The sequence below is a fragment of the Nipponia nippon genome, unplaced genomic scaffold (assembly GCF_047370975.1).
Source record: "Nipponia nippon isolate SJK-2023a ecotype South Korea unplaced genomic scaffold, ASM4737097v1 scaffold_3, whole genome shotgun sequence".
Classification (NCBI taxonomy): Eukaryota; Metazoa; Chordata; class Aves; order Pelecaniformes; family Threskiornithidae; genus Nipponia; species Nipponia nippon.
The window spans coordinates 110408688-110462263 of NW_028262347.1; the positions used below are offsets into that span (position 1 = coordinate 110408688).

Consider the following 53576-nt stretch of genomic DNA (forward strand, 5'->3'; position numbering starts at 1 on the left):
GCGACGGGCATCCCCCCGCCCGCCGCCCCCTCCCCTCTCCTCTCCCCCGCCCCGCCGCTCGCCGTGCGCTTGGCAGCCCCGACGCCCTCCGCAGCCAGTTTTCCAGCCCTGCGCTTCTTCTGCAGTGACAGCCAGTGGCTGCGGGGGCCTGTTTACTGTCCGGTTAATAAGTGAGCTGGAGCGGGGGGAAACTTCTCCGACGGCGGAGAGCGGGCTCGCCGGCGGCCGCGGCGGGCGGGCGGGCGGGGGGAGCATTCCTGCCCCGCGGGGCCCCGGCGCGCCCCGCTCCCGCCGCCCCCCGCCCGCAGGTGCAGGGGGCTGGCACTCGGAAACTGGAAAGAGCTGGTTGGAGTTTGCACTTTAAGCTCCCGGCAGGGAGGGAGCCGGGGGCTCGGAGCTGGTCTGGGCGCCCGGCGCCGCGGGAGGATGGCTCGGTGGCTGCGGCCCCTCGTGGGAGCCCTGCTCCTGCTGGAGGTGGCGGCCGCCCTCAGCTTTCTCCACCATCGCTACGAGGAGATGGTGCAGGCCCTGTTCCGCGTGCAGAGCCAGTGCCCCTACGTCACCCGCATCTACAGCATCGGCCGCAGCGTCGAGGGCCGTCACCTCTACGTGCTGGAATTCAGCGACTACCCGGGCATCCACGAGCCCCGTAAGTACGGGGGGACGGGGACGGCGGTTCGGAGAGGATGGGCTTCGTCGCCACGCTCCCTGCCACACAGCGCCGTCTGGGCATGGGGTGGGGGTATCTCCCCTTCCAGGCAGGACTCCCAGAGGTGCCTGGGTGTCAGGCGGTGCCGGCTCCGGCAGGGACCCCACAGCCAGCCCAGGGAAGAGCATGCAAAACCCGCATGCGCACACCGTGCTTGCGTGAGCTGCGGCGTGGCCCAGGTGCGTACTTTGGCCAGAGCTCTGATTTTTCAGTGCAGGCTAATGCGAGACCCCGGGCCAGTACAGCCCAGCACCCCACCTGTGCTGCCACCCTCGCCCTCCTGAAACAGTGTTGTGCGGGCAGGGAAAGGGAGCACCCACCCTTCACCCTTCGCTGCTGGATAGTGGCAGGAGGGAAGAGTTCAGCCCTTCCTCCTCCAGACCCCAAAGCAAGGGGGGCAGTGAGCAAGGGACCCCGGCAGAGCAGGCGCTGGGCTCCTGCAGCCCCACCGGCCCCGTGGGCTGTGCAGCCCCTGAGACAGGCAGGTCTCAGGGATCTCTACCTGCTGCCACGTGGCCTGCAGAGCCTTGGCAGCAATGGCTCCTTGAGCTGCTGCCTCTGCGGCGTGGAGACACTGCCAAGCCAGACCTTGCTGGCAGCCAGGTGCCTCTGGGGGGCTGAGGGGACCAGACGGCTCTCTGGGCTGGGGACGTGCACACAGGACTCCCTCGCTTCCCCGTCTTGTGCCCCTGGGCCACAGATGCAGACAGGGCTCTGCCTGCTTTTTGCAGGATCTTTTTGCCTTTTCAAATCCTGGCTGATGTGGTTAAACACAGGGGCTGACAAGTCCAGGCAGCCCAGTCACATGGAAAACTGCCAGGAGCGCTGAAGGGATGAGAGGGACCCATACCAGCACCCCCGCAGCAGAACAGCCCCCCCAAATCCCTCAGCACCCCACAGCTGGTGGAGGCTCGCCCAAGGACATGCTACACCAGGGGCAGAGCCGCCATGGGGCACGCTGCTCCCCTCCTGCAGCCCAGAGCATCACATTCAGGGGTGTCGGGAAGTGGGATGGGAGGCTTCCCCCACCCTGACCACCTCTGTGCCAGCCCCATTCGGTACAGGGAAACCCGCACAGTGCTGAGGACACCTTGGGCACCTCCAGAGCACATCAGGGGCTGATTCAAAGCAAGGAGTGAGCAGAGGGCACTGGCAATGTGCCACTGGATTTTAGACTTGCAGAACCACCGGAGAGCAGCTGAAAGGGCCGTAGGAGGTCACCAATATCTCCCCTGCCCCAGGCAGGCGTCATAGACCTGTGGCCCTGCTTGTAGCATGGGCCACCCTCAAGCTGGCACTTTCAGCTCATAGCATGAGGACTTTGGGAATCTGCGGACTCCCTTGAAGGCCATGGAAAGTAAGTCTGAAAAGCCAGGCTAGAGTTAGTGGGCTTACATGCAGTAATTAGGGCTTATGTGTCCACATGGATAATGTTTAGGGGGCCTGACAAGTCCTGCTGCAGACTCAAACAAAGCAGAAAAGGCGAATCCCTGCTGAGACCTTATTTTTTTCAAATAAAGGCTGCACATATCTCCAGGACATTTTTATAGTTTTTATAACTGGATTACCTAATTAAATGAGTTCTCATGTCTCCTGAAATCTAACCAGGTCAAAACATGTTGCCCACCCATGGTGTCCTGCGCTGAGGCACAGTGATCAAAATATATGGATAAGCAAAATCTTTTGCCAAAATCAGAATTTTTTTAAGAATCTGTCTTCAGCATGCGCAGGTGCAGTGTCTGCACCCCACACGGCAAAGGCGTGGGGCATTTTGGAAGCAGCAGATGTCTGATGCGTGGGGCTGCGGTGCCTTTTGCCCCAGGGATCCTCGTGACACCGTGTGTGGCAGCAGGGCTGCGTGCTGCCACTGCGAGTCTGATTGCTGCTGGTGGCTGGAAAACTCATGATGCAATGGGAGCTCTGGCAACCTGGCATTTGTAATGACACCCTGTTTTGTCCTGACCCTTTCATGTGAAAGTTGGGCTTCCCTTTTAACTGGATTCCCCTGGTGTCTCTCATCCTACCAGTGCTGACTCCAGCCTGCAATGGGACATTTATTCTCTCACAAGTAACCACTTTAAAAGCCCCTCTGGGAAAGCGTAACGTGTCCTTCACGTGTGCTGCCTCTCCTTCAGCAAAGCAGCGAGTCCTGCTCCAGGCACTGTCTGCCTGCAGTCTGTAAATCTGTATTTTGAGACCTCATTTTAGAAAAGTCAGTGACAAGAGACCTTTTTGCTTATACTGGAGCTGCCCAAGGGACAGTTTGATCCGTATTCAACTAAGCCACTGAGGGTTTCTCCAGGCTGACAAGGAGCAGCCAGAGGCAACTGTGCCCTTCCAGTGAAAGAGCACAGCTCGCCCCAAGCCAGGGATTGATTTTTGTCCTGCAGAGTAATGAAAAGCTCCTTAAAGCATGCAGAGCCAGGAATGTGCCATGCTGGTGAGAGGCACTGAGAGCAAACTGCGAAGGGCAGAGGTGAAATAAATGTCCCGTCCCCTCCACTGCCACCCACCGCAGAGCTGGGAGGCCCTGGCACCACGGGGCTCAGGGGGGCAGCAATCCTGCCAGTGCTCCCTGGTTCCTCTGTGCTGCCTCTCCCCAGCCTGAGACCAAACCACTTGCAAATACGTCCACTTGTGCGCTCCGAAGGCAAGCAGCAACCCGGTGGAGAGCCTGGGCTGCTCCCAAGGGTGCTGTGGCAAAACAGAGGGGAGCCCATGAGAGAACTGTGCCACTCTCCCTCACTGAGGTTTGCATTTTCCAAGGGAAAGGGCCATTTCACACCATTTATTGGGGGTCCCTTGGGCTTGCCCAGGCTCCCTGCAGTAGGAATTGGCTCTTCCCCCTCCCTGTCCCAGCCCCAGCTGATGGTGTCACTCTCTTGCTCTTTCCAGTGGAGCCAGAGTTCAAGTATGTGGGGAACATGCATGGGAACGAGGTGCTGGGCCGTGAGCTGCTGCTGCAGCTCTCTGAGTTCCTGTGCGAGGAGTACCGCCGGGGCAACGAGCGGATCACCCGCCTCATCCACGACACACGCATCCATATCATGCCCTCCATGAACCCCGATGGGTACGAAGTGGCTGCCAAGCAGGTACCAGGCAGTGATCGCCTCCTCCAGCCGGGTAGGGGCAGAAAGCCCTTCAAATCCCTGTGGGATCCCCTTTACCACGCCTGTGGGGAGGGGGCATCTTTCCTCTCCATGCCCTGCCAAATTTGCCCCCCTCAACCCATGTTGCTGCTCCTCACCTCCCATGCCAAGGGCTCATGCTGTGTATCCTGCTCCAGGTGGCCCTGGCAGGTGATGGAGGGGGCTTCCTACACCTGCCTTACCCTCCCCAGAAGTTATTTGACACAGGAGGGTCACTGCAAATCCTCTGCCCCAGGCTGGGGAAGTGGCAGCTGAATGCTACTGTCACGAGCAGACAGGGACACAAGGGATGGGGCAGGGGGGAAGTCCTCTAGTCCCCCCCACAAAAGCTCACCCATTCCGTTGTACCACTAGACCTCAGGGAGATATTTTATTCATGGCTCTTTAGTTGAGACAAATTGTTTATTTGGCTCGTGCCTTTCTCTGTGACGCTGGAAAACGAAGATATTGTTATTGACTTTCCCTGTCAGTACCAATACTCTTTATTCTCCTGCCAGCAATAACACATGTGTTGCAACTCAAAGGCACCAAAGCACCATTAGGACGGCCAGTCCCTGCTGTTCTGACACCCAGCCTGCCTGCACCCACCCTGTACTCACCCCTGTGATGCACCTTTGCCCCGCAGGGCCCGGACAGCAATGGGTACTTGACAGGGAGGAACAACGCCAATGGAGTAGACTTGAACCGCAACTTCCCTGACCTCAACACGTTCATGTACTACAGCGGGGAAATCAGCGGGCCAAATCACCACATCCCACTGCCCGACAACTGGAAAAGCCAGGTACTGCTCTGGGATGCTGCAAGGGCTACGGCATCCTCTTAGAGAGGCTCAGCACCCAAGCAAATATACTGTCCTTTGGCTTGCACAGTGCTTGTCTCCTTCCCCGTGCCTCCTGCATGCAGAGAAATGATGTAATCCTACCCTGTGTCACAGCTTGCACCTCTGCCAGGAGGAGAGGTGGCATCGTGGCCAGCTTGGGGAGGAGGTTGCAATGCACAGGGCAGAGGAGGTGGCACATGCTGGCTAATGTGTGTGCCTTGGGTTTTGGGGCTGTGCTGGGAGAGCTGTAGCAGGGTGTGCGCTGGAGGAGCCAGCTTTGTGCACCAGGGCGGGTGGTGGAGAGCGGAGGAAGCTGCAAGGGCTGAAGCAGGCAAATCACGGGGCAGGGTCTGATGTGACCGATCATGCCACATCCTGGCATGGAGCAGCAGCTGGCCCAGAGGTGGCTGAGCTCTTCTCCCTGTCCCCGGCCCTCTTCTCTTCACAGGTGGAGCCAGAGACGTTGGCTGTGATCCAGTGGATCAGCAGCTACAACTTTGTGCTCTCAGCCAATCTGCACGGTGGAGCGGTGGTGGCAAATTACCCCTATGACAAGTCTCAGGACCAGCGGTTCAGGAGTCACCGGCGCACGGTCAACACACCTACCCCGGACGACAAGTTGTTTCAGAAGGTGAGCACGGCCCAGGCAGGTGAGGGCAGTCCTGCAGCCCTGGCAGTGTGCAGCGTGCGTGAGCTGGCTGGGAGTCTCTGGGTCACTGCCACATGCAGGAGCTGAGCCAGGAAACGTGTTGGAAATAACGGTTAGCAGACTACGGTGTTTCTGCCAGCCACTGGCTCGTGAGCCAGGTCAGGGCAGTCCTACCGTGAGCCAGTCCCACCACATGGACACACCAGTCTTAACCCTCGGGAGCCCCTTCCTCGTCCATGCCGTGCTTGGGTTCCCCATAACCCCAGTATCACCAGTGGCTTTAGTACCACTCTGCTCTTCCAGAGCTGGAGCCTGCCCCCAGCTTTGCTTCGCCACTGTAGCACGTATGTGGGGGTTTTTCCTAGAAAGGTGGCAGGGTCTGGCTGGGGGTCTGCTGAGAGCAGGGTAAGGGAGGTGGGTGCCCAGCACGGGCTTGCGGATGGTGAAGAATAAGGAATACAACGAAAAGAGCACCAGGAGCATAGGCAGACATCAGGGAATCGGCACATCAGTATGTGCTGCTGATCCTGCTAGCGCTAGCTGAAGCCTGTGGTTTTTCTCCATTGTTAAAATGTCCCAGAAAGCAGTGCCTTCAGTCACTGCTTCCATTAGGAAATAACCAGCACAAGAAAAAGCAAGTCTGCGTTAGAACAGTTAATGAGAAAAATAAGTCTGAGCTGGAGTTCAGCCTTCTCTGGAAGCATAGCCTGTGCAGGGGCTTGCCAGGACTTGCTGGGATCAGGGGTGTGCTCGGACCCAGACGTAGAGAGGCTGCAGTCTGGGGCGTAGGCTAATGATACCCACATAGCCTCAGAAGTCAGAAACGTAGTGAAGTAACTGTTTTCCTGCTGACAGAACGAGATTACACCAGCATCTGAACCATAATACAAGGGTATAGAGTTTGCATTAGAAAATGCAAACAACAGTCTCTCTTAAACTGTCTTACACAAAGGACAGGCTTTGGATGCAGTGTCCCAATTTCAGTCCTGCCTTCATGTCTAAAAATAAGCAGTAATCTTAATAAGGGCAATAAACAAGTGGTTGCCAGAACCAGAAGTTGCCCAAACTCTTTCCTAATACGAATTCCCCTGATATATATGGTATTTGCATCAGGACTGATACTGGTTAGTTTTCCTCACATATCGTCTCCCCCTGTTAGTGCCATTTGCTGTGTGTGGGCCAGCGCTGATGGGGCTGGGTGCCCCTGTGTGGGCCCAGTGCCCTCCGCTCCCCCTCATCTCAGCAGGAGCAGGGCAGGAGCCGCCTGTGCCATCAGCAAGCTTCCAGCTTGCCAGATTTCTGCTCTTCCTCCTCCGCCTTCATCTGCCTATGTTTTGTAGAGGTCCTGGCCACTTCGTGTTGTATTTCACAGCAGTAAAATGCAGGAGCTGTCTCCTGTCTGACTTCCCTCCCACACTCCCCAGTGAAGTCTGTGCAGGAGGGGGGATGTTTCATGCAGAGCCAGGCAGGGTCTGCAGCCGCACGGTGCTGGAGCGGTGACCGATGGCTGCTCTCTTTCTAGCTGGCCAAGACCTACTCATACGCTCACAGCTGGATGCACCGTGGCTGGAACTGTGGAGACTACTTTGCCGATGGCATCACGAATGGGGCATCCTGGTACTCGCTCAGCAAAGGTAAGGGCTGGGCAGGTGAGCACCACCCGCAGCAAGGTGTTGAGCTGAAGAGAGGTGAAGGGATAGATGAGAAACCTCAGGACAGGATGGGCTGGGGAGGGGCTGTGGCACTGTGCCTATTACTAGACACCATGCTGGTGTCTGCATCTCAGACTGGGAAATGTCTTGGGAAGACTGGAAATGGCTTAGGAAAGAGCCACAGAAGTAGCCAAGGTCTGCAGAGACCTGCTGTGTGCTGCTCAACAAAGGAAGCATTAATCTGTTAGTGTATTTGAAAATGCTACAGCATAACTCCATCGAGACCCAAAACTGTGACCAAAGGGAAGACATTTCTCATATAGCTGCTGGCTCCTGAAAAATCTGATTAAAAAAGGCATAACGAAGAAACTGAAAATCAGCGGATTAGGCTAGAAAAAAGATCAGAGGGCAACTGGAAAGGGACATACAGCCCCTGTGATACCAAACCTTCCTGAGCTTCTGAAGGCAGAGTGGTGAATGATCCGGCTGAAGGAGGGAGTTGGGCAGCCACGTGGGGAGGGGGCTGCACAGGCGAAGAAGGCTCTAGTCACGCTGGATGGAGGGAGGAGGCTGCATGTGCGGAGCAAAGAGGAAGAGCAAGACGGTTCTGGTAGAAGATAGACACGGGCCAGGATGCCTCAGACACGGGAGCAGGGAGGGAAGGGGGCTTTGCATTCCCCTGGCCACAGGCTCTTCTTCTCTTCCAGGCATGCAGGACTTCAACTACCTCTACACTAACTGCTTTGAAATCACCCTGGAGCTGAGCTGCAATAAGTTCCCCCCTGAGGAGGACCTGGAGCGGCAGTGGATGGCCAACCGGGAGGCCCTTGTTGCTTTCATTGAAGAGGTAAGGGAGCAGTCCTGGGACCTACACCCTTCTCCTGCAGGCCTCCAAGGGCCCTGATGGTAGGGGACCAGTAGGCACTAGGGGGTGGAAGGGAAGTGGTCATGGAGCTTGCTGGGTGCTCTGGTTGGTGGTCTTTGGGGATGCTGTTGTGTCCTAGACTGGCTCTGCTGGGGAGAACCAGGAGAGCCAAGGGTATGGGGAAAGACGGGGTTGTCCCCAGACCTCTGCCCTCTTCCAGTGCTCAGCAATACCGTCTTGAGCAAAGGAGGGTCCTTGACCCAGCAGTCTGTCTCCTTCCCTGCAGGTTCACCAGGGCATCAAAGGGATGGTGTCAGACGAGAACAACAACGGCATTGCAGGAGCAGTGATTTCTGTCCAGGGAATCAGCCATGACATCACCTCTGGTGGGTTGTCGGTGCCCTTGCATGCTGTCCCTTTTGGATACAGCCTCTCATAGGCTATCTGAGTATGTGGGAGGAGGTTAGCAGGCGAGGCTATAATATGTGTGGCCAGCATGGTTTGCTTCCCAAAAACACTACCTGTGAGAAATGTGCCTGTGCATCCTGGTCCAGGGAGGGCTTAGGAAAGAAAGAGGTGAGAACTGGAATGCAAACCTTATTGTAAAGGACTTCAGAAAGTCAGCTCCTATTTTATCTGAGAGAGAGAAGAAAATGCATTTGTATATAACAAAAGACAAGATTGAGGGAATAATCTACTCAAGCATCTAAATATCTACACAGAGCTGAAATAGCTGATAGCAAAGGACACAGCAGCAGAACAAGATGAAAGACTGAAAGTTCAAGCCAGACGAATTTAGACTGAGAATGAAATGCCACTTTAGTTTATCCAAGTTGTGGTGGTTTCTCCTTTGCTCACTGATTTTAACCTCCTTTTCATAAACACCCTTCTCTAACCGGACCAGACATTACAGACTGGCTGCAGAAAATAACCGATATTCCAGCTCTTCAGAGGTCAGACTATGAAATCATTAAAACTCCTTCTGGATGTAGGTCTGTGACTCAGTAACACTTTAATATTTGGCACTTATTATGCCAACCTGCGTAGGAAAGGGGAATATGCAAGAGATCACAGAACCGCAGAGGGGCTGTCTGGGGTCTCCTGTCCAACCTCCTGCTTGGAGCAGGATTGTCCCCAACATTGGCTCTGATCGGCCACTGCTCCCTCCAGCTGATTCTCACTGACCCTCAAGGATGGAGATTTCACAGCCTCTCTGCTGTCCTGTGCCAGGGATGCACCACCTTTGAAGTGAAGCTGTGATGCCTGATCCACCCAGAAGCTCCCAAGCTGCCATCTGTGGCCGCTGCCCCTCCTCGTATTGCCTGGCACTGCTCAGAGGAGTCTGGCCCCATCACCTTTGTAGCTGCCCTTCAAGTAGCTGCTGGGTGTGAGCAGATCCCCCTCCGCCTCCTCCCAGCCACGCTGAGCCCGCCTGGCTCCCCCAGCTCTCGTTGAGGGGCCTGAGCTCTGGTTCTCCCACATCTCTCTTGATCTGGGGGCATCAAAACTGGACACAGTAGCCAAGCGCAGCCTCTCTGGGACTGAACAGAGGGAGAAAATTGTTCCCTTTGACCTGCCGGCCACCCTCCCTGTCTTCCCTTGGAAGCCCCTGACTCATGCGAGTCTCACTCATACCAATTACCTTCACCTAAGCCTAAATAACACAGGCTGCCTGTAATGCTTACTCGAATTTGCAATACCCGTCGAGTTCCATAGGTGGGAATATACTCAAATTGTCAAAGTAATCCATAATATGCTGCTGCCTCACTGTTGGCCGGCCCCTGTCCCTAACAACACCACTACACAGTCTGTCAAAGTGCTCCTCGGGCTTCATTATGCAGGGAGAATCAGGGAGCAGCTGAGCTGATGAGCAATTAAAACCCTGCTGATAACCCAAATATGGCAAAATTGTATATGACAGGAATTAGAGATTGCGTTATACATAAGGAGCGAGGCTGGAGCTGTGATTGCCCTTAGGTCTGCTGCCATCTGACTGGCGAGCGCTCAGATTTGCAGCCTCCCTGCACAGGAACAGCCAACGCTGCTGTGCCGTCCCCTTTCATTTGGTGTTTACTTGCAGACTGACCTCTACTCTGTGGCACTAATGAGACATCACTTGCAGTCTACCAATGTGAATCCAGCCTTGTGGTAGCCAGCAGATTTGGAAGGAAGGCCAAAAATTGCCTGGGTTTTGAAGGCTACACACCCTCGAGGAAGTACACTTGGCAAGACCTCCTGGAATATCTTTTGCTCTGCTCCCTGTGCATCCTGAGTGCTTTCTCTCCCCACCTTGTGTTCCAGGTGACATGGGGGATTATTTCCGGCTGCTGCTGCCTGGCACTTACACTGTCACAGCCTCTGCAGAGGGGTACCAGCCCCAGACGGTAACAACAACAGTGGGCCCAGCTGCACCTTCACTGGTGAGTCAGGCTGCATAGTCACGAGGGTGTCTCAAAATGTCTTCACCCCAGGGAGAAAGAAATGCAGCGGGGGATGTCTAGTGAGCAGTAGAGGAAGGAGATGGGATGTAGAGCATAGAAAGGAGATGGGATGTAGAGCATTGCCAGTGGGTACAGGCTGTCTGCTTTGGCAGACACAGGGCTCCCCGCAGCTCACAGAGAGGGACAGGTTGAAGGCAATGCCACGTGCCTCTCAATTCCTTACTGAGTGCTCGCAGCTGCACTGGGCTGCCGTGCCAGGTCCTGCATCCCTTTGCCTCCTGGCTGTGGGGAGAGCCCCTAGCTGGCTGGGGCTGCTGCTGTTCAGGTCTCCCTCCATCCTTCCCACTCTCCAGGACGTGATGATGTGGAGACAGCATCCATTCCCTGAGGCTCCGTTACCCCCTGGCTCTGTGGGTTTCAGTGCTCTGCTATCATCTGCATCCTGCCTGGGACCAAACACATTATCAGACTCATAGCTGAAGTCTGTCTTTCTTTCTGCTGAGAGCACCCAAGACAGATGGGAACTGGGTGCCAACAAAGAACAGCCAAGCACCTTTGGGAGCTGAAGTGCTCTTGACACCAGTGTGGCCCCTACAGCACCTTTCTGAGGGCAGGCTGGACAACTAGAAATTGGTTATAAAAACAGTGGGTGGTGATTTCTGCCCCTGCCATTGCCTTGTTAACATGGTGGGACCGCAGATGCAGCCTCCTCTAAGGGCCAGCAAGAACCCCCTGGCTGTGGCATCCTGGCACATAATTTGCTTCACTGCATGTACACTGGTCTGGCTCTGCTGTAAATACACTGCAGTGGTTCTCCCACCCTCTGTCTCTTCATCCCACCCTAACCATCCTCTGAAGTTCTTCCAGAGCTGCCCTTTTCTCAGGATTAGAAACCTTCTAATTTTCATCCTAAATTTATTTATGGTCAGTTTATTCCTATTTGTTCTTATGCCAACGTTATGCTTTAAATAGCTCCTCTTCTTCCTTGGTATTTATTCCCTGATGTATTTATAGAGAGCTGTCAAGCCCAGTCCTAGCCTTTGTTTTGCTAGGTTAAGCACCCAGTTCTTTGGCTTTCCTTTTTAAAATAGATTTTCCTTTTACCCTGTTACTGTAGAAAACTGATTTGTTCCTCAATGGTCTGATTTTTGCGGATCTTCCCTCACAGCAGCCCTCCTGTCCCCATTTCTCTCTGCCCCTGCAGCACCTCCCGTACCCACCGTTCACCCCATCCCTCCCCCAGGAAGCCCACACAGCCCCATTCCAGTTTCACCTTTCTGTATGGCCTCCCCATTCCCCATTTATCTGATGCTGTGTCCTGCATGCTCCTTGTCCCCTTCTCTCTCTTGTACCTGCTTGCATGGCTGTAGTGGATGGAGGTTTCTTTTCTGGATTTTTTTTGCTTGGATCTGCTGGAAGCACTGGTTGCTGAAAGACTGATTAAGCAGGGTTCAGCTAATGAGATGCAATTGAAAAAGGACTGTCTGTCCTAAACCATCCTGTGTATTAGATATTCACAGAGATGCAAAGCAATGCTATTTCTCTACTCTCTGGTGAGAAGAGATGAAGAGCGAGCATAGCTCAGTCCCTTGCCTTTCAAAGCTCATCTTCCAAACCATCCTAGGACATTGCATTGCCACAGGAGCAACTCTCTGCATAAGAAATGTAGCTGATTGTCGGTACAACATTTTCCACAGGAAAAAAAATGTTTCCAGCTGATTTAAGAACTGAGTTCACATTGTATCGTAACACTGGCTGAGGCCTCTTATTGCTTGTCTTGGCCCGAGAGTCAGCTTCGAAGGCTAGTGGCAGAGGCAGGTCCTGCAGACCCCTGAGCCAGCAGAGCACACACACGGTGTTACACCGTTATTTTTGTTCTTTCTCCAGGTGCATTTCCAGCTCAAACAAGATGTGGTGAGGAAGCCCCCCGAGCGTAAAGCCTCAGGCACACGCACAAACAGCAAAGCCCTTCAGAAGAAGGTAGTGCCAAGAGCCACCCGCCGGGGGACCCAAAGATGAGGACAGCTCACTTGGCTGAGAGCTGGGGGAAGCCGTTTATATGAGGCCTGGCTGATGACTCCAGCCAGTGAACTTTCCAACAGTCCAGCATCAAACTAGCCCAAATTATTAGGTTATTAAACGAGGAAGTATTTAATCCCTGAGCAAATTGTGAAGTCATTCACAACAAAGTGTGCCTGGGCTGCAGTTCCCTGGGCAGTATGTCTGTAGCTGCTGAGCTCTTCTCCTGCACTCACTCCATCTCGGAGAATTCTGCTCCCTTTACTCCTGGACTCAGTTGCTACAGCCCACGTGAGATGCCCAGACACTAGTGCATACCAGGGAGAATGAATTCAGGCCTTGGTGTTTGACTGCTGCACCCACAAGCTGGGCACGTGAATCCTGGCACTAGTCCTCTGGGTGCAAGTGCCATGCTTCTCCCTCAGGTAAGGACAGTTGCTGCCTGTAGACCCTGAAGTTAGGGGGAGGTCAGTTTTAAAACAGTCAGTGATGTGGCCAGCTCTGAACACAGTTTGTCCCATATGTAGCACAGCTATGGCTGGTTGGCAACACCGCAAGTAGGAATGCAGCACTGGGAGGTGGTGGTCCAAGGTCATCTCCTGGCTGATACCACATTTATCTTGATGTGCAGATGGGACTTTCTGGTAGCTGGTTTGGATTATTTGTAGTCAGACAGGCTGAAACGATACACGCTGGCAAAAGCCAAGGATTATCCCACCTCCTTATGTCTTCAGACGCAAACCAGATGGCTCGCTGAAGGGTCTGATCTAGCCAACACAAACTATTAGTCTGAGCACAGGAGCAACTAGGTGAGGTCTGACAACTGGTGATGAGTAAGAGTGCAAGACAAGGTGATTTGATGTTCCTTTGAGACAAATACCTTGAACTTTGGTCCTGTCAATGTGCAACAGGGAAGTGCGGATGCTTGATGCCAGCAGTGTGCTGGGCAGGTACAGCACAAGCCATGCAAGTTGTAATTGGGTTAGGGAAGACGATCCGTAGTTTGGTGAGGTGGGGTACTACAGGCTGGGCCTTAAAATGCTGCTTAGGCTCTGTGGGCAGGTTTGGAGTGGAAGCAAAAGTAGAAACAAAGCTGGTTATTTCCATGGTAAAAATACCTTAAGCAGGCAATACTTTCTAGCATTCTTCATAGAAAATAAATAACTCCAGAGGGATAAACAGTCCCACCCATGTGCCCCAGTGATTTCTTTTTCCTTGGCTGGTTATCCCAATCTCCCCCATACAGCCCTCCGTTGCACTGGCTCTCTCCATGTCTCAAGCCTGTCCAAAAAGTGTCCCGCAGACATCCCCTTGTTCCTCCTCTTTTGCAAACATCTCTTCATCTCTTGTGAGCAACCTCTACCACTCTACCGCATAGGCAATATTCTGGACTTCGGCCCTCACCATCACCTCCTCCTCTGTCTCTGCTACAAGATGCTAGTGGCATTTTCAGCCCTAGCAGCACACACACAGTCTGGTAGCTCTGCCTGCTAACAGAAGCTGTTTCTCTGTCATGCCTGTTCTTGGAAAGGCAAAGCAAACTGTCCCTCGCAGGGTATTTATATAGGCTATTGCAAAAAAGTGTCAAGAATGGTAGTGCACTTAACCATGGCTGTGAGTGATTTCGGTCTGCAGAGGCCAGCGTGGGCTGGAGACACTAGCCAGTTCCACATTTAGAATCAAAGCTGAGTTCAGATTCTCTAATTTTTTATCTTTTGGTGGCAGAAGGAAGTGAAAAAGGATGGTGAGGCTGAGATGTTCAAACTCCTGTGTGGTTCAACACCTGTTCCCCTGGCCAAGCCCGGGAGCATCACTCCAGATGCTGGACCCTCCTGTTGGAAGCCACACATCAGTGCACATTCACCCAAAAGATTTCCTGGTGGATGTGCAGGCAGGATGAGGGAAGACACCCTGCATCCCACAGCCCAGACCCATGCAGCATGCAGAAGGGTCTGCTGTCAGGACCTGCTGCAGGCAGGAAGATATTGCTGCCCCCAATCACAGCACTCACTCAGCTGGCTGAGCTAACCGCTCACCTCTGAGGATGCGTATGAAGCCGAGAGCCAGCAAAGGGCTCCCAGGGAGCAGCCTTCAGTTGGCTAATTCAGCTGGGCAGTCCCTGGACAGGGTGATGCTTAGCCTGCACAGAGCTGCCCGCGCCACCCGCATCCCAGCAGTGTCACAGGTCGCCTTGCTGAGCCTGCTGGCTGCAGGGTGCTCTCATGTTGCCCTCTTGTGGTCCTAGAAAATGTAGGACCGTCTCAATTCCCCTTACTTTCCAGGGCACAGTCAGAGGACGGGAGATTTCTTCTCTAGAACAGGACAGCCAGCCCAGAAGGCCACGTCACTCACGCTCAGACGCTGCTGTGGGGTTGGCAGTGCAGAAGCAAAATTAGAGTCTCAGTTGCAAGCTTTTTCCCCTACAAGAGGGTTCCTATGAGATACAACCTTCTGGAGGACTCTGTCTGGGCTGGGATTTGTCCAGCTCATTCTCCTCCCAGCTCTGAATATTTTTGTGTTGAACATTTTGGTAAAGCTCCACTTGGCCATGGCCAAGCTCTCCACGTGAAAACATGGTTACAAAATGTTTCCGAGGCAGCACTCTCTTAAGCACGCCTCTCAAAGGCTTGCCATGAACTTAGCCCCCAGTGTTGCAAGAAGCGTGGGCTAAAAACAACACTAAACCTTTGGACGTAACAGCTGCAGTGCAGTGGTTTCACGTTCTTTTGAGGCTCCAGTCAAGGCAAAAGCAGTTGACAGGTTTGTGTCAGAAGACACAGCAAACAGTCAATCCTCCCCATCCTCTCTGGGCCACTCATGGTTTTGTAGACCTCTTCCTCCACCCTATGTCCATCTCCTAGCTGGAGTCCCAGCCTACATGGTTGTTCACTGTACAGTCTGGTCCCATACCTCTGAGCATCCTTACTGCCTGCCTCCGAATCTTCTTTCATTCTCTTTTACCCTTTCTGAGATGAGGGCACCAGAACCGTATGCAGACACTGGAGAAACATGTAAACAAAGTGAAGCCAGGCCCAGAAGAATGAACCAAAACCCTTGCAAGCAAGACTGAGGATCTTGAGATGAGCAGGAACCCCAGTGGGGAGGGCAGATGGTACTCTGTGCATGCAGTGCATGCGGGTTTCTGTGGCAGTGACCTGAAAGGTTGCAGGTAGGATCAGAACAACGAAAAAAGCTCACAACCTGTCTTGACAGGCAAGAACAGCAGAACTTTTGGGCTCAGAGGACAATATCTAAAACCTTGTGGCAGGGGCTGGCATCCATTCTTCAGCTCCAGCAAACCGTATACAAGCAACTGTACCTGCAGGGAAGAGAGCACCCAGCTCCCTGTGCGGCTTTGGGCCCTCTGCCAACGGCATCGCACCGTGCCAAGCAGTGTGGGTCCCCGCTTCAGGAGAGCAGACAGGGAGCCAGCGCCCAGCCTGTGCACGTACTGACACGACTCTGACAGTGGTGCGTGCGACGCGCTCTGCGCACCCTGCTCCCGGATGGTGGCAAGCCAAGCTGGGATCTGGGTGGTTGCTATGGAGAAGTGTAGCTAAATGCACAAACAAGCACCAAACTGCCGTAACTGCTCTGGGGGCTGAGACTCGGGGCTTTACAGCACGTTCCAGAGGGATGGCATCCCCTGGGACATGGAGGCTTTTTCTGGCCTGCCAGGAAAACCAGCGCGGGACCTGCTGTACTTGGTGTGCCTGATCCCTGTGTGATGCACAAACTGGCCTTCCCTGTCACATGTGGGGGTTTTTTTATTTGTTTTTCTCCCATCTTGGTGCTCTGGCATGATTTTACGGTGTATCTAGGCAGCCGAAGCCAGCTCCTAGCAGCAAAACTGAGACTGCAGCAGATGGACAGGGTAGACCCACTCGTCAGCTGCTGCCAAAGCTCAAGCCCACAAGGCAGCAAGAGACTCCCAGGAGAAGGCAACAGCAGGGACGGGGAGCCCCGGCGCTGCTCATGTCTGCGAGGCGGCAGCGCTTTGTAGGGAAGAAGTCGAAGAGGGTTTGCACAGGCAGGTGCCCGTCCTGCTCCGCGCCGGGCTCCTGGGTGCTCTGTCAGCACCCTGGCACGGGGTGCATGGCGCGCAGGGGCTGTGCCCCAGCCCGGCGGCTACGGGGTGGCAGCACCCCACGTCCCCACGCCGGTCACCCCACGCTGGGCAGTGTGTCCCACGTCGGGGTGTCCCCGTGGGCCGCCGGGGGGGGTGTGTCTCGAAGGCTGGGGCCGAGCGGTGCTGCCAAGGGGGACGTCCCCGTGTCACCCGGGGGTCCCGAGGCCTCCAAGCTGCGGGCCAGGCCCCGCGGATCAGCTCCGGCCCGCCCCGCCGGCCCTGGCCGCGGCCTCCCAGCGGCACCACGCCGGGCCCGCCAGGCCGGGCCGTGCGGAGGCAGCGGGGCGGGCCGCGGGGCCGGGCGGGGCCCTGCGAGGCCGGGCGGGCGCTGGGGGCCGGGCCGGCCGGGGCCCGGGCGGGGCCGGGCGGCCGCGGGGGGCGGAGGCGGGAGCGGGACCCGCAGGGCCGGAGCGGCCGCGGCGCCCGGAGCGGGCCGGGAGAAGGTAGGGACCCGCCGGAGCGGCCGGGGGGAGCCGGGCGCTCCCTGCCCCGCCGCCGCCTGACCTAGCCGCTGCCCCGCCGCCCGCCCGCCTGCCTCCCCCCGCCCCGCGCGCCCTCGCGGCCGCCCGGCCTGCGCCTCCGCCGGGCCCCGGTGCGGCCCGGACCCCCGCCTCAGCCCGCCGCCTCCTGCCCTCGCAGCCCGCACCGGCACCCTCTCCCCCGCCCCGCCCCGCCGAGGCCGAGGCCGAGGCCCTGCCTGCCCCGGCGGCTGCCCTGCGCCGGGGGGCTGCCCTGGGCCGCGCTGGCCAGCGCGGGGGTGGCAGGCGCCCCTGGGGGGGGTGCTGCTGGCTCGGGTGGGTGCTCTCCCCTCATGCCAACAGCCGGGCTGCGGCAGCGTGTGTCCCCCCAGCCCCGCGCGCCCGGCTGGGTGCTCGCTGCGCCCCGACGACTCTATCCCACGGTGCCCACGCTGCCCTGGGGGCACTTCGGGCACCTCGGTAGCGTGGAGCAGCTGTGGGGTACAGCGGGAGCCGCCCATCTACTCCCTGCATTGCATCTGTTGGGATTTTGGTCTCTTAAGCTGTGTCTGTGCAGCCAGTGGTAACTCGGGGCGGTCACGCACCAGGCAGGCATGCAGCTGGTGGTTGCTGGAGTTGGCTAGACAGCTTGTTGCAGGGGAGCACCTGGCCATGTAGAAGCTGTGCGGGCATCCAGAGCCTGGAGCAGTGGCACTGGTGAAGGGTGGCATAGGTGGTTGCACACAGAGAGCAGAAGCTCCAGGCTGCAGCGCTGTGCCTTCCCAGGGTGCTCCTCTGGCTTGCACCAGCCTGGGGAGACAAACTCCCAAGAGCTGCCTCCCGTTCTGACTCTGGCAAACAGAAATTTCTCTGTGTCGCTGCCAGCCTGATGCTGTCGCCTTGTACTTTACTAGAGATGAACTGGAGGTGCCTCCTCCAGTGGCCTCGCCAGGGGATGGAGGCTTGGCTCACCCTCAGCGCCTCCTGAGAGGCTGCTGCTGCTCCTGTGCTGACCCTTTTGCTGACCCTGAGCGGTGCCTCAGCTGATCCCATCCTTGATGCAGTTTGGCCTCTGAGTTCAAACATGCTGCCACCCCTGGCCTTTGAAGTACTCCCCCCGCCCCGTCCTTTCACATCTCGTTCTCCTCGCCATAGCACCTAGGAAGCCTCTGGTTGTGTCATAAGCATTAACATCTGTTTTGAGGTTTGTCGTGTTTCTGTGACTTTCAGTTTCTTCTGAAAAGGCTCTCTCTCCAGTTGCCTCTGCCATTCTCTCCTTTGCTTCCATTACAATTCTGTCTTGTCTTCTGCAAAAGGCCCGAAAGAGTTTGTGGATACATAATTTGCAGTTTTGCAGATGCTGTGCCAAATACAGCCTCTGTACGGTGCTACAAGACGTCACCATCGTCCCCCTCATCTTGACTCACTCCTCTGGCTGCAAGTCGTGCTGGGCATTGTGTCTAAATGTGTCCTGCTTGTTTGCGAGGCCCTCCATAGCACCGATAACGCCCACGTCTCTGAGCTGGTTTCTTCTGCTGTCCTGTTCTTGAAATCCTCTGCTCTGCCAAGGCCAAAGGTTTCAGTTCTCTCTCCAGCTCCTCAGCTTAGGATTTGCAGTCACATTAAAAACAGTGTACAAACATATAATGATTTTAGAGAAACGTTAACTTAGCAATGGGACAGGAGGAACTGAGCAGTAGGAGAGAGGAAAGGAGTGATGCTCGGAGCCTTGCAGAGCACTGGCTCTGCTAGCCATCGTGGGAAGCGTGGCTGTGTGATGTCTCAGGGTTCAGCGTGCAGTTGAGGTGTCCCTGCAGTGGGTGACTGTTCAGATAGACTTTGTGACAGTGGTGATGTGAGCTTGGGTAGGACAGCCTGAGTTGTGCTTGCCTTAGCACTTCACTGCCTTAACTGATAATTTCTCCTCGACCTCCAGCAAAAGTATTTTTCTAATCATGTTCTAAGGATTGCTCAACACAGCTTTTACTTTGTCTTATCTTTAGAACCTTTCTGTTAGGAAATAAAATCTATTGCTTCCTTCTCGGGATCGCCTAGGGGCTCTGAAAGGCAAAAGTTCACATGATGCCAGGTATCAGCAGAGTCCCTGCCGGGGATTTAGGTTCTTTTGAGATAACAAGCAGCGCAGAACAGGAGCAAAGGCAGGCAAAGAGCAAAGCTTCCAAGTCAAACTCAAGTAATTTTCAGATTTCTGTACTCCCTACCCAGCAACCCAAGCATTGTTATAGGCTTCTGTCCAAAAGCCACCTTGAAAAATATTGTTCAGGGTGCAAAGTCAAGTGCTCCGGCATTGAGGAATGTCCCTGCAGCCCCAGTTCAACCTGTTTCAGATATGTACTCAAGGTGTAATGACTAATTTTGTGATCATATACTACTTACCCCCAGGAGCCCAGCCACAGGTACCGCACAGCAGAAGTGGTGCTGCTCTTGGGATTTTGTCTGTTCCTTATTCTAAGTTGTATCATTTTAGCCTGTCTGCAAAAATGGCAAGAGAGACAACGGGATGGCTCGGGGCGGGGGAAGACAGGACTCAGTAATGGGGTCTGTAAGGTGCATGCAGCTACTCCGTAGAGAATTTGGGAAACTCTTGTCTCCTAAGCTGGTGTTCTGGCTTTTGCATGCTTGGGTCCCCAGTGCCAGAGATTAAATATCCATCACAGTCTCCTTGCTCACATGTTGCGGCAAGGTGTTCTGCTTTGCATTAAAAATTGATGCTGTGCTCTAGTTTCCAGATGACTTTCCTTTGCTTGCCGCTTGGCCCAGCACGAGCTCCTCTTCCTTCCTCCCCAAGCTACGTTTACCCCACGCAAATGCCACCAGCCTGTCCTCAGCCACGTCCTGCAACGGAGCGGGTGAGAACGCTGTGACAGCCAGGGCCCAGCTGGAGGGAAGAAGTGGTTTGAATGACTTCTGTGGTACACGGCAGAGCTCCTGGGGCAAATACCCAAACTGTCACACATGTGCGGTGGGAGGCCAGAGGTTGCTCAAGCGGCCCTTGTCCTTAGCAGTCCTTGTTCTGGAGGGCTTGGCAATCCAACCTAAATGTACTCATTTTAATGATTTTTTTATATGTTAGGTCACAGACAAAGGAAAAGAAGCTATTTCTTTTAAAATGAGGAGATTCCTCTTCCGCCTGGAAGACATATGGGGTTAGAAGATGGAGTGCATAAGAGGAGATCTCCTGTTTCCCATTTTCTGAAACTCAGCGAGGGGGCTCTTTGGGATCTGCTGGGACAAGCAGCATGTCTTAACGAGAGGCTGCAGTGGTCAGCATTTCCCTGGTGGGAGAAGGCTCCTCTTCTCCGTACCATTCGGCGGGTTTTGCCCTGCTTGCTGCCTCGTCTGTTCTCTGGGTTTGTAGGGTCAGCTCTGCAGTTTGCTGGAGCCACAGTCCCTGCATTGGCACTGTCTCCAGCCAGGGCCCAGGCGTCCTGGCTCAACGGGGTATTGTTTATCCCACCCAGGAATGTGCAGGCGAGCAAGGATCTCAGGGAGCTTACAGAGCAACATGTTCTGCCTCCAAGCAGGGGGAGTGACTGTGGGTGGCGGGGCAGCTCTGAAGGCTGGCGTGAGCAGTCAGGGCGTGCTGGTGTGCAGGCAATGTCTTACCCTTGAAGTGTGGATGAGGACTGTGCAGGCTGTGCAGATGCAGCGGGGTAAGGAGGAGGGAAGGAGGGCTGTCCAGATTTGGACATCACAGGGAGGAACAGAGGAAAAGAGTAGGGAAGATGCCTCAGCATGTAGTTAGTAAGCTTGACACAATCGCGTGAGAAGCCAAGCAGCACTCTTGGTTTCCTCCCACTGCATGTTAGGTACCGATCCTGCAGCCTAGAGCGCAGCGAGAGCTGCAGCAAATCTCTTATCAAAGCCAGACCCGGCAGCTGGAGAATGCACTGAATGGGGCTGAGGGGCATCTCTGTCTCTGAGGGTGGATTGTGTCTTTGGTGAACAGGCATTAAGCTGTAATGAGTGGAAGGAGGCGTCAAAAGGCATAGGTGAAATGCATGGCATTTTTCAGTTTTAAGAAAAGATAACTGGCAATATTTATTTAATGTTTTTTAATATTTGTTTGTTTGTTTGTTTGTTTGTTTGTTTGTTCTGCAACAAACTTGGCTTTTGTACATTTCTGGGAATCTGACTCCTTCCTGGTCTACTGCCCAGGCAGGCTCTAAGGTTTTAAAGAGACTGAGACATCTGCTGCACAAGAAGCCACTTGTCACTCTTGTGCAAACCAAGTGTGCCTGTGGACGCCTGCACTGCATTTCTTGGTCTCTTTGGTGATACGTTAGTTTCTTGGTTACAGTGATGTAGTGCTGACCGTAGCCAGTTCTAACAGCACTGCCTCTTGAGTGAGAAGCTAAAAAGTGCTGTTTAGAGGGAAACAAGTGGTGATACCACCTGTGAAGTTTGATTTTCTTTCTGCTAAATTTGTGGCGTCCATCCGTTACTGCTTTTTATCTCATGATCTGATCTGCGCTTTGGGTATACCACCAGATTAGCTGTCTGCAAACCCTTTGGGTCTCTCCTTTTACTGGGGCTATTAATACTTCTTGTAATCAGCCTAAAATGATCTCTTCATGTTGCTGCCTTAGCTCTTAAGTGCTTGAAATCCTTGCTTCAGTGTCTTTCAGCAAAAACAGGGAAGACAGAACTGTTTCTAAGGTACAGAAATTCATCAGTGACTCGTTTGCTCACACTTACCATCAAAAAGATACAAAAAGGGCATTTATATCACCATCTTCAGTGTGTCTTCTTTCATCTAAGTGATGGCACTTTGAGCAAGTGCCTGACAATAATTTGGTGCTGGTGTGTCCAGTGTTTGAGACTTCTTACCCTGCCCAATTCCAGCTGCAAAAAGAGAGGAGGGATACAAGAAGTTGTCTGAGTCAGTAAATGCCTTGTCTTGGCTGCTGTGGCTTGATCCAGTCTGTGCTGAAGGTCTCAAAACAATATTGTAACGGAGTTAATAGCTGTTATTTCATTCTGGTCCCTCCTTTCATCAGCCCACGCTGGACCAGACACGCTCCAGAGCTAATGGCGAAATGGGATAGGCAGTCTTCCATGGAGGTAATGTTAATGCGTGCTGAGCATGCATGCAGGCAGGCTGGGGGGAGTGATTAATGCTCTGGGAATCCACTCTCTGCCTTCCTGCACAATGCTGTTGTGTCAGGCCCGGAGCTTGGCACCAGGCGAGCTGCAGTCGGGCGCCAGGAACACGTTACCTAGTTTGTGCAGGATCAGGCAGCGAGACAGAGACAGCGTGTTCTCAGCGCGGCGCGTTTGCTGCTGCGCTGCAGCTTCGTGCTTGCACAGTGAGGCTGTCTTTGGATGCGGGTTTGCTGCTAGGCGGGGGCAAGAGTCCTGCAATTCGCAGTCCTGACCTCTGCCAGCGTGAAGTCCCAGTGTTTGCTCAGTTGTGGAGGAGCCCTCCCCTCCCTCCCCCTGGCAGGCAGGGATCGTCCATGCTTGAGGTGAGAGGGGATGGTGCTTGGCCTGCTGTCAGGAGCCGTGACTCACTGGGGATCGCAGGCGGAGCCCGGCTCTCCCTGCAGTCTGCTCTTCCTGCTGGAGCTTCTGCACAAGCTGCTGCTGGATGTTTGTTTTCACCAGATCTAGGGTGGATCTGGGAGAAGCTCAGGTCCACCGTTAAGCCTGAAGAGTTGGACTCAGTAAGTTTCCAGTCTGGAAGATGCTGGGAGGCTTCCTTCTGTAGATGGGGGTTTGGAGAAAACGTTGGCAGGCAGCACTCCATGGAGTAAGACAAGGCCAAGATCCTGGAAAACATAGTATTTTGTGTTCAATTCATGTTATGGAGCAAGCAAACCCCACAAGACTGATTCACTGCTTTCGAATACAGGGGCATACTGTCTAGACTCAGATGGAGTCAGGGAGTGATCCTGCTCTTCTTGGTACTGCTGAGGGAACGTGAGCTTGTTCTGTTTCTTTTTTTGGCAGTTTCAGAAGTTTACTTCATGCTTTCTTACCTCATGGCCTGGCTCTCAGGGAATGCTTTTCACAAGAATATGTTAGTGCCCATGTTTTATTATAACTGCAATTAGTATATACATAGCGGAACAATTGCAATCCTGCCTGCCCCTCTTGATCTTCTGTCTCATTGGAAAATGTTGTACATTTTAACAAATGAGTCCCCAGAGCTGCAGGTGAGTTAAGGAAGTGGCACTGCTGTTTTCAACGGCAGGATCTGAGCCCCGGGCAGTGGGAGGGCTGTATCCTCATCCCCAGTGACTGCAGCAAAGCCAGGGTTTGGGTCTGAAGCACACATGCTGTAATCCTTGCACTCCTCAGCCCACTCTTACATTACACCCGTGACAGAAGAAATGCAAGAAATCTCACTGTACCATCATGTGCTCCTGGCGGAACTACCCCGAGGCAGCAATTATGCCTGCAATATTTTTCTCCCCCTTTGTCCGGTGCAGCTGTGGAGTTTGCATATTCAGAGTATGGCAAGGATTCCTAGGACCCTGAGCTTAGTCGGCAGCCTGTCTGCGGGGTGGAGGGCAGCCCCAGGTGCCTGCAAGGGGCTGCTTCTGCTGCGCCTGTCGCTGCTGCTTTCCTGTTCCCATCAGAGCATGCAGCCGCACGTCCCAGCCACCCCACCTCAAACAGCGCAAGGCTCCTTCCTTGTCTTTAGTATTTCCAAGCTAATTGATGGCTCTTCCATCTTTTTCCCTGCTCCACATGGTCATGTTTTTAATACTGTTACTCCTTCTGCCTCAGTAGGTTCCTGCTACCCTGAATTGCAGCTCTTTGTGCTCTTGATTCACTCCAGTCCATTCATCTCTTTTTGGTGGCAAAGTGCTGTCGGCTGCTGGATATTGGGCTCTTTGTTTGTACAGCCAGCACAACGCTGGTGACAAAGGGACAGCCTGTGCCCCAAGGAGCCCACGTGCTACAGGGAAGGCAGTGGAGAGCAATAGGAGTGACGGAGACGGGACAGCAGAGGTGAGGGTGGCCGGGGGCCGGGGCGCAGCGTGCTGGCTGCAGCAGGGGCACGTCTGGGGGTGGGGAGGGACGTGCTGAGGAAGCTGTTCCTGACGAGTACAAACCCGCTTTGTTCCCAGGAGGTGAGTCGGACTGGATAAACAGAGCGGTCCCGTCAGCAGAAAGCCTTTCCCTGGCTGGATCCCCCACTGGCACTCTCGCTGGAAGTTGGCTGCACCTCGTCAGCGGGGATGTTTTTCTCCTCCCTGTGTTAGCGTCCCCTCTTCCTGACTCTCTGGGGCTCAGGTGGGCCATGCGCGGCTGTCGGGAGAAATGGGGGTCCCGGGGGCCCTGTGTGTTTGCTCTTGGTGGTGGTGTGTGTCGTCAGTGTGCTCTTTCTGCTGTTAGCTAGCCCGGACGGTTTGACAAGCCATGCTGAGTACAGGACGGGTATTGCCGGCTGGGCGGCGCTTGGAGGGTGACTGTTCACCGTGCACGTAGAGGTGCCTTGGGAGGGGGGGAGGTTGGGTTCCATTGCAGGGAAGTTGTGTCCAACCGGACGGAGCAGGGACTCTGCCTGTGATGTGGGAGGAAAGCAGCCTGTGTCAGGGGGGCTGGTGGGAAGGATGCTGACGTCCCGGCATTGCAGAGGGCAGGGCTCTGAAACCACCTCAGAGAGGTGTCGGCAGTGCTGTGCTCTGCCCGTAATTGCGGTGGGACAGGAAGATGAAGGGAAGCACTGGTCTGAGGTGCAGATGTTGAGGAATAATCTTAGGGTTCCTGGTTGCCTTGGACAGATGCACCTTTCAGTTCCCCTCTCAAGAGATCTGGAAAGAGGGGAAGGAGCAGCTGAAGCTGCAGGACTGCTGCTACCTTGGTGCGGTGTATTGCCTTGATGGTGAGGCTGCTTAATACAAAGCAAAGATGGTACAGGAAAGTGTCCTGGCTCAGCAGCTGCTTCCAGAGGAAGGGGGAATCCAGGACATAGCCCTTGATGAGGACATCTTTGCCTGCCTTCAGGTCCCCTGCCAGGGGGAATTTCAGCCTTGGCTCCTAGAGCCTTGGACAGGGACTGCACTCTCATCTCAGCATGGCTTCTGCCAAGAGCCATGGTGAGGCCTCCCAGGGGATGGCTGAGCCTGGTACCTAGAAGGCAGAAGGGGCATTTCCAGCCAGGTCTGAGGATGCCCAGGCTGGGTCAGCCCAGGTAGGGGTGGGAAGAGTTCACCAGTGGGGAAAAGGATGGTGGGGTGAGCTAGCCTGAGTGGACTTTGTGCCTCTTCTCTTGTGGGGCAGAAGCGTGATGCTGCTCCAGCACACGATTCCTGTGGCCCTGAGTGGTGGCATGGGGAGGGGGATGCCTGTGCCCATCCCGCCAGAGCATGCGTGGTGGGACCGTGCAAGTAAGTGGTGCTATCTGTCCACCCGTCCCTGGCGGGCTCAGGGCCCTGCCCTGCATGTCAGGGAAGCGCTGAGCTTCCTCCCCTCCTCTTGCTTCCTTCCTGACGGGAATTCATTTCCAATTTTCTTGCTGCTTCTCCCCCTGTTGCAGCACAAACACGTGTCCCCACAGAGACAGCCAGAGAGGCTGGACGAGGCAGGTTAGACCCTGGGGGCTGCATTGCTGGAGACCCTTGGCTCCTACAGCATGCTTCACGTGGCGAGGGGTTTCAGGGAGCTCCAGACAGGAACCCCTCACACTGTTCCTGCCTCTTGTGCTCAGGAAGGGTTTTACTTTCTGAGCCTATATGGGATGATTTCAGGTGTTTCTGGCTGCTAACAAACTTCCTGCTGTGTCTCAGCCTTAGGTACTGATCCACCTTCAGACCCTGCACAATGGAGGCTGGCTCCGTTGTACGAGCAGTTTTTGATTTCTGTCCCAGCGTCTCTGAAGAGCTGCCCCTCTTTGTGGGAGATGTCATTGAGGTGCTGGCCGTGGTGGATGAGTTCTGGCTCCTCGGCAAGAAGGAAGGTGTCACAGGTAAGAGCTGGAAATGCCTGCACCTGGAGCCATACATGTGCCAGCTAAACATCCACTCCATGAGCACACCTTCCCTTGGCCAATGCTGTGCAGGACCAGATTTGATTTAGTAAATCTTTCATGGGACTTTGCTTGGGACTGAGGGTGCAGGTTGCCCGCCACCGGTCTCCTGCCAGCTTTGTGTCAACTATTCAGACAGCTTGTTGTTGTTTTTTTGAGAGAGATTAGTGGAGGGTCAGTTCTTGAGGAGATGAGAGCTTCACAATACTAGTTGCTCCGTCCTGTGTTGTGAGACAGCCCATTTCCTGGCTAGTTTATGCACTGACCCACTGTGGCAGTGGAAGGGGAGAGAGGAAACAGATGCACTGAGAGTGGAAATGCATCCACATCCAAGTGACCTTGTCAGGTCAAGTCAGTGGGAGATGCAGTGACAGAGTCCGTGTGTCCCTCCGAGCCCTCTGACTCAGCCTGACTTCCTCCTTTCCGCTTTAAAGCATTTTCCTGCACAAGCTGCCATCAATATCTGGGTGCCTGAAATAGTATGCAAGTCTCTTCAACTTTTGGAGGGGTGTGAGAAACTTCTGAAGCAGCAAAATGCTCTTAGTGAAACACTTAGCGTCTCATAGTCCCTGTTTAAGCAGCTCTTTCTCATCTTAATACTGATGTTGAGAGGATGCGTGAGCTCTCAGGGAGATGAAAACCAGGCCACTTCAAAGCATAAGCCTGAGTCTGTCTTCAGCATGAGGGTGGGACTGGAGTTTCATCCCTGGCTGTGGAGACGGGGCTGCTATTTCGGCAGCAGTCTGGGCTTTGCTAACAGCCATGGGCTGTCTCCTGGCTAAAACGAAGATGGACAGGAGCAAAGGTGGAGAGGAGGACTTGTCTCCTGTGCTCCACATAGCTGATAAATGGCACTGAATGAATGCGTGCCTGATCCTGCTGCTGCTGCTGAAGTCCCTGGGCACACATTACTTCTGCAGAAATCACCAGTATCTACTTCACCACGGTGTTGTCTCCCAGCAGAACTGATGCGCTTGTTCTCAAGAAGATGAAGCTATTAAGGAATAATAAACAGATGTGTGTTGTAGCTCAAAGATAAAGAAACATGCTGAAGTCAAACCAGGCTGTTTTTAATGACCTTTAACTCAAAATGAGCTTGCATTCCTGCTTTCCCTTGGAACAGCTGTTGTAGTTTTCTGCCCAGCTTTCTAAGCTAAAGTTGTAGGGAATTGAAAAAGCTCTTTTGAATTGAAGCTATGGAGGTGCTGCAGCCTACCAATAATAATACTCAGTACTCTGTGGGGAATAATTAATGTAGCTCCATGACTTCCTTTCTAACAGCATTAGGTTGTTTCCATGTACAAAGCAGGAAACTAGGACACAGAAAAAGAGGTAGAGTTGGTTAAAACTGTGAAGGAAGGCACTGAGGCTAGCAGCCTGTGGGCTGCTGGTTGCACCTCAGGTTAATGACAGCAGATGCTAAACTGCCTAAACTCAGTGCAAAGTTCTGCATGTCTAGGATACGGTGTCTCCAGGTTTTATTTGAGAACGTGGATGCCATATTGGGTCATCAAGAGTGAATGCTGGAAGTGCTACTGTCCCATACTCCATCATATCCCTTTGCCACAAATTATAAAAGATAGGAATTACATTTTTAGTGGCCTTTGCAGTGGGCTCTGCCACGTCCTGTGCTGCCAGGCCTGAAATTAGTAGCTGAGTGGTATCTTGTGATGGCCAACAAGTGTGCGCTGCCCCGTCTGGCTGTGGCCTGTTCAGAATAGCTGGGCACCCAGCAATGGGTTCCATGGTGAAATAGGTGCACAGAGGTGATAAAGTGGGGAAGGTCCCTGGAGCCTCAGCAGCGCTGAAGCTGTGACAGAGCCTGTGACTGACAGATGTGGCCATCCTGAGTGTGGTGGCCTGTCTTCTGCTCTGAGGCCACGCAGGGGCCAAGCCTTACAGAGTGAAGAGCACCAGGTGGATGTGCCCAGTCACAAGACTCTAGTCTGGTAGTCCAGCACTACTGGATCTCTCAGTCCTCATCATGGCTCTGAGTTGGGAAGCAAGCAGTGAAAGCAGAGAAAACCTAGTATGTCTGTTCCCAGAAACTCCATGCTGGTGGCACAGTCCCAGTAATGAACACAGCCTGTTGGTTGCCTGGAGTGAGCCGAGGGCACAAAGCTTTTTGTTCTCTGTTAGCTCTTAAGCATTTAAAACCTCAGAAATTCCTGACTCCCAAACTCATTCCTCTTCCACCATGCTATTGAAGCACCCTGGGTAGCTGGTTATTTTCCTTTAGCAAGAGATGAATAGATCCCAAAATCTGGAAGGAGGGTGGAGGGCGTGGTGGTGGGTGGGCTACAGGACAGACTCATTGCTGACAACTGCTTCTCATTTTAGGGCAGTTTCCTAGCAGCTTTGTGGAACCTGTGGATATTCCCCCTTTGAAGCAGGGAGAAAAACTGTTTGTTTGTACCAGTGACTTCACATCTCAAGAGCCAGGGAGTTTGTCATTGCAGAGAGGTAATCTCCATTCCCTTCCTTTGCTTTGCATCTCATAGCCCTCACCTGTCCTTCCAGAAGCATGAACCTAGTCACAGCATCCTGCCTAGAGTGGCAGGAGAGACAGGCAATTTCCTAATACCTCATGGCATGGGTCATGTCAAATCCACCATGGCCCTTTGGGCTTCTGCCATTCTGATACCGGTTTCTCATGATCTATCATTACTCTTGAAACTCCAAATATTGGAGTCGTGTGATCATAGTAAATTTACAGCTGCCTTTTAACTGCTCTCCAATCCCCAAAATCTTAGACTTGCATTTGGGGGAGAAATCAAAGCTTTGGTGCACCTTCAAGGCTTAGCAGACAAAACTGTGTCTTAGGTATTTGTGTGCAAGAGCCTGACGATGCTTCATGCTTTACCTCTGTTCTACGCTCTTGTGCATCCCCAACACGCACTGTGCTCTGTGCAGAGTGCCAGACCTTGCCCTCAGCCAGGAAGGACACGGGGAGGAAGGAATAAGAGGTGGGAAGCAATCACAAGGGCGGTTTTGAACTGGTATGTCTCATTCCCTGCAGGAGACCTGGTGATCCTGGGGGGGTCCCTGGCCTCCAGCTGGCTCCAGGGCCGAAGCAGCTGGGGTTCCAAGGGCTTTTTCCCTTCATCATGTGTGCGGGAGCTGTGCCTTTCAGTTCGGAGCCGTCAGCTGTCCCACAGTGCTCTCCTGGAGGTGCCTGCGTACTCACTGGGTCAAGCCCGGGCCCTGATGGACCTGTCTGCTCAGCTGGAGGAGGAACTGGACTTCAGGGAAGGGGATGTGATCAATATTGTTGGTGTCCCAGAGCCTGGCTGGTTCGAAGGCGAGCTCAGAGGCCGCAGGGGCATCTTCCCAGAGGGTTTTGTGGAACTGCTTACTCCTCTGCGAGCACCAGGAACCTCAGTGGATCCAGAGCCCACAGGGACTTGTGACACCAATGGGACAGTGGAGATGACCCCCAAGGAGGAGGAGGAGCCAGGGACCACCTATGGTGTTGCCCTCTATCAGTTCCAAGCCCTGGAGTCCAAAGAACTGGATTTTGATGTTGGTGACAGGATACGGATCATAGGCATTCTGGAGGATGGCTGGCTGGAGGGGGAGCTAAGGGGGAAACGTGGCATCTTTCCACACCGATTTGTGAGGCTGGAAGCCTCTGAGCCTTGCAGGGAAAAGGTGGGTGCTGGGGATCCCCAAGGTGGAGGCAGCTGTGGAGCCACCATCCATCAAGACCCAGAAAGCACCTGCTCCGAAGCTCTTCCTTTGCCAGGGAAAGATGGCAGGGAAAAGGAGGATGGCTTGGCTACACACCCTGAGCCTGACAGCATTTTGTCTCACACGGCAGAGAGAACAGAGGGCCATCTTGGCACAGATTTGAAACAGCATCAGGCCTTTCCTGGCACTGGTCACCAAGGGCCACATCCCAAAGGCACAGCAGACTCCCTCCCCTTTGACAGCACAAAGGCAGTCAATGGCCTTCTCCCCACTGCTCAGCTGCCTCCCCAACAGGGCAATAGGCCTGGCCAAGCAGGTGAATTGGAGCCCAAGGGGACCATTTCGGTGCCCCCCGGAAACTCAGAAACTCACACCCTGCCTGAGCATGATGGAGACAGTCGCACTGTGCCCCCGCAGGCTCCCCGTTCCCCCCCAGATCCTTGCAGGAGCCAGGTGATTTCTTCTCCTAACAGCTGGGCAGCATCCGAGCCCCAGGAGAGCCGGAGCAGCACCCAGGACCTGGATGATTGGGTGGACGGTCAACAGGAGAAAACCAAACCTTGTTCCTCCAGCTTGGGAGGTGCCCAGGTGGGCCTGGACACATGGGCTGGGAGCTGGGGTGAATGCTGCCCGCTTGCAGTGCAGGGTGACGGCTGCACGGACCTTGACTCCAAACTGACAGAGCAGCTGGCGCAGTTTGAGAAGAGTCTGACAACTACCGGTGCTGAGCAGGACAAGGTCTCCCGACATTTCTCTATCCTGGACTACAGCTCTGAGAAGGACATTGTCCGTGGCTCTCCTGAGTGTGCCCCCCATGCCAGGCAGCCAGAGAGGAGGAAGGCTCTGAGGCCACCCCCTCCTCGGCCCAGCAGCCTTGCGACAACCCCTGTGCACACGCTGGGTGGCCAGGTGCCCAAAGGCAGGTCTCTGTCCTTCTCAGTGAAGCCCTCCCGGCCTGCTCCCCGGCCTCCATCAGGCAACCATCGGAGGAGTGTGGCCCCTCCGCAGCTTCAGCCCAGCACCCAGGAGCAGCGGGCAGAGGAGGGACGTGAGGACTTGATGCGGGCAGGATCAGCTTCCCCCCGCTCCATTCTGCTGACGAGGATCGGAGAGGTGGAGCGAGACCTGGAAGCTTACGGCAAGACCCGCGCTGAGCTGAGCCTGATGTTGGAGGAGCCGCAGGATGAGCTGGTGAGAGCGGAGACCTTGGAAAACCTTGATTTCTGTGACTCCAACATCGAGAGCCTCAGCGTGGAGCTGCAGGAGCTGAGAGGTGAGTCTGCAGCGTCAGGGGATGGGGGTGCTTCAGAGAGGCCCCTGCTGCATACAGGCACTCTTGGAGCCCATCCTTTTATTTCCTTCTTTAGTTCCTGATTTTGGTTGTTTCGTAAGCGTTGTTGCAGTACAAATCCTGTTTTTGCCTCAGAGAACCACAGTGTCATTATCTGGACATCCTTCAGTCCTGGTCTTCCCCACCCCTTTTTCCTTCCAACTCTCCCATCTCCTCTTCCAGCCCCACCGTACATCCAGAGCCCTCATCTGATCCATTCCCAGTGTGTCCTTGCTCTTGGGCAAAACCACAGCTGCTGCAGGTTCAACCTCCCTGCCTTACCCCCTCATAGTTGCAGGGGAGTGAGCAGCAGCTTCCGAGTGACTTTCCTGGTGGTCCTGCAGTTGAGATCTGAGTCGATGTCTGTGACTGCCCTCAGCCTGTCAGGGCGCTGGATTTCATGAGGTTTCTGCTCTGGTGGTGATGCAGACCTTTGTGGACTTGTCACTCAAATCAGAGGGGATGCACAGAAGGGTGCTGAACCTGGCCTGGGAGTGGGGAGGGTTAATGGGCAAAAAGTAAAGCCTGCCCCTCTGCTCCTGCCATCCATGGAGTCCAGAATTTCAGGACAGGAAAATGACGCTGCACTGTCAGTAAAAGCAACAGAGAGGTTTAAATTGCAGCATGTCTGTAGCAAAAGAGATTACTTTTGTCCTTACAGCCCAGAAGAATTACTCAGGGAGGAGAAATTTGCCATTTATGTCAGCACATTTGGGCTCCAAAACCCAAAGATGCCATATAAAGATCAGTGTTGTTAATTACGTTATACTTGATATTACAGTAGACAAAGTGGAAATACGGGACCACGTACATCTCCCACAGTCCCTTCCCCAGCGTCTCCCAGGAGCTCTGACACCGCAGTTCTGTTATCGAAACCCACGATGTGCAGGAAATGTGGGCGCTGCACGCAGGAGGTGGAGTGAAATGCCAGCTCCTGCCTGGGAATTACTCACTCTGACTTCATTGCCTCCATCCTCCCACTGCTTAATCCGCGCTGGGGAGCCCAGGCGCTTTGCTGTAGGATCGCGTCTGATGCAGAGCATGTGGGAATGAAGGCTGATATGGGTGCACCAGGGAAATAGGGTGACAAACATGAGTGACATGCAAGAAGGATACTTGGAAGGAGGCTTAGAGTATTTGAGGCTAGATGAAATAACTTGAAGGCAGGAAGAGGAAAATCTAGGCTGGATCAAGGGAAATTTTCATATGGGATAGATCTTGCTGGGAAATATCTCCTACTGTCCCAGTGCTTCCTAACAGAGGATGGGTCCTGTGGAATCTGTGCCCTGTTGGTTACTGGAACTGGAAGTTTTAGGCAGGAACTAACATGCTATCCTGAGACATCCTACCTGTCAAGTTATCCCCTTAGTAGTCTTAGGGGATTTTTTACCACTTCAAGAAACCTGAGAATTTATAAGTAGCTTCTCTGCTCCTATGATAAAGATGTGCCCTGCCCAAGCTCTCTTGCATCCCTCCTGCCACATCTGAGTGTGGCCAGAGAGCATGTCTCAGGCTTGCTAGCCCAGCTTCATTGCAGCAGGCCAGATCAGTAATGTGGTGCTGCGTTGGCTCAGCAAAACATGTTTGCACCCTGCCTCAGGCATGGCCTCTGCCTTGCTGCTATTAGGGGAACATGGAGGCACGGGGGAGGGAGAAAAGCTTTCCCTAAGCATTAACCAGCAACCAAAGTAAGGCTGGCATAGACTTGGGGGAGCCCAGCCCCTTGGTGTGTCCTTTGGGGAGCTGAAGGAAGTATGTGGTTTTTTCAAATATGTGTTTAAAATCTGCAGGTTGCTTCTTTGGTATGTCTTGTGTGCACACTGGGGGCTTCACTGATCACCAGGCTTGGGCAGCATTAGCGCTTGCCCTCCTGCAGTTGGAGCAGGAGGGTCCATTGGTTTTATTTTTGTCTCCTACCAGCTGGGAGCATTGCCTGTGCATACCTAACAAGTGTTGCAAGAACCAGAGACGTGGATTACATGCCCGTGCCCCGCTCTCCTGCTTTCTGTCTAGGGCATGTTGTGGTTGCCTCTTGGTTTCTCATAGGAGCTCCTGCGTTTGGTATGGAAAACTGGGAATATGTTTTACCTTGCAGTGAGAGGAGCACACATTTCTATAGCGTCCTGGAAACTTACATTGTGTGTTGGCAGTGAACTCTGTAACCCAGATAGTCCCTTCATGCCTGTTCCTATCAGTGAGGCGACCAGCCGTTCACCCTGGAGCAGGGAACCAGGCAGCTGTGGCTGCATGGCACCGCATAGGCACCGCTCGGGGATGCTCTGTCACGCAGGGAGCTGCTCATCTCCAGCCCTTCCCAGGACCTGTGGGTGAGGGCTAGGAAAAGGATGGGCTCAGCATCAGGTGTGAGCCAAGGGCAGCCTGAAGGCCTCAGTTTCCCGCAGTGAGGTGTGGAGCAGAGCCCAGCCTCTGCTAGACCGCGTCGTTTAGCCTCCATGCCGGCAGCAGCCTGAAGGCAGGGGAAGGAGATCTGGTATCCCATCTCTGGTCTGTGGCTTCCTGCGGTCTCACACACCATTTCCCTTCCCTGAGGACGTTGGTTTTGGGGCAGGGCCTCCGCATGCTCCAGTGCCTTCCTTTTCCCTGCCTCAGCTGCCTGCAGAGAGGCTTTGGCAAAGCCGTGGAGCCGGTTTGGGCGGTGAGAGCCTGCCCAGCCCCGGCCTCCCTCCTCGGGGCTGGTTACTGATTACTTTGGGCAGCAGGTGGAGGAGGCCGGGGCTGGCAGTGATTGGGCCTGTGCCTCTTCGTACCCTTGCTGGCTGGTTTCAGGAAGCAACGCCTGCGTTTCACTTGGGACAGGAGCGCTGGAGCAGAGCAGAGAAGCAGCGTCGGCCCGGGCTTGGGCTCAGGGAGCAGGTGGCAAAGGGAGTCAGCACCTGCACTGCACCCCTGTGTGCACTTATCCCGGGATGAAACACGGTGTGGAGGACCCAAGGCAGGAGCCGCGGCTCCTCGGATGGGAATATGAGGACTGCTGTGCCGTGCGGAGAGAGGACGTGGCTGGGGTGGCTGCACTGCGTGGTGAGGCTGGCTGCAATGACAGACCCAGGGCGAGGAGGCAGCACCCGGGCTGCCGGGGAGCAGACAGCGGCTGGAACGGTTACAGGAGAGGGGAGGGCATCTCCGTGGACCGATGGAGCATGAATGGAGACTGTGAAGGTTTTTGGAAGGAACGTATCCAGTATGTGGACTGCAGGAGAGCAGACGGTGCTTGGGAAGGCAAAAGCCAGGATACAGAGGGTAGAAACTATAGGGTGTATGACAGGGAGGGTGTTCAATACAGAGACTGCAGTTCTGAGATAAGAGAAGGGCGGTACAGAGAAGACAGAGTACCTGGGCAGTATAGGGAGGGAGGAAGGCGGTACAGAGAGGACAGAGTACCTGGGGAGTATACGGAGGGGGGAAGGTGGTATAAGGAGGACAGAGATCCTAGGGACTACAGTGAGCGTGAAAGACATTATGGGGAAAGGGAAAGGCAGTGTAAGCAGGAGAGAGGCTCTGGGGAGTATAGGGAGGGGGGAAGGCAGTACAGAGAGAATGGAGGCAATCAAGTATATAGGGTAGGGGAAAAGGGTTATAGAGAGGATGGAGGCTCTGGGGCATATAGAGAGCAGGAAAGGCAGTATATAGGTGTCAGGGACCAAGAAGACCAAGAAGACTTTGAGCAGCAGAGGCAGCCCAAAGGCCATGTTGTGGAACACAGCAGTCTGGACAGAGGTTGTGAAGCTCCTGCATTTGCGGTCAGGTCCTCAGGACATGCTGGCATTAGCCTGGAGTCAGGCACCTGCTACACACAGTCCAAGATGCAGGACATGGACTACAATGGCTGTGGGGAACTGGAAGGAGCAGCCCCAGGGCCTGGGATGCCAGCCAGGAGCAGCAGCACAGCAGAGCACTCGAGGGTACGCACGGGCCGGCCGGACTGGAGCCAGATCTGGGAGCAGGAGGCCGAGGAAGCAAACAGGGTGGTCTCTGTGCTGCAGCGAAACAGCTTCTACAGACGGACGGCTCCCAGTGCCCTGCGGCACTCGGAATTTGTGCAGACCAGGAAGGAGAAGCGAGGTATGCGGGGAAATGCTGGGCAGTTGCCCTGGGTGTGCTTTCACCCTGCTCTGGCACTGGGCAGCACCAGGACTCTGGCACAGGCGGGTGGCCGGCATAGCCAGGCTCTCAGGGGAAACCCTGCGGCTTGCTGAAATGGGCATCGTCATTGTTACCCCTCTGTACAGTCACCTACGTGTCCTGCCAGGGCTCTTGCCACCATTTTACAGAGGCCCAGGTGGGAGGGAAGCCCAGGCAGTACAGACCCACGGCTCACTGCTGTCCTTTTGATCGCTCCTCCATCTGTGCCCTGAGTGTTTTGCATACACCCTAAAACCTGCGGCCCTGATTTGTCTGCTCTCTCAGGGTGCCGAGGAGGTTCCTCATGGGGGAAGGGGTGAGGTGCTGTGGTTATTCTCACTGCATGTTTTACTTTCATAACCCATCGTGAACGGATTCTGTGTGTAGATACTAATTCCTGACCCTGCGGAGGGCGAGTATGGCAGCTGGTCACAGGCAGCACAAAGCAGGAAATAGGGGAAGTTGGTTGTTGTAGCATTTGGATTGACACAGAGGGCAAGGACTTATAGTTGCGTGATTACACATGGGCAGGATAGAGGGAGGCACTACGCGTTGGAGGGCTGTCGCAGATGGGAATGGTACTTCTTGCATCTCCAGCCCGAGTACCGCAGTAGTCCCTTGCCTGCACTACAGCAGCTTGCCTGCACCCACCAGCTGCGTAGTCCCTTGCCTGCACCCACCAGCTGCGTCTCCAGTCCCATCAGCCAGCACCCTGGAGCTGGAGAGATACCAAAGTTGGAGGACTCAGGCTGTCTTGGCATGGGCAGAATCGTCCCATTGACACCATTGCTGGGACAGTCGGCTGCAGACAGCTTTGTGGGGCTCGGCTCGTTGTTGCAGGGATATCAGTGTGTGTTGGGGAAGGGGCAGCAAGGTGGTAGGGTCTGGGCAGAGGGAGTGAAAGAGCACTTCTTCGTGCACTGGCCTCCCCACTGGGCAGCCATGTGCCTGAAAACCTGTTTGCTTCTGCACCCTTTCTGCCAGCGTCTGTCTCGGGCACGTGCGTGAACTCTCCATGAAAGGGAGGTTGAAACGCAGAGGAAAACAGCACCACAGTGCAGCGGCCAAAGAGGTGGCAGAGCTGGACGCTGTGGCTGTCTGTCGGCTTAAACAGCATGAAATCTGTCCTCTGGAGTTATTTGATTAAGCAGGCTCCACTGGCTGCATTTCTGTGCTCTCATCCGCCCTGGTAGGGTGGGACTTTGCTCAGCTGCGTCCCCAGGGCGAGGGAAGGGAGAGGCTTTGCAGCGCCAGGGTGTCCAAAGGGCAGCGGGGAAGCTAGGAGGAGCCAGGAGCAGAGTGGGGAGGGAAACGGCTCACAAAGCCCTAGGAGGCTGGAGCAGTGCTGGCCTGGCCAGCTTTTGCAAGAGGAGGGGGGACAGACTGTGATGCCGGGTGAGAGCCTTCACTCCTCTGATGTTAAATGAGACACTGCGTACACCCACGCTTGCGCTGGGAGAGGGTGTTGGATTTTTTCCCCCGCTCTGGCAGGCTCAGGGGCGCAGGAGCAGCTGTGGGAGGTGCAGGGCAGGATGCCTCCGCCATCAGGGCCAGTGTCCCACGGCAGGAAAGGAGGGAGGAAGGCTCCAGGTGTTTTGAAACACTGTCTGTCCTGTGGCCCGTTTCTGGCTGCAATTCCCTGTTAGTTCCTCCTCCTGCCCGGCTGGGGCACAGTGCTGTACCAGCAACAGCCCTCCTTGGCATATATGCTTTGCTGCTGTAGCTGCCTCAATGTAAGACCTCGCTAGCACCTGGGAGCCTCCCCAAAAGCCCTCCCATTGCACTTGGCAGCAGACGCCCTACTACCCAGCTGGTAGGAAAAAGTCGGCTCTGTTTTTCCCTCTGTGTGTGCTCCAGGCACCTTTTCTAATGCTGTCTACTTCTCTCCCAGGTTCCTCCTCCTGTCATCAGAGTAACAGAATTTAGGCCTTGAAAGCCCTGGTAGAGATGACATGGCCTGATCTTTTCCATAAGTGGGGTTATTACACTTCTTACAGATTTCTCTGCAGTACAGCCCAATGACAGCTACTTGGTTAGAGCATCTCTTCTGCGATGAGACTCGGATGTGTCTGCCTGCCACATCAACAGAAGGAGAACCCGCCTGTCATAGCTTTGGTGCTTAGTCACCATCACTCTTAAAGGTTTTGCATGCTAATGTGTTGCAGTTCAGTTCTGAACCCCAACCTTTTTCTACTAAATTAGGGCTTTTCAGTTGATGGATTTTCATCTCAGGCAGGTACTGTAATTAAGTAATTTTTCAGTCTTCAGTTCTTTGTAGTGAATAGAGTCTTAAAATACTCATGGCAAATACTTACAGGAAGACCTTTCAGTGTTTATTCTTCCTGATGCTCGCTGGTTTTTCAGTTCAGACTTTTAAAATAGTGGACTTGAGAGCTGCATGAGGCATTCTGGGTGGCTGTCAGCACTTGCTTGCACAGAGGTTTACTTTGCTGCGCCCCTGTGCCCTTATCTGAGGACCCCAATCTGCCTCTACCGCGCTCAGGGAACTCCTGCTGAGTTTTGGCCGACCAAGTGGAAGCATTATTCCCCAGAATACAGTCCTGCATGTGGCTGCATTTCTTGTCCCCATTAATACATCAATGCATTTGTCTGCATTAAACTGCTTGGATTTAATAATTCCTTTTTATTCAGGATACCTTGGGTCACTCAGTGACTCATATGCCTCATCTTTATTTGCAATCCTGTTGAATTGTTGTTCAGTTCTCTACATGATGGCAGTGATTTTCCATTTACTTTAAAAATATTATGTAGGATCAACTCTAAATACAGTCCCTGGAGAACCTGATTAGGAATGCCCTCTTTTGTGGATATTCTCCACTGGCAATGGGTTTTTGAGGTGCCGGTTAGCAAGGTCTTATTTCTGCTTTTTAGACAGAAAGAAACGGAGTATTTACTATATAATTCTGCCTTTTTGCCAAACTTACCTAAAATTTTAGTATCTCTGCTTACTTGTGGGGTTGAGTCATTGAAAGAGTTTCTTCTGTCCTAGATGGAAATAAAAGTCTATTATAAAGTAGCATTTTATTTCCTCATTTAAAAAAATGAAAACTGAATTCTTAATTCTACCATCCATGGATTTTTCTTGATATCTTTCTTTTCTCATTTTTCTGTACTTGAGAGTTCCTGGTGTGTCTGTTGTCTGTTATCTGGTTTTCTATATTGATTCATTTATTTGTATTTGCTGCCTTTATTGAAGCACAGACCTGGGACAGATTTTTCATCAATATTGTTCTCATGATCGCATAACCATGTTTTTTTGATTATCTGTTTAAAACATCCTTTTAAAGAACTTACAGCTTTCATTCTTTTTTCCCTCAGTGTTTTTGCTCACACTTTTGTTGATGCTCTGCCTCAGCTTTAGAAGGTTAGCTCTTTGTACACCGCCATATTACTTTACTTTTTTCCTGCATCACGGGTTGGGACCATGCTCTGTTCACACTGAATGCGGTGGGGCTGTGGTCGTGTCTGGACAACCACAGGCTGTTTGGGGCAATGGTTGTAATCTTACCTGGCATAGAGACATCCCCATCAAGCAGGCTCTGCATCAGACATCTTTGAGACATCGAGCCGTTCCAGTGGCCCTGAAGAAGTGTCACCAATCTGTTCCTGTTCAGCTCATTTTTATGGTTTGTCTGGATTTATCTCCTGCTGCGTTCAGGACTCTGCCAAGGCTGAATTCACTTCTGTGGGCTGAAGTCCTTCTTCTTTTGCCATGGCACCTCTCTGCTGCCCCCCGCCCCTGCTTCATCCTAAGGAGCAATGAGACACTGAATATATCCAGTCTTATCTGCTTTTGGAGCAGTGGATATATTCAGTTACAGGCTTATTACCAATGTCCAGATTGAGAGTTTTCACCCTGGCCAGATCCTGCTCCTGGCAGTGAGTTTAGCCTTTCGCTCAGATTAATTATTCCCTGCCCTAGTTTCATCCCCTCTCTTCTCATGGTAGGCAGTGGCTCCTCCCCTCCTGGCGTCCACATACTTCAAATATTTGCAGCTGGTTTGTTTTGTCCTGAATCACTGCTTGACTCTGCTGAGCTGGAAGCCTGGGGCTGGGCTCGACTCGAGGGTGGGTGCAGCTCCAGCCGAAGATGCGTGCTTACCAAGCTGGTGCAAGGGGCTGTCCTCAGCGCTGATGGGCAGCACGTCCCTCTTCAGATTGCGTCAGCAGCCTAGGTGCCCTGAGAGGCTGCGCCGTGCCACAGGGAATGCTGGCAGGTGAGCACCAACGAGGATGAGTTGAGGGGCAATGCAGCCCTTTGGGTGAGCCCCCCAGCCTGTGTGGGATGGGCACGCATCTCGTGGGATCTGGACTTCATGGGTCAACTCTGCTTCCGGAGTAGGGCAGGGAGAAAACCACTAATTGTGTGCATGCTCCCACTAGGAGGTTGGGTAATAAGAAGTTTTCATTAATTGGAAGTGATATTTCTGAGATGAGCAGGATGAGCCATGTGATTGCAATGTTAAATCATGGCCTCCACGGGAAAGGCAGAGGTGGGAATATGCCCCACCTTGACACTTTGCTGCCAGGGGCTGGGTTATGAGTTGGTGTTGAATCTCCCATGCGTCAGCAGGAGAACTAACAAAGCTCAAAAGCAAGTGCTCCTGGGAGGCTGTTGCAGACCATCAAACCAATCCGGAGAGCGAAGGTCTTGTCACAAATACGCCAAAGGGGACAGAGAAAACAAAGTTGCTAGAGGTTTTAATTCAGAGAGGCAGATTGCAGAGCTCATGCAACCTGTGAGAGAACAAAATTGGAGTCTCTGGAAACTGTGATTGAGAACATTGTTTTTGGAAGTGTATTTCTGAATGCCCGTTTGGCATCCATGTCATGGGTAAACACGAATTTGTCACTGGATTGGAATTTGGTGGCTTCATTAGAAATACCAGTTGCATTGCTGCAGGCTAACGGAACCCATTCCAGCTGTGGTATACGTCTCAGTGCCTCCAAAGTTCATGGGCATGATGACTCAGATTGAAAGGTAACATTTAAATAGAAAATCTGTGAAGTAAAATGGAGATCTGTTTAAAAAGCATTTACTAGATGACCAAAACCTACAGCTGTGAAATGGGTGGGTTTAGCTAAATGCTTAATAAGCCTCGTTTAGGGAAAGCTACTATTAGACATACAAGAATGTGTGACAAACAGGAAAAAAGAAATTGACAGCAATCAACAGAGATGGTATGAAATACAAAAAGTGAGAGTTTTTAAATGTGTCAGAGACAAATCCCCAAGTATTATACATATTGGTCAGATAGAAGAGCCAAATATTAAAAACAAATTCTGTATTTGAATTTTTTGAACTCCAAGTATTTGGAAGGAAGCAGGACGACTTTTTTGAGTTCATTGCTGAAGGAAGATGCTAGACTAGTGATAAACAGCAGGAGTCCTAAGAGACTTGGCTGCAGCATAGCTTTGTTTTTAAACAAATCTTGAAATATTCAGAAAGAGCAAGAAGGCCAGAAGAGAATTAATTTGTATGAGTTTTCCAAATAACACAAATACTGCTATGGTGTAAGTGGGTAGAACTGGTGGCCAGCATTGTGCCAGGTCAAGCAAGCTGAGCTGATGACTACTATGGGCTTAAAACCTGTGCAGGGAAGGTTTTAATTTCCCTTTCCCAGGCAGGGGTTTGAGACTTGCAGAGGAAGGGTGCCATGGAGCTGGCAATCTCACGAGTGTCAGTCAAATCCTCACCGCAGGGCGCTCTCTGAAAGGGACTGACCTAGATTTACTTGCCTGAGGTGTGCTTGGCGGAGCGTGGGGAGCTGCTGCATTCACTGGCAGTGCTGGGCATCCCCAGATCCGTTTTGGTGAGCTGGAGCCAGACATATTGCGTGGCTGCAATTTAGCTATGGCTAAAGCTGGGAGCACAGCAGGGTTGTTTCGTGGTACAGTAAACTGAGATGTCCTGTACAAAGCTTCATCTGGTGGCATTTTGCCTGGGGATAAATGCAAAATCCTGCTCTTTGACCAAGGCAAATGTAATCTTTTCCATTTGTCTTCCCAAATGCTGCTGTATGGGTCATTTCTGGCTGTTGTTCTGGCTGGTCTTCATTTTCAAGATTCTTCCCAGGCCACCCTATGCCTGGTATCAGCTCACCTGCCCACCTCCTCTGGGTTTCACACACCTGTTTGCATTGTAAATTAACACCTTCCTGCTTCTTCCAGGTTGTCTGCCCACTTCAGCTTGCTCTCCTGCAAACCAAATGCCATTCCTTAAAAAAAATATATATCCTTCTTTGGAATAACTCATTTGTTGTTACTTTCTTAACTCCTTGAGCTGACTGTATTATCTTGGTGTTTCTTTGTCCCTCCTGTACATTTTTCTGTCTTGTGTCCTGTTCAGGCTCCAAGCGCTGTGTCTTGGGACAGATATCCCTGTTGGGTGTTTGTAGAGGACCTTGCACAGCAGGGCCTGGTCTGCTACTGACGCTTTGCAGATGCTGTGGAAATGCAAACAGCAAATGTTAAACCCAGCGGCTGCTCCCAGGCCTCCTTGCGAACTCCTGCATTTGAGTTGATAAAGTTCATCATCAGGGACTTACCTGGTGGGGAGCCAAGACAGCTGTTGACTTAGCTGAAACCAGCCTTTTCCCTTACAGAGGTTGGCTCTAATGGGGGTAGTTTTAAGGATACTTGCCAGTAGGAGTCAGTGAAGCCTGCTTTTCTCAATAATTGCTTACTAAATGTAGTGCTGGTTGTGCTGCTAAATCCTCCTCCGTGGAGCTGGCCCTTTTGGCTCTCCCCAGACTCGATTTCAAGGCAGGGCAGCAGAGACGCCTGCTTAGAGACAAGTATCTTCCTTCGCATGTCAAGGGCATCTTCTGAGCAGGGTTTCAGCTGGGTTTCCCATTTGCTGGGAAATTGGGGAGTGTTTGGGACTGATTTTGAAGTTGCTTTTCCTGCAAGAGGCACAGAGGTTCACCCTCAGCCCAGTAGCTCTGAGAACTTGCTGTTTGATGTCGATGCTGCTGCTCTGCAATGAGAAGGGCTGGAAGGGCTGGCATGGTTTCAGCTAGTTATGGGGCTGAGTCGGGGGTCTCGTCTCAGTCACGTTTATTTTCTTTCCTGTGTCATTTCAGTGCAAAAACCCCAGCCTGGCAGAGCAGCAGGCAGGATGCTTAGGCTGAAGCAGCAATTTGCCATCCCATGTTTCACGCTGCTGCTGGTTACTGCCATCACGAGGCAAGGCTGCCTGCAAGCAAGCAGGGCCTGCCCGGCACCTGGGCAGAAGGGGCTGGGAGCATGGGGGATCTTTTGGGGATGCACTTGGTGGGTGCCGGGGTACTGGGATAAGTCCCAAGCCCTGCTGGGTGTCCCTGGGAGTCCCCCAGGCTGAGCTGCTGTTGCCTGAGGCTGTAACAGGAGAGGTCAGGGAGGTGGAGATCTGGAAATGCCTGTCCTGCAAAAATATTTTTACAAATGTCTGAGCTGCGGCATGTCCACAACTCGAATAAAATCCCATTGAGGGAGAGCAGCTGGGGATCCGTGGCAGACAGCTGAAGCGGACGGGCATTTGTCAAATCAGCAATTGGCCTTAAACCAGGTACCTGAGGCAGGCTGGGGTGCTGCAAGGGGCTCGGGGTTCCCGTGGGCCCCGGTTCTGCAAAGCAGCCATAAAACGGGGGAGACTTGTCAAATCAGCAATTGGCCTTAAACCAGGTACCTGAGGCAGGCTGGGGTGCTGCAAGGGGCTCGGGGTTCCCGTGGGCCCCGGTTCTGCAAAGCAGCCATAAAACGGGGGAGACCTGAGTGTTTCTGGGCCAGACCCTGCCTCAGAGGGGTGACCCAGGGAGGTGCTGGAGAGGGGCTCTCCTGAATTTCGGGGGGGGGCGGTACTGTTGCTGTGTTTTTGGCCAGAGGGCACATGCCTTTAAAAGCAGGCAGGTAGGGTAGAAAGTGGCTGGGGCCCAGGAATCTGCTGGGGGATAAAATGTCTCAATGAAAACTGGAGGGGGCTGGGCCGGCCTGGGAGCCGCAGGTGGGACAGAAAACCAGGAGGAAAACCGGCTGCCGGGGCCTGGGAGAGGGAAGAGGAGGGTGGCCAGCTGCCCGCACGGCCCCGGCCCCGCAGGCCCGGCAGCCACGCTGCCTGCGCCGAGCGCCCCGGCGCCCTGCTGGGGGTAGGGCCGGGAGGCTGCTGCGGGGGGGACGGCGGCCCGGGCACGAAGCGGGCCCCTGGGCTCTGCGGGGAGCCGGGGGGCCTCTCCACCCCGGGGCCGCCCGTGGGATGCATCCAGCCACCCCGGGCCTCCGCCTTGCCGGGTCGCTGGGTGCCCACCCCGGCCTCCCGACGAAGGCCGCCGCCGCCCCGGCCTTCCCGGCCCTGCGCGGCGCTGCTCGCCGCGGTCCAGCTCCAGGCTTTGCCGCCGGCAGCCCCTTTGTGGGTGCCGGAGGCCTTTTCGGCCATTCAGATGGAAATGCCCCGGGGCTGGAGAATGGAGACCCTGTTCCCAGCCTGAGGGGAGGGGGCGGCCGCCATTACTTGACCGGGAAGAGGGCGAGGAGGGAAGCGGAGGGGAGCGGGGCTCCTCTCCCATCTGCTCAGCCCCACGGAGTTTCCTGGGGCGGCAGAGTAGGGGAGAGGCGTCTGGACCCGGCCGACATCGCGGGGGGGGGATAGCCTGGAGCAGGTTTGTGTTGCTGCTGCCCCGGTGACGGGGCATTGCAGCCTTACGGGTGCTGCGGGCGCAGACCGGGGCTCCCTGCTGCCCTGGGGCTGGGAGTGCCTGGCATGGGTTCTCTGGAGAGGTCCTTGGATGGACAGACCTGCTCTCTAATGGTCGTGTTTAGCAGTCTTACAGGTTGCATGTAGCACAGTTCAGGTACTACTTGTCTCCTGTCTTTGCATCCTCGCTGGAGGATGCTGATCTTGCTTCTCTGTCTTGCAGAAATGACTCTCCTGTCCTCCCAGACACCGTCCCTGGAGACATCCTCGGCTGCCACTGAGAGCCCAGAGCAAAGGATGCTGGAGAAGAGGTCCAAGGTTATTGAGGAACTGCTCCAGACAGAGCGGGACTATATCCGAGACCTGGAGATGTGCGTGGAGAGGATCATGGTGCCCCTGCAGCAGGCACAGGTAGGAGCATGGAGACATGCACACCAGTGCAGCACTGGTGGGATGGTGTGAGGATACTGAGTCCACTTTGTTCTTGGAGGCTTCCAAGCAGCAGCACAGGAACCTACAAGGGAAATTCAGCTGTGCTGAGGGGAGCAGGATGGTTTTTGCTGCCCCCTGCACTTACAGAAATAGTCTGTTTTGGGATCCTGCTGAGCTCTCACCATTGCCAAGAGCAAGAGACCTGGCAGCAAGTATCACAGATTCATTTCCTGGGGCAGGAAATGTTCCTTTTCATTTGGTTTGTAGGTTAAATCTGTTGTCAGAAGAAAGAAAATACAGGGTTGTGGTATGGGGACATAGTTGGTGGGAGGAGAGGGAGAGTATCAGGTGAACAGAGGCAGGGATGAAATTGCTAGGTAAGAGGAGGACACTGTGTTTGGTAGAACACATAAAGGAGTGAGAGTTTCAGTGCACTGGGGGACGAGGGAGTGAGTACAGAAGTCACTGTGATGGGAGGAAGTCCTACCAGGTGGCTGCTGTGGAGCTGAGGGCTCATGGGTTGCAGGAGGGCAAGGGGGGGTTGCTGGGTCTGGCTGGGACATGTTCCCCCATCCAGGACATCTCTCTTCCCATTCCCCAGATGCAGAACATAGACTTTGAGGGTCTTTTTGGAAATATCCACGTGGTAATTAGCTTCTCCAAGCAGTTGCTGTCCACCTTGGAGGCTTCAGATGCCATCGGTATGAATTCTGCTGTTACCTTTTCTCAGCAGGCTGGGATGGGCTTTGCTAGTGGTGGGGCAGAACAGGGTAGTTTAAATGACAGGAGAGTGTCGCTGGGGTTGGGCTTCCTCCCCGCTGGTCCCTGTCACTGCTCATCACTCTGGCAGCGAAGCCAAGGAAATCTGTGTTGCCCCATGGATCGCTGTGCTGAGAAACACGGTGCCTGTGGCCCTCCCTGGCCCCTTGCCCCGAAGGGAGCCCCGCTCCTCACTCCTGCACTGCCAGCTTTTGCTGCTCAGGCCGTGGGCAGCCTGTGCCTTTGCTCTCCACGTAGCTCCCCACCCACGCTGCCACTGACCAGTGTCCCTGCTCCTCACCTCTGGGAGATCTGGATTGATTGATGTCTCTGGGCTAGTGGCTCCTGGGGTCCCCCTGGGGGCTCTTCAGCTAGGTAAACAGTCCCTTCAAAGCACGAGTGAACATGTCCCGGTGAGTTATCATGACATGCCTTTGGCTTCAGCCTGGGGCCTCCTTGCCTTGGCAGACCTTTGATGCACAAATTCCCATTTCTGTCCCCCTGGCTTGCAGCGACAGGGAAGCAGGAAGGATGTGTGGGCATGCTGAGGAGGTGTCTTGGTTGCTCTCATAACACTGTCCTCTTGAGCTGTGTGTGGGCAAGGGGGACACTGGGCATCTCACCATGAGACATGCCAGGGTTGTTGAAGGCAGCTGGGGACCAGGAGGCACTGAAGTCCTGCTTTGCTGCTGTCTGCAGGACCAGTGTTCCTGGCACAGCGTGCAGAGCTGGAGAGCGTCTACAGGGTGTATTGCCAGAACCATGACGAGGCCATTGCACTGCTGGAAACCTATGAGAAGGATGAGAAGATGCAGAAACTACTCCTGGACCTGCTGGATAGCCTCAGGTTGGAGCCTCTGGCTGTGGCGACCACAAGGCTGGGGTAGAGGGGTCAGTCTCCAACATCCCTGCCCCTCTGCCAGCAGTGCTTGGACAGTTCAGGTGGTGACTGGAGAGGGGCCAGCCATGTCACTGCATAGTTGACCAGGCTCCGGGTTCAGATGGCCCCCTGCCCTAATGGAGAGGTGCTGGAACACCTGTAGGCCCCCTTAAACTCTGAGCAGAAGCCACCAAGGTACAGAGAAGGTGGCATGTCCTGGGTTGAAGATTCCTATGCCCCAAGCCCTGCCCCACCATGGCTGGTGAAGAAGGAGCCGCTTTGCCTGGCTCAGCAACTGCCAGGGCTCCAGCTTGTGGAGGTTAATGCCCTGGGAGCTGGCAGTGCCAGTTGCTGCTCTGGGGGGATGGGGCTGCCCACTGCCCTGGCAGCACCACTGCAGGAGGGGGCGAAGGCACTGGCTGCGGGATTGCACGCCTGCCGCCCCATTAACCCATTGCTTTTCTTTGCTTTTTGGCACTCTGTGGGCCGGCAGGAGCCTGTACAGTGAGTGGTAAGTGCATCCTTCCTGTTAGTCCCCGCTTATCTCTCTGTCCTGGCCTGGCTGCTCCCTTGTAACTAACCTCCTGTCACCTCTTGGGTGCATGTTGGGGGGCCTCATGGAGGCACGTCTGGGAGGAGCAGGGTGTCTGTGGCACGATCACAACAGAGGCAATGGATGGGCTACACAGGCAGGCAGCACAGGCAGATGATGAGGTGAGGGGAGGTCTTGGGCAGGAAACACCTTTTGGGAGCTGTCAGCCGCAAGGAGCTGGGAGAGCCCTGCACCAGCTGCAGTCCAGAGCACAGTCAGTCTGTCCTGCAGTGGGGCTCACATCTGGGCAGTCGGGTAGTGGGACAGAGTCCGAGGCAAGTGCCACTCTGGTAAGTTTGAGGCTGTGCCTGTGTGGGATTTTGCGGTGGGTCTGGTGATGGAGAGGATCCTGGCTGGGAAGGGTCACCTGGTGTGAGTGAGGTCTGGAAACCTGGGGTTGATTTGAGATCACTGGGGGTTCAGGAGTGCAGTGAGTTTGGAGATGAGGGTGGCATGACTTGGGGAGTACAGTGGATTTAGAGGCATTGGTATTCTGGGTCTGCTTGGGGTTGGTTTGAGGGGGCAGAATTTGCGTGGCAGAGCTGGACTGAAACCTGGTGCATCTCCTTTGTCCCAACTTCACAGGGGCTGCACAAACTACATTAACCTGGGCTCCTTCCTCATCAAGCCAGTGCAAAGAGTGATGCGGTACCCACTGCTGCTGATGGAGCTGCTGAACGCCACCCCCGAGGCTCACCCTGACAAGGCACCGCTCACAGCTGCCGTCCTCGCAGTCAAGGAAATCAACGCCAACATCAATGAATACAAGCGCCGGAAGGACCTGGGTGAGTAGCTGGGTGGTGCTGGGGAGAGAGAGACAGGAGTGGGTGTGTTGAGGTTGGCATCTGTCAGCTCCTGAGCCTTAGCTGGCAACCACAGTCACGGAGGGAGTCTGCTCCCAATGTCTGTGCCCGCACAGAAGGGCAGTAAAAGACCTGCATGTAAAGAATCCGAGCATGAGATACAATACTTAAAGTAACGGAGTATACATCTGACTTTAGCTGTTTCTTGTGATACAGGTATATGAAATGTATGCAGATGCTGACCACATGGCTATTAAATGAAAACAAAAATAATGATAAGACAATAGAATATATACATAAAGTTAAAAAAAATGCAATTTTAAACAACTCAAGTAGGGAACTAATCTGCTAGGGCAGTCTCTGTCTCACTGATATTTGGAGACTGTTTGAAGGTATATCTGTAGACAGGACAGAATCGCAGAGGGGCTGGCTGCAAGAGCCCTCTGAGGTCTCCTGTCCAACCTCCTGCTTGGAGCAGGATTGTCCCCAACATTGGCTCTGATCGGCCACTGCTCCCTCCAGCTGATTCTCACTGACCCTCAAGGATGGAGATTTCACAGCCTCTCTGCTGTCCTGTGCCAGGGATGCACCACCTTTGAAGTGAAGCTGTGATGCCTGATCCACCCAGAAGCTCCCAAGCTGCCATCTGTGGCCGCTGCCCCTCCTCGTATTGCCTGGCACTGCTCAGAGGAGTCTGGCCCCATCACCTTTGTAGCTGCCCTTCAAGTAGCTGCTGGGTGTGAGCAGATCCCCCTCCGCCTCCTCCCAGCCACGCTGAGCCCGCCTGGCTCCCCCAGCTCTTGTTGAGGGGCCTGAGCTCTCCATGTGGGTCAGGAGCTCCGGTTCTTCCTCATCGCTCTTGATCTGGGGGCACCAAAACTGGACACAGTAGCCAAGCGCAGCCTCTCTGGGACTGAACAGAGGGAGAAAATTGTTCCCTTTGACCTGCCAGCCACCCTCCCTGTTTTCCCTTGGAAGCCCCTGACTCATGCGAGTCTTACACTTTACTCTTTCCACATATCCCCACTGAAGCTGAGATGACATAGGCTGCCTGTAACGATTGCTCATATTTGCTAAAGAAGCAATATAAATACCTTCTGTATGTCCAGTGATTATTGTACACCATCTCCTATGTCATCTTATGCTAACGCTACGCATAATTCTGTGGAAGAGTTTGAATGGTGGGGCTACAAACTGTAGGGCATATTGAGAGCCAAATAGGGGATTACAGGTGGCACAGTGCTGGATTTCAAGATGATATATGGGTATTGGTATGGTATGGTATGGTATTGGTATGGTATGGTATGGTATGGTATGGTATGGTATGGTATGGTATGGTATGGTATGGTATGGTATGGTATGTGGGGTACTTGGGACTGCAGAGGCTTAGGGAAGGGGGGAGCCAGCAAGGCAATTGTTGACGAGGCACTGTAAGACATGGGCATTGTGCTAACAAGGGTTCTGGTTTCTACATCAATCTCTTTAGTGCTAAAGTACCGTAAAGGGGATGAGGATAGCCTCATGGAGAAGATCTCCAAGCTCAACTTCCACTCAATCATCAAGAAATCCAACCGTGTGAGCAGCCACCTCAAGCATCTCACAGGTTTTGCGCCCCAGGTAACATGCATCAGCTGCCAGGTGCACTTACACTCTGCCGTGCTTCTGCAGTGGTATCTGCTGTCCCCACACACCCCTTCCCCGATGAGTAGCTCTGATCCAGGCTAGCAAGGCAGAGTGAGCTTAGGTTCTGAACCACCCATGCTGTCTGGCTTGTGGGCAGGAGGCCCCACATCTCACACTCTGGGAGGTGCTGGAGTCCTGCATTGCCTCCCTTGAGACATTTTCTCTCACAGCTGAAGGATGAAGCCTTTGAAGAGACAGAGAAAAATTTCCGGATGCAGGAGCGGCTGATCAAGTCCTTCATCCGGGACCTTTCCCTCTACCTGCAGCACGTTCGGGTGAGTCAGTCTGGGTGTCATGCCTAACCCATGGCGCTCGCCATGCACTGCCCCTCCTGCCTGCATGGTGTGTACCTGCGGTGCCTCTGGCCAGTGCTCCTGCCTTCAGCCCTGCCTGGGGGGTGGTCTCTGAGAGCCTGGGCTGCCCTGGGAGGCCTCTTCTCCTGGGCAGCAAGCATGGCTGTGCTGACTGTGTGTCCCTGGTGCAGGAGTCAGCTTGCATGAAGGCACTGGCAGCAGTGAGCATGTGGGACCTGTGCACGGAGAAGGGCAGTACGGACTTGGACCAGTTCCAGAAAGTGAATCGGCTCATCAGTGACCAGCTCTTCTCCAACTTTGTGAGTGAGGCTGTGCTCTTGTGTGCTGGGGGCACCCCTCTGGGATCCTCCCTGGAGCCGTGCTGCAGATGGGCAGCCCCTGGGAGGCTGCAGGGAGGGTAATACAGCCTGGGAGAGGTGTGAGCACTCCTGTTCGGCCCTTCCCTCCTGAGGGCTTTGATGCCTGTGGGTTTATGATGTGTATTGAGTGTGCCTATTAGATACACATTTTTTCAGCCCTACCTGAAATGTTACAGCTCTCTATGTGAGTGGCTCAGGTACTTCCTGTAGCATTGCCCACACTGGCACATTTATGTAAGATTATAGAATGATTCCTGTTGGAAGGGACCTCTGGACCTCTGGTGGGTGCCATCAGGAAGATGCTACCCTGGGGAGGTTGTGTGCTGGAGGGTGTTCACCACACAGTAGGAGAGAGCACCTTGTCTCACCTCCTTTCTGCATCTCTGCCCACCAGAAAGAGCGGACGGAGCGGCTGGTGAGCTCGCCCCTGAACCAGCTGCTGAGCATGTTTGCGGGGCCCCACAAGCTGGTGCAGAAACGCTTCGACAAGCTCCTTGACTTCCACAACTGCACAGAGCGAGCGGAGAAGCTGAAGGACAAGCGAACACTGGAGGAGCTGCAGTCGGCCCGCAACAACTATGAGGCCCTCAATGCCCAGCTGCTGGACGAGCTGCCCAAGTTCCTGTGCTTTGCCCAGGAGCTGTTTGCCAGCTGCGTGCGGGGCTATGCCGAGGCGCACTGCGACTTTGTGCGCCTGGCCCTGGAGGAGCTGAGACCCCTGTTGTCGGTGGGTTCCCGGAGCACAGCCAGCGCTCTGGGCTCAGTGCAGCACTAACCTCTGTACCAGGCTTGTCCCCAAGCCCCTGTGGGACCTGTCCCATTGCGGGGGGAAGCTGCTGCTGCAGTTTCAGGCCCTGAGTGCCTTGGGGAGGGCTCCTGTGGGATGCTGTCAAGGCAGGGATTGCAGTGTCACAATGAAATTGTGTGTAGAGATGGTGAAGGCTCTGGCTGCTCCTGGAGCAGTGGCAGGAGAGCATTTGCCTGGGAGAATCTCAGGTCATGAGTTTGGGGACCACTCAGAGCTGGGTCCAGACAGGACTGCAAATCTGGGCCTGATGCAAGTCACAGGCAGGACTCAGAGCCCCGCTTGGCCCAGGAGCTGGCGTGGTCTCTGCTGTAGCTCTTGGCCACTTTTCCCAGCAGCTGTCACCTAACCATGACCCCCAACCCTGCTCTGGTTCCAGTTGCTGAAGGTGTCCAGCAGGGAGGGGAACCTCATTGCCATTTTCCAGGATGAGCACAGTCGAGTCCTCCAGCAGCTCCAGGCCTTCACCTTCTTCCCAGAGTCCCAGGCAGCCCCCAAGAAGCCTTTTGAAAGGAAGACCGTGGAGCGGCAGTCTGCCCGGCGGCAGCCCCTTGTTGGCTTGGTGAGTTTCCTCTGCCTCGTGTCAGGGCTTGCAGAGCCCAGGACAACCACTCACGCCTGCCTTGTTCCTCTGCAGCCTAGCTACCTCCTGCAGTCGGATGACATCCGAGCTGTCCTCCTGGCCCGCTATCCCCCAGACAGTCTCTTCCAGGCAGACCGCAATTTCAATGCTGCCCAAGACCTGGATGTGTCACTGTTGGAAGGAGACATCGTGGGCGTCATCAAGAAGAAGGACCCCATGGGCAGCCAGAATCGCTGGCTCATAGACAATGGAGGTAAGTGGCTGCTCCCTGCCCTTGGTGCCTGTTGTGAGCCCTCCTCTGGTACCCCTGCACCCTAATCTGAGCTCCCTTCCTCTCCCTCTCTGCAGTGACCAAGGGCTTTGTGTACAGCTCTTTTCTGAAGCCCTACAACCCACGCCGCAGCCAGTCAGACATCTCTGTGGGCAGCCACTCTTCCAACGAGTCAGAGCACAGCAGCTCCTCTCCCCAAAGCAACACCATACTGACCTTCAGCCCCAGCGGGGCGGCCGTCACCTTCACTCAGAAACCCCTGCAAGACTCAGCCTCCCCGGCAGACCCGTACCAGTCCCCGCAGCCCTCCTCGGAGATGGACTCCCCCTCTCTGTCCCAGCTTGGCTCTGGTGACAGGACAGCCCCGCTGGAGGCTGGTACAGTGACATCTCAGCGCCGCTACAGCCGTCCTGAGCTGGGCTGCAGCCCCAGCTCTCGCAACGGGCACCCCGCCAAAGGACATCTCAGGCCCACACCCTCGGTGGAGGACAGAGACTCTGGGCTGGAGAGCAGCGAGTCAGAGGGCAACCAGGTGAGCCCTCAGCCTCCCCAGGGGGGGCTGAGGATACCGAGGGCTGACCCCTCGCTTGAGTGGGGGCTGAATCATCCTCGTCCCAGCAGCAGAGGTGCAGAGGCAGAGAACTAGGCTGCAAATGGGGGTAGGCAGGTGGGGGCAGCTCTGGCAGAGGCCAGGATGGGGCTGGGGCTGTCACTGGGGAGAGGAGCAAAAGCCCACGCATCCTATGCAATGCGACAGCAAGGCTGTGTGGCATGACCATCCAACTGACACTCTGCCTCTGTCTGGCAGGTCTATTACGCTCTCTACACCTTCAAGGGCCGAAACACCAATGAACTGAGCGTGTCAGCTAACCAGAGACTCAAGATCCTGCAGTTTGAGGACATCACAGGCAATCGGGAGTGGTGGCTGGCCGAGGCGCACGGAAAGCAGGGCTACGTGCCCTCCAGTTACATCCGGAAGACAGAGTACACGTGAGGCGGCGGGCAGGAGCCTGCACCCTGTGCCTTGTTCCTGTGGGGACTGCCAGGGGCCTCGGGGAGGCTGGCCAGCCCTGCAGCCCCCACTGCTCACCCTGAGGCTATGTTCCTCGCAGCCGTGCAGTGCTCCTGGGCCCCACCATGTTGGCTGCCACTGGGAGGAGGACAGGTGGGCTGGCAGGACAGGCAAGAACAGGCAGCTTGTGTGAGGGCAGGGATGAGTTCACCTGTGCTGTTTGAGCCTCCTGTGTCCAGCCAGGAGCAGGGGAGCAAAGCCTGGGGCCATGGCCCAGGAGGGTAAGGCTTGACCAAGACTGAGGAGCTGCCGTGGGTTTGAATTGTGGAAGGCTAATGATGAGTTTGTGGAGTCTGTCTTTAACCAACTAGTTTTAACAGCAACCTGGGCCCTGTGAACATGCTCCCTGTGCCTTCTCAGTGGCAGCAGCCGGTGCCTGGTCTCGCCTGTCTGTGCAGGACCTCAGGGTGGGACATCTACACACTGCGTGAGCTCTGAGGTTTCCTGGGAGTAGTTGAGCTCCAGGGCTGGGATGGGCCCGGCCTCTGAAAGCCCCCACAGCAGAGCCCCCAGCAGGTGCTTTGTCCCTGTACTTGGTCTCTCAGGGGCTCAGGCCTCTCCCAGCTCTGCTACTAGCAGCAGCCATTGGGTTCTCATCTGCCAGGTGAGCCAGAGGCCCAGAACACCATCTTTGTTTGTCAGCGCAGTATCTCCAGTGCCCATGACCCATCTTTGCACTGACATGCCCACCTGGCTGCTCTGGGCTGAGGCAGGGCAGAAGGCAAAGCACAGGCTGTCCTCCAGCCTGATTTTGGGGGGGCTCTGACCACAATTGCTTCACCTGCGCTTTCCTGCAGGGCACTGGAGATGGTGCTGGTGTTCTGGGAGGACAAGGTCCTCACTGGGAGGGATGTGGTGCCCTTTGCCAGAGTGGTGTGCCTTACCTGCTGCTGCCGAGCCCCAGAGGAGGGAAGCTCCCTTCTCCTGGGGCAATGTTTGTATCCCCTGTACTGCTGCTCTGTAAATAAAGATTTGCCCTTGTGTATAGGAGGTGCCTATGCAAGTGTTGGGAGAGCTGGGAGGAGTGCCTGGCCACTGCTGGGCTGGGGGGCAAAGCCCACAGACTTCATGCAGATCCTGCAGGGCCAGGAAGAACATTAACCGTTTGGTGGGGTCCAGCATGCTTCTGCCTTGGTGTTTGTGCCAGCTGCAGCTCAGGCACTAGAAAACCCTCACAGGAAAGTTCTTCATTAAGATGAAGTGGTTGCACTGACCTTTTCTGCCCCGCCCCAGTGTGTGTTATACGACTCAGCTGAGGCTTTGGGTGGCTCGTGTCCCT

At 54.4% G+C, this 53576-nt stretch overlaps 2 protein-coding genes across 7 annotated transcripts; both read left to right on the forward strand.

Moving 5' to 3' along the window:
- The first annotated feature begins 226 nt into the window (after nt 1-226).
- On the forward strand, nt 227-12440 carry CPN1 (carboxypeptidase N subunit 1). The gene is made up of 9 exons (XM_009465255.2): nt 227-649; nt 3605-3801; nt 4484-4639; nt 5127-5309; nt 6850-6961; nt 7687-7826; nt 8131-8230; nt 10146-10264; nt 12173-12440. Exons 1-9 carry the CDS (start codon nt 427-429, stop codon nt 12302-12304), a joined length of 1362 nt encoding a protein of 453 aa, XP_009463530.2. The 5' UTR covers nt 227-426; the 3' UTR covers nt 12305-12440.
- Nucleotides 12441-16790: 4350 nt separating this feature from the next.
- DNMBP (dynamin binding protein) lies at nt 16791-53282 on the forward strand. Of its 6 annotated transcripts, none has more exons than XM_087766945.1 (19): nt 16791-16876; nt 23648-23872; nt 23992-24157; nt 25654-25832; nt 28233-28355; nt 28912-30855; nt 43968-44155; nt 44778-44877; nt 45635-45782; nt 46309-46326; nt 46993-47192; nt 48697-48827; nt 49064-49168; nt 49378-49506; nt 49961-50293; nt 50751-50933; nt 51009-51207; nt 51303-51757; nt 52034-53282. In XM_087766945.1, exons 4-19 carry the CDS (start codon nt 25688-25690, stop codon nt 52217-52219), a joined length of 4587 nt encoding a protein of 1528 aa, XP_087623071.1. In that variant the 5' UTR covers nt 16791-16876; nt 23648-23872; nt 23992-24157; nt 25654-25687; the 3' UTR covers nt 52220-53282. The 6 variants fall into 6 exon arrangements, with proteins under 6 accessions (XP_087623071.1, XP_087623074.1, XP_087623072.1 ...); XM_087766946.1 differs by having other exon boundaries at nt 16823-16876; nt 23651-23872; XM_087766947.1 differs by having other exon boundaries at nt 16850-16876; nt 23727-23872.
- Nucleotides 53283-53576: the final 294 nt, after the last annotated feature.

Bases quoted from the DNA above. Each gene is read 5' to 3' on its own strand.
- CPN1 (XM_009465255.2), top strand. From the start codon at position 427: ATGGCTCGGTGGCTGCGGCCCCTCGTGGGAGCCCTGCTCCTGCTGGAG. The intron at 6,962-7,686 runs GTAAGGGCTGGG...CTTCTCTTCCAG, and splicing joins CTGGTACTCGCTCAGCAAAG to GCATGCAGGACTTCAACTAC. The intron at 7,827-8,130 runs GTAAGGGAGCAG...CCTTCCCTGCAG, and splicing joins TTGTTGCTTTCATTGAAGAG to GTTCACCAGGGCATCAAAGG.
- DNMBP (XM_087766945.1), top strand. From the start codon at position 25,688: ATGGAGGCTGGCTCCGTTGTACGAGCAGTTTTTGATTTCTGTCCCAGC. The intron at 25,833-28,232 runs GTAAGAGCTGGA...TTCTCATTTTAG, and splicing joins CAAGAAGGAAGGTGTCACAG to GGCAGTTTCCTAGCAGCTTT. The intron at 50,934-51,008 runs GTGAGTTTCCTC...GTTCCTCTGCAG, and splicing joins GGCAGCCCCTTGTTGGCTTG to CCTAGCTACCTCCTGCAGTC.